Raw genomic sequence first — 72,089 nt, forward strand, 5'->3', positions numbered from 1 at the left:
TGGTCAAGATGTTGAAATATATGATGTAGGAGATCCAATTTGGTGAAGATGTAGAACATATGATATAGAGGATCCAATTTAGTGAAGATGTAGAAACATATGATATAGAGATCCAAAATTGGCCAAGAAGTAGAAATGTATGATGTAGAGATCCAATTTGGTCAAGATATAGAAACATATGATGTAGAGATCCAATTTGATCAAGATGTAGAAACATATGATGTAGAGATCCAATTTAGTCAAGATGTAGAAACATATGATGTAGGAGATTCAATATGGTCAAGATGTAGAGATCCAATTTGGTCAAGATGTAGAAACATATGATGTAGGAGATCCAATATCGTCAAGATATAGAAACATATGATGTAGAGATCGAATTTGGTCAAGATGTAGAAACATATGATGTAGAGATCCAATTTGGTCAAGATATAGAAACATATGATGTAGAGATCTAATTTGGTCAAGATGTTGAAACATATGATGTAGAGATCCATTTTGGTCAATATGTAGAAACATACCTAAAGGAAAGAGTAACAGATTTCTCTCGTGTTTCTCCCTTTTCCAAAAGAATGTATTTTGAAACATTATGTCTGTTATAACAACCAGATTCAACCAAACTGGTTGTGAAATATATAACAACCTAGAAGGGTTGCAGTTACTAGCAGCAAATGACAGAAAGTTTGAAGAAGAAATCAAGTTTATTACAATCTTTTATAAATCAGACTTGGATTCATATAAGCTAAAAGGACAACTAGAACTGCTTTCTGCAAATTTTAAAGACAAATATATTTGTTTAGTGATCTTAAGAGGTATTTAATCAATCAACGTGTTATATGTTGAAAAGGTACATTACTCAGATGTTGTAACATTGCTAAATCTAATTCTAGTTTTAGCTGCTACAACTGCAACAAGTGAGTGTACATTTCAGTAATAAGGAAAGCTAAAGTCTACATGCAAAAAAAACCATAACACAGAAAATATTGAATTATTTGATATTTGAGGCTTTTTATGTAATAAAGTTGCATTTTCGTTTGTTAGCAGTGAACATAAACTAAGGATATTTGGCGAGTTTTTATTCGTAGACTACATAAAATTTTAATTCATTCATTGTGTGCATAGCTTTTATTTATATTCTTGTTAATTAAATAACTATGTATGTAGCTACATAATGGAGTTCATATTTTGTGTGCTGTTATTGTGAGACTTAAAAAGCACGATACATTTTGTTAAAATATCTACCCAGATTCAATCTCAGTGGAATCATTTTTCAAAATTTCCTTGGGAGTAGGTGGCATGCCTTCATACCCCTCTAGCTTCTGGACATGATTCTAGTCAGACTATCAAAACTGAGCTTACTACATCCCTGACTCCAAAATGATTCGATCTTATACGATCACAGAACATTTTGTCATTTAGAAACTCTACAAGATTGTTTATGTTTTTGAATTTCTCACAAAGCTATTCGACGGCTATCTGTGCTAGCCGTCCCTAATTTAGCAGTGTAAGACTAGAGGGAAGGCAGCTAGTCATCACCACCCACTGCCAACTCTTGGGCTACTCTTTTACCAACGAATAGTGGGATTGACCGTCACATTATAAGGCCCCCACGGCTGAAAGGACGAGCATGTTTAGCGCGACGGGGATGCGAACCCGCGACCCTCAGATTTCGAGTCGCACGCCTTTAGACGCTTGGCCATGCCGGGCCCACTCTACAAGATATATCATGCTCGTGAAATCCATAAATAAATTGATTACTTATGTGATGTTGGAATTAGTACCTGGCATGGCTAGATGGTTAGGGTGTTCAAATCACAATCGGATGAACGCGGGCTCGAATTCCCGTCCCACCATATATGTTCATCCTTTCATCCATGGGGCATTAAAATGTGATTGTCAATCTCACTATTCATTGACAAAAGATCAGCCCAAGAGTTGGCGTAAGCGGTGATGACTAGCTGCCTTTCCTCCTAATTTAAGGATGGCTTGCACAGATATTCCTCGTGTAGTTTTGCACGAAAATCCAAACAAATCAAACTAAACCCACGCTAGAACTTTAAACAATATATTTATTTTACCAACTTGCTTATAGTCTGCCACTGCATCATGTTATTAGCGATAAATTTTCGACTTTGGCAAATTTTAATGAATACGTACATTTAGTATGTTTTAAACACTTTTAGAAACATTCAATGAAGATATGTCAAAATCCTCTGATTTATTATTTCGTTAATTGTTTTTTACGAAGTTTTAGGATACAAAGTTGTTGACAAAATATTTGATCACTGAATATTATTCCATAGGATTTACCATGTATAATTTTAGTTTGTAAACTCAAAAACCTAGCTTATCAAATATTTAGCATTTCAGAACAGATTTTTTCCTTACAAAAGATATTGAGGTTTCGAAACAGTGTTATACAAAGATAATAAGATATATGCTTTGTTTTTTTCTCAGATGAAATATAATAGTTTTTGTTTTCAATTACTGCATGGAACAAGATAGAACTTGTACATGAATCATAACTGTCATACAACTTTTGTACATTTCTATAACATGTGTAAATTCCTACTTGTTCATTTCAGTTCTCTATGTTATCATCCTTAGTATAGTTTATTTCAGTTCTCTAATGTTATCATCCTTAGTATAGTTTATAAACATAAAGTTAGTGTACAGTTCTTAAGTTCATCGTACTTTACAACAAAATCATTTTACTCTCACTTCTCAATGAGCTAAAATTCTGCCTAAGATACAGCAGTCGGTCAAACGTTTAGACAAATCAGTCTATAAATACTGGGAAAACATATCTTATGCTAATCTTAAAAGTAACTTAATTTTACTTTGTTCAGACTAAAGATCAAATGTCAGATAATTTTGCATCTAGCTTAGTATTTTATGATAAATTATATTTCATGAATATTAGTTTCTAATAAATGTGTTTGAACAACTAACATAAATCTCCATTTACATTTCTTATATAAAACTCATGTCTTTATAGCCCAATATGTATTAATCAGGCATAATTAATATATCTAAGTATCACACCTATTGAAATTTTAACAAAACTTCAAGAATTAGATACACTTATATGTTATTTGGGAAAATTACAGACATCTTATGTTTGTAAAAAACGGCTGGTATGTGTAGAGAAAGCAGGTTGTGAACCTGATGATGACCGAAGAAGGTCGAAACGTTGTTTGCTCCTCTACATACTGCTTTCTCTACCCACATCAGCCGTTTTTTACATATATAATTTTCTCTACAAATGGGTTTTCTTTTCATCGCGGATCACAGACATCTTAGTTTATAAAATACTGGCCTACAGCCTAGTGTAATAATATCTGCGGTATGTACTTGTTCTAGCATGTTATTATTCAAATAGAATAAATAAACTTAAACGAAACGTGGCCTATTGACGAAGTTCCCAGTCCAGGTGCTGACGAGCAAACTCCAACCTGGCTGCACGGTGCGCGCTGTCAGAATAATGCATCTTGCAGGCCGTCTAGCCCTAAGGCGTCCTTCTCGCAGACGATTGCGAACTGTTTGGGTCGATACACGGACGGGTTTCAGTGAAATGCTGAAAGTAATTTCGCAGTGACCCAGCCGTAGCTAGCCTATCCCGTAGAGCGATAGTCACAACGTAGCAGTCATCTCTGGCTGCTAGCAGCGATGACGTCCTTGACCTGGCAATAAAACTTCGCCTCCTGGTAGCGTCGTCAAAATCGATTGATGACACGCCGACGCGCTGTGCCACCCTCCTTTGGGTCTGGCCATCCTCCATCATCTGGACCGCTCTGGCCACCTCGTTCTCTGTCAAATTGCGCCTGACTGCTTGTGTACATAAGATGGAGGTACACATTAACAAAATGAACCGCAAACGATCAGTGTTGGTTTCGAGAATTAATGAGGAATGCATAGTTTCACCTTATATAGGGTACCTTGAGTTGTATTCTCATGTAACAACATTGTATAGGGAACCTTGAGTTGTATCCTCATGTAACAACCTTATATAAGGTACCTTGAGTTATATTCTCATATAACAACCTTATATAGAGAACCTTGAGTTGTATTCTCCTTGAGTGAGGTGAGGTTCGTTTGAGTTGCTTCAAACTTCATTCGCAAGCTTAAAAATACACTTGTAGACGAATGGATATGTTTTCCATACATAAATTTAGTTATGACAAAAATATACTGAAATATGTACTTGTTACTTTACTTTTTTTTTTAGCAGTATATGCATTTTATGTGTTTGTTAGATAATTATTCTTAAGTGCATTAATAGTAGACATATTCGAACGTTTACCAACGAATGGTCAGAAACGTAATGGAAAGAACTTGAGTATTGTATCAGTACAAAATAAGATGGGTATGATTTTCGTTAGAGGTAGAAATGTTATATTATCGGGAGGTAATAAATAATTGTTGAGGATATACCATTTCTGCGGTATGTACGATTGCAAGTTCGATTACGAAAATAATTAATATCGTTCGAAAAATCATGTATCGTTAGTATTCGTGTTATTTTAGCCAATAATAATTCAGAAGACATGATACCGTTCCAGACACTTGAATTACATGAACAGGAAATTAAAAGCGTGCCTAGAGCTCTAGTAAATATTACTAACAGTTTCATACATACTAGAATAAGACAGACTGAGCTTCATAAGGCATGAATTGAAGTGTTAGTTTTCAATTCTAGAATTCATAATGATTTACAACAATTATCATTTACAGTTGGAAATAGTGGGACTGAGTTAGCTAAGTCAGTACAAGCATTGTATGTAGCTGCAGACAAAGTTGAGTTCATACTTTATACCTCCAAGTTAATTAGAAAAAGTATTGGACATAACTCAAAGGGAATTATCTCCCCATTTACCACTTGTAATTCCTACACATAGTGAACAGATTTACATGTATTATAGATTGGCTGATGTAAAAACAGCCACAGTAAAGGATACACAAATAATGTTTATAGAGATACCTTTGAAAGCAACACATAAAATGTTTAAATTACATAAAATGTCCCTTTACAGTTAACACTAAACTAGAAAATAACAACTAATATCTTGCAGTGTCAAGTGATCAACGTACTTATATGGAAATGACAGAAGATATGCTAAACTGTGTAGGACCCATTAGAGTAGGTGACCTTAGTTCAGTAATTTGTTTAGCACCCATTATGACTGCAAATATTGCAGGAATTAAAGATAAGATAGCTGAATTATGTAAAAAGAGAATAATTATACCCAAACCATTTTACTCTTATAAAATAAAGACCCCAGAACTTAGTCCAATTACTTGTTGATGTAGCGTTGTTGCATCTGTGGTTATTTACTCTTGTCCACTGTGCAACAATCAACGTTGATTACTTGATGCAACACCCTACTGCATCTGTGGTTATTCAAACTCTTGTTCACTGTGCAACAACTGATGTCCGATTACTTGTTGGTGTAATGACCTGCTGCATCTGTGCAACAATCAATTTCCATACTGTTTTTATATCCAAATGATACCAATTTTTTTTTTTTTTAATAATCTGCTGTAATAATACCAAATGGTTAAGAGTATTCAGTTTTGAACACAATAACAGAAAAGTTATTCTCAAAGAAGTACTCATCTTTAGAGTTAATGACCAAAGTCAGAGCCCAGCAGGCATGAGTTTGTTCAAAACAATTTAATAAGATTCTAGTAGATCTATTAAGTTAAGCAACAAGTAGCAACTTCAGCTTTTATTAGCTAAACATTTGAAGATAAAAGCTCATGAATAATAATTTCTATTTTACATTTGTTCATGTACTTCAGAGTGTGTTGCTATTAATACTTAAATTTGAAAGAGGGAGAGTTTATGGTTTACTTTTTTAAATTCATATCTTAATTCAAAAGATATTCATGTAATTCTTTAGTAGCTTCACTTTTCTGTCGTTACATAGATGAAACTGAAAAAAATTATTTTATTTGCTACATATAAAGTTGGAAGTTGGTTACCTGACATTCAGGTATTTTATTTGATGCAGTTTGAAACTGGATGAGGGTTATATAATTTTTTTTTTTTAATTAGGTAACTATTTGAATTTGGAAGAGGGATATCCAATACTTCACTTTGTTTCATTATATAACCATTTAGATTTGGAAGAGGGATATCCAATACTTCACTTTGTTTCATTATATAACCATTTAGATTTGGAAGAGGGATATCCAATACTTCACTTTGTTTCATTATATAACCATTTAGATTTGGAAGAGGGATATCCAATACTTCACTTTGTTTCATTATATAACCATTTAGATTTGGAAGAGGGATATCCAATACTTCACTTTGTTTCATTATATAACTATTTAGATTTGGAAGAGGGATATTCAATACTCAAGTTTTTCCTTTTATTAAAGATATGTTCCACTTGCTTTTAAGCACTTTTATCAGCACTGTGACAATCATAAGGATCTAGCCTTAAACTTAATCTCTCAAGTTAATCAAGGAGCCACCAGGTGGCTTATAAAGATTTGAATTTCAAAGATGACTTTCCAACACTGGTGTTTTATTTTATTAGACACATTTTAATTAAGAAGGTTGTTACCCAATAAGTTTATATATCAAGAAAATATTTTATTTTTAGTTGGATAATTTTGTTCCATACCTGGTGACTTAATTAATGAATTGGGTGACACAATCTAGTTTTATTATCAAAGTTTAAAAATTTATTTAAATTCATGTTAGTTAACTAATATCAAATATTAGTTCTCCCAGCCCAGGCAACCTTTTTGCCAGACCCAGAATCGGGCCGTTTGATTTGATCTGAACTTGAATGAATTACATTCATGTTCACATCTACCAACTTTTTCTTTTGAGACAGGTCCGACCTTTCCTTCTTTCCACTGCTACCTTTGCCTCCACCCAAAGACCATTTAGTGAGACATTCCTCACCCAAAAGTCAAGAATAATAACGATAATTAATTTATTAAAATAATAATAATAAAAAAAAAACCCACCACTTAATCTAATAACAATCCACGAAGGGGGAAGAGGAACTACAAAGTTCCTGAACACCCCAGTTGGAGAGAGAACTCTTCGGATTTCTCTCTCTCTAAACTGAACCCCTGCCACGTTAGTTTAGTTTAGTTTAGTTTAATATCAAATATTTCACCTAATATAACATGAAAACTGATAATATAAATTAATGTCATGCAAGATACTCTTGTATAAATTAAAAAAAAACACTTTAGGTTAATAGTTTAATTAATGTGAAAAAAAGGACAGAAATAAGATAGCCTTGGTTCTGAGTTGTGTCATTAACACAACACAGGTAACAGGAGTAAAACTTTAATAGTCAGTTGTTGCCAGTAACATTCGAGGAATATATTAACTACCATTTAGTTACTGCTGAAAGTAAAAACTTGAGAAGATAACATTTCTTATCAGTTTAAAGATGACTATTTTTTTAAATTATACAATATCTACATAAAGTTTGTGGCATATGTTCAGAAGTCAAGCGTAACCTTAGTAGCAGGAATACAGCCTACTAATTTGGAAGACAGTTTGTCCACTAATGGACCTTTATCAGTTCTGCTAGCTGTCTCAGAGAGGTCGGGTGGCATGTGAAGTTTCTGAAATAAAAAAGAATAACCACTTAAACCACATAGTAACCAGCCTGAATTATCAATATCTTGATGAATACAGTTATTACAATACTGTATTGTTTTTTTTTAACCTGAACTATGTCATGTTAACCCAAAAATTACAAGATATAAGAACAAATTACTTAAAAAGCAAACTATAAATCTTTTTTTCTAAACCAAAATATTTATTTAAATTTAGTTGAAACTAATTGGTTATGTTCAGTTCTACGAGAGTCAGAGTCATGAAATGATAGCTGGTGGCAAATGGTAAATACATGGTGTTACTATCACCAATGACACTGTCCAATATCAGGGGTAAACCAATGGCAAAAACATGCCCAAATTGGTGCTGTCGCTCGTGGTTGTAACAACAGCACAATAGCACTTGAGCATTACACAGACATTGGCGCATCAGTTTCAGATGAAAGAAAATGATGAGTTAAAAAGCTGTGACAAATACGTAGCCTATTTAGGACAAACTTCCCCTTCCGATCCTTATGAAAACAAGATGGTGGAAGTTCAATAGAAGTTTTTATCTAGAAGAGCTCATTATCAAGTTTCTCTCTCCAAATCAACTGCCAAATGGCATGGAGCCAAGCCTTGAAATATAGGGCTGTAGTCCATGTATGGAGCAGACACAGCAGTGATATCACCAGAGCAAACAGATTTAGCTGTGGTGTCAGCAAGCTCATTCTTGTGAATACCAACATGGCCTAGTATCCAGAAAAACTGGATAGAAATAGATGATAAAGAGAAATGGTCCAGTTGGTTTTGAATATCGACAAGAACGGGGTGCGAACTAATGTGAAGCAATTCCAGGTCTAGAAGATAGCTAAGTGAGTCAATATAAATAGTACAGTTCATGCACTGCTTAGCTTCTATGTGATTCAGGGCAAGAGAAATAGCATACAGTTCAGCAGTGAATACAGAAACTGTAGGGGAAATCCTGTGCACAATCACTGAACCACAACAGGGCCCATAGAGTTCAAAAGGTGTTCAGCAAATAGAACACGTTACTTTCAATCAGGAGTATCTGCCTTCTTCAAATGACTCAAAGAAAGGTCACACTTGGGGATGGTAACAAGCCATGGTGGGATAAGCTGACCAGTGGAGACAGCAATGTCAACCAAGGACAGATCCAATTCAGCCAGCAGCATTGGATACAAAGGCTAAAAGGAACAATGGCAGACTATCTATCCTGAAAAAGCATATGGCCCATTGAGGAAGGAAAACAATCCCAGGTGGGATGCTGTGGTAAGGAAAAAACGTTTCTGAAGTATACAGTAAAGACAGTCGCAAATGGCAGAGGTTTTGAGGAAGTCCTCGAGATCCAATGTGCAAATTCCAGACTGCAGAAGTGCAGGAAGCCCCCCCCATGTAGAACCAATGCTCGAAGATAGTGAATGGGGTCCAATATCTTCAAGGCCGAGGTTCTGGTAGAGCCATAGACTCATAGTTCAGTTTCAATCAAGTGATAACATGATAGATCTTTAGCACAGAACATTAGTCTGCTCTTCAAGAGGTGGAAGAGAGAACATGGAGGATGTTCAGTGCATTTCTACACTTGATGCATAGTTGCTTGATGTGTGGAATGAAAGTCAGCTTACAGTCAAATATAAGCCTCAAGAACTTTGCTTTGTGGACCACAGGAAGCACAACTCAATGGAAATAGAGCTCAGGTTTGGGGTGAATACCTGTTGGTGGCAAAAGTGCATGTAAACATTTTAGAGACAAGACATAAAACCATTGGCAATGGTCCACTTCAGTGAATGATTGAGAGCAGTTTGTAGTTGCTGCTCAATAAACCTCACAATCAATGACTGACATGAGACGTGGAAGTCGACATAGAGCCTATATACAAATGTAGGGGGAGGTGTTCACTGATGGCATTATTCTTTATAATGAAAGTGCAACACTCAAGATACAGCCCTGAGAGTTTCCAAGTTCTGTGGGTTAGTGTTGAACCCACACAAACTTGGAATTACCAGTTCATTAAATTTTTTTAAAATAAAAATGGGCAAATGACCATGCAACCAATATGAAGTCTTGCAAAATACCACATCTCCACAAAATATTATAAGCCTTCTGAAAGTAAAAAAAAGGTTTTGCTTGAGAAAGGCTTTCTTGATTCTGATTTAGGTGGTTCACAGTGGATCCTCTGTAATCCAAACCTACTTGGTGAGCAAGAGGACATTGTTTGATTTAAAAGAACCAAAAAAGATAAGCACTAACTATCCTCTCTAAGATCTTACAGAGACAATTCATCAAAGCAATTGGATGGTAGTTTAAAGAAATCTTGGGATCCTTCTCAGATTTACAAAACGAGGATAAGAGCATGTCATGCATTAGGAAAAGCATTCTCCTGCCAGATCTGGTTAAAAACAACCAGAAGATTAACAAGAAAGGCAGAAGAGAAATGTCACAGCATCTTGTAGCAAATATCAGGTTAGACTAATGAAAAGGAAGCTTGAGTTCCACCAGTTTAAAGAGGTGATTATAGTCATAGAAACAAATCAGCCTGAAAGGAAAGAGGCAATCTTTATTCCTGAGTATTAATGGCTAAGAAGGTGGGGGATGAAGCAGAAGTCCTAGATGCACAAGAAAAACTTCAAACAATGTTATGGGGCATCAGCAATTTCCTGTCCACTGGAGAGCAGAAGTAAACTGGCCACTGACTTACTGAATTTGGTCCAATATGACTTTGGAACTGGAAGCAGAAGAGATGCTAGTTGTGCACTTAATCCACAATTCCTTCTGTCATTGACATCTTATCTGCAGAGCATATGTTTGGGCCTGCTGAAAACTGATGCTGTTTGAAAGTGTTGAATACATACAGAAGTTATCTCAGGCCCATTGGTGAGCCTTTTGTGCCATTTGGCAGGCAGAATTCCACCACAGACAAAAAATACCATAGGAATTGTGTAAAAATTTTAAGAATACACTGAGCAGCTGCCTGGACAATATAGTTAGTCATTGCTATCATGCAGTAACCTATCAATGACTTAAAGGCAAAGGTAGGATCAAGTTCTGAGAGAGCAGTGAAAGGAGGCCAGTTGGCTTGGTCCAACCTTCCACTGAGCCATGTGGGTCAGGTGGCATTGACCATGGCTAGTCTGTCATAAAATGATTACTGCCCTGTAGGTCACTGTCAACCCTCTAAGAAATGTAAGAAAAAGTGAAGGGGAGCAGACCGAGAGATCAATATCAGGAACAGACTGACTACCTGCATGAAAATAAGTTTAAAAACAGTACTGGAGAGAGTAAGTTTTTGATCTAAGAGAACCTGCTTTACAGAACGACACCTCTCTATCAATATCAGCACTACCCCAGAGGGGGTTATGTCCATTAAAATCCCCCATTATTGAAAAACAAGATGGTAACTGTTCAATGAGAGCTTCAAGATCAGATTGATCATAGGTCTCTTCAGTCAGGAGATAGGAAGAGAGAACTAATAGTGATGGTACACACAAGGAAGCACAGATGGCTATGGCATCCAAGTGTGTATGGAGTGGCAAAGACAGGGCAGGCACATGCTGATCAAACAGCAGTGCCACCCCTCCATCATGCAACTGGCCATTTCTGTACAATGAAAACTGTTGAAAGGTGACTGCATCAGCATGTTTCAGAAATGTTTCCTGTAAAGAGACACACAGGATGGCAAGAATCAATCAAATCTTTAATCTCATCTATATTTGAAGGATAATTTTGACAATTCCACTGTATCAAAGTGGCCATTTTTTATTCAGATGGAGGAGAATTTGGCTGACAGACCTGTTTTTGACTAAATGTTTTTTTTCTTTACTGGAAGGAGATCCATCAACCTCCATAAATTCTGCTTTGGGTCAAGTGTGCAGGTTTCTGTCAGTGGGTGAAGATTCTGGTGATTGAGGGCATGAATAAATAATCATTCTACATTTCAGAAATAGAGATGAAGATAGACCCAAGGAAACCTGAACCTGGAGCCAAAGGAGGCAGACCTCGGAAGCCACCAGGAGTACGGACAGAGATGGGAGTAGATGTAGACTCATCAACTCTTTTAACCATGAAGGATAAAGGACTCTTTAGATGGTTTGCAGATGACTCTGTTGGAGGCATGGAGAGATCCTTATACACTCCCACTGAAGCAGCAGAATGGAGTGCATCAGCATATGTCCAAAATGTAGGAGGGGACAATAACTTCTGAGCGTCTGGGTAAAAGATTGTTCACAGTCTTCAAACATTGCACCTCTTTCTCCTTCATCCACTTAGAGTAAGACCAAGAGTAAGAGGGGTGTGAGCCATTACAGTTAACACAGCATGGTTCCAGTTCACACCTGTAGACATTGTGGTCCTTACCACCACAATGAGTACATGTTAAAGAACCATGACATGATGTCTTTGAGTGATTGAGGAGCTGACACTGAAAACAACTGAGAGAGTTGGAAATGTATGGTCAACTTTACAGTTCAGATAACCTGCCTTGACTGTGGCAGGTGGATATGGTGATATAATCATCAAAATCAGAATATTAGTAAGCAGCATAATTCCATCTTCACAAGTTGCAGGCAGAGATTTGGTGCACTGAATAAATGCCTTGGCTAGAAAAACCAGCAAGTATCTCCAAATCAGGAATGTTTTTCAAGTTCCTCTTAACAATATCTCCTCTTGAATGATTCAGCATAGCATGGAGAGTAACCTCAATGGATATATCCCCAATGTTCTTTGAATTCAGAAAGAGTTCAGTGTGTTGTGGTGGGGATGTTTCTACCAAAATGTCTCCAAAGTGGAATTTCCTCACTGACTTGAGGAAGCCAGCAAGCCCCTGTAATTGCTTTTGAATAAAAAAAAGAAAGAAGGGAAACATCTGCTTGATGGATTTCTCAGATAATGAATGCAAAATGAGATATCTAGGTACAGAAACCGATTGTGATGATGTTTGTTGAGCAGTCATCCATTTATGGATGTTTACCAATTATAGTTTTTCAACTTTATTTTTTCTTCATGAAGTAAGCACTTCTTAGTGCTCATTGTCCCAACCCACTATGAAGCCCTAAGAGGAAACACACTGCAATGCCAAACAAGGACATTGCAGCAAGACTAGGGTTTCATGAGCACTATACCCAAATACCAGCATCAAATGCAATGTCCATAACACCTGCTGAGAATGATCAACACTGGTAATCAGTTGACTAGCTCATGAGGACCAGCTGACTGACTTTGGAGGAGCTACCCCAAGACTGCTTATCTACAGAAATTCAAGGCCAAAGTGGTGTATTAGGGTTGGACCCCTAAACCACCAGGATCCTTTCCTACACTTCAAGGGTCTTAATACACATCAAACATGTGGGTGGATGTTTAGATTCCACAGGAGGTAACCTTAAAGTACAGAACCTTATCTGGAAGCCCCCTCACCACCTACAGGAATCCACCTCGAGGGGAGTATACAATGTTCATAACTATAAGAGATAACAGTTTGCCATGCTTATTTATTTTATTTTCTATGTTTTAAGGAAAATAAGTTTCAAAACTTATTTGTAACTAGTTATAATATATATACGTATAAAATGTATTGTAAATAAGACGTGACTGTATTTTAAACTAAAACATACTCAAGATAGGTCACTTTATAAAGGCTACTTTTACATTCTTGTATATGATAAGTAAATGTGACTCCATCAATGAAACTTCCATAAATGTTAGCTAGGCATGACTGGAAGGTTAGCAAAATAAAAATAATAAATGTATAATGTTATGAAATTACAGCTATTTAGAGAAAATATTTGTTTTATTCTTATACACTGTACTCATTCTAGAATGAACTACACATAATTTATAATTATTTCATTATTCTTTATGGACGTTACAAAGCTGGTCAAATTGACAAACCCCCTATAGTTTGGGTAGAGAAATTAACAGACAAAATATAGAGTCTTGCTGCAAACAAATGTTTGAAATCTATTAAGGAGGTCTTAGAGATTACACAAAGAATATTTGAAATCTCTGGGATGAAGAATAGCTTTTAAATGATAAAATGAAAATCACCTTGTACTTCAACTAGTAATAAAACTGACTCAATATTTTCACAAACAGATGTTTAGGAAAAATCCTTCACTAAAAAATTTGATTTTTGTGAGTACAAAAGAATTTACTTAAAGAGAAAAAAATTTTGTGAAGGTATAGATACTGTATTAAAAGTTACACTGCAAACACTTAGCTTGTGCATATGATACCTAGCCTATTGCAAAATGGTTAAACTCATAACAGTATAGATCTGTTTATACTTAAGTTATATTGTGTTGTTGCCCCTTGAAGCATATCTAATATTCCTGCTACAATGTGGAGCTCATATTATCCTATAAAGTCACATAAATGAAAAAATTTTAACAGTTTTATTATTTCTTTATGTTACCTAATCTAATCTTTTCTAATGTAATAAATTTCTAGCAACTTTTATAATAATAAAACAGAGAATATACATGAATAACATGAAGTATAATATTTACCTAAATCTTCATTTCTTTACCATAGACTATCAATGACACTTAGCTGGACTTTTTATTTTTATTAATGGTACTACTGCACTAAATAATATTTTTTATTTAATTAAATAATGCACCAAAGAAGCCAGAATAGTAAACTACAAAAATCACACTACGTCCCATGACTATAAAAATTTTTCTGGATTTCTAAGTATGTAACAAGAGCTGTTAAAAATTCAGCTAAGTTAACAGATCTATTTTCCATGGGATCAAAGATTGAACAACAAGGGAAACAGATAATATTTTGTACATAAAATCCAAATATAATACATTATTTGATAAATTAAAAACTTTGTATTTCTACTGGTTATAAATAATACAGTAATAAATATCAGAGAGAACTATTTGTGAAAGACAGGATGTGACAGGTGGGTTAGGAGATAGGGGTCTGATTTTTGTATTTGATGGTTCTGTAATGAAACAAGGTTGAAGACTATAAAAGTATACTTTCTCTGAACAATTACTATATTATAATGAGCAATTTAAATTAAATTTCATATTTCTTCAAGGGGTGTTAAATAAAGAAAAGAGAATAGAGAGTAAATGTCAATATTTACACCAGGGGAAATTTGGGGATTTTTTTAAAATACAGTCTTATAAAATTAATAATTTAAATCTTATACAATGTTAAAATTGAGATTATTTGCTCCATTTATTGCCATATTTATGTGTATTATGATAAGCACATAGTTTAATGAAAATTTTAAATGTAACTAAAATTTTCTGAAATTATGTATATTCTGAAAGAGTTAATACAAACAAAATCCAATATAGGCATGATAGATGTAGTGTCCAGTAAAATTGTAATATTCATGTAGAAATTATAAAATTTGAATGTAATGACCTGATATCTGTTCTCTACATTACCTCAATGGTAAACTTTTTCTTTTTAAGTTGGAAACAAAGATCCTTAGTTTCTGGAATAAATGAAGTCAAAGAATTTAACCGTGGGAGTTTCAAGATATGAAAAAGTCCTGAAAAATAAAAACATTCATGAACTTTAGTAAAAGATTACGAATAAAAAAAAAGGTGCTTTTAATTATTACAAAAAGATTATTATGAATTTTACTACATTTATTGACATACATGTTTATTTTTCATTACTAAGTGTCTTTAATTTGTTAAATTACAATATAAAATGTTAATTTTTAGCAAGTTCTTAAATAATTCTTGATTATGGGATGTTGACTTTTTGTCAAACTAAAAACTACAAGGACCTAAATATTAATTATTTTAAAATGAGATCCAATTTAAAACCTTAATATATGCATTTCTAAATACCTTTTAAACTTGATGTTAAATAAAAAAAAGCATTACCATGATAATCTTTAAATACAGGGTTCATCTCTTTATCTGATCCAGCAAAAGATTCTAATTTAACCACTGTGTCCGACTCAAATCTTAGTCGCTCCATGTCCTGAAGAAAAGTTTTTATATACAGTTATAAAACTACAAAACATATTATCATCAAAATAATTCAGTACCAAACACAACGATGAATGAAACTTGAGCTGATAATGGGAAAAAAATAAAAAAATCCACTGAAAAACAATGCAAATGATAATTGCAGTAATATTGGGCATAAGGTATCTTCCTGGTTATTTCTCAGTTGATAAACTAGTCATGAAAAACAGCTGAATAAGAGGTACATCCTAGATGCTTGAACTCACATTGTCTTAGGTGGATGTGGTAGTAATCCTTTTAAAATAGTATACATTCATTTTAAAATTGCAAAAGTAAAAATCTCCCACATAGAATAAAACACAATAAAACCATCCAAGACCCAATAACTCCAATAATTCCAACTAAAAGCATGTAGCAAAATTCACCTGAAGAACAACTGGAAAAACACATTTAAACACTACAGTGATAGAGGGAACTACCTGCTATAGTATAGAGGGCACAATGGAATTGGTGGAGGGAGGTCACATGATCAGCACATCATGCTGCAATAATGCAAAAAATATAGGGTTATAAAAGACTGGTGCAGTGACCACAAGAATTATCAATTCCTAAATGGCAAACAGTCAAGATAGTTATGGTGAAGAGGAGGCAGTAGTGTCTCAGAAATCTTATAATTCTTCCAATTTTTTATATAATTATAAATCACCAAAATTTATAAAAGGTAGCAATATACTACACCTTCCTCTATATTATAATGCCATACAATTATATTACCCTTAAAACTTACTTGTTCAGTTTAAGTGCAAGATAAATAATGTTAAATACAGCAAACTAGGACAAGCCCGTATATATATATGTTTATCAGTTGAGACATTGGAAAAACATGAAGTTTAAGGAAAATGAGTAAAGAAAATTTTAGTAATCTAATGTATTTATTCATAAAAGACTGCTCTCATTAAAATCAGCTTAAAGTTAATTTACTGGTAAAAATAGATGAGAAAAACAAAATATTAAAACCTAAAATTTATTTTGCAAGATTACTACCTCCTCACTGAACCACAATCCTAAGGGTAAATAAAATATCCGACAGTAATTTCTTTTTATCAAATATTTTAATCTCAAACTTTTTCTTTACAAGTTGAATGCTCTGAATATCTAAATCATCTAAATAAATTAAAGAAGGTTTGAATGAAATATAAATTACTAATGGACATTAAATCATTGAGTATACTAAGTTGATGTTTCAACTGAAGTGCCCAGCATGGCCAGGCGGTTAAGGCATTCGACTCATAATCTGAGGGTTGGAATCTCTGTAGCACCAAACACACTTGCCATTTCAACCACGGGAGTATTATAATATTACAGTCAATCCCACTATTTATTGGTAAAAGAGTAGCCCAACAGTTGACAGTGGATGGTGACGACTAACTGCCTTCCCTCTAGTATTACACTGCTAAATCAGTGTAATACTGCTGCATACAGACTTAGTGAAGTTTTGCATGAAATTCAAACCAAACCAATTAATTTAAGTTCACTGATTATTTCATAGTGATGTTTTACCTTAAGTTGATGTTTTAACAACCTTACTATTCAATTATTTTAATTGATGTTTTAACAACTTTTCTATCCAATTGTTTACGTTGACATCTTAACCTTTCCATCCAACTCTTCAAGGTAATATTTTAACATACCTTATAGCCATTTCTTTATAATGAGGATTACTTCACATTCTGGAAAAGTATATGTTCATAGGTTGTTTCACACACTAGCCAATATATAATTGCAGTTTGTCTCATCTTCTAGGTCTCATATATTTATGGTTTATCATATATTTTAGCTATTTACACATTCATGGTTTATTGCATATTATAGCCAGTACTCGTTCAAAATTTGGCATCTTTTCTAGGTATATGTTTACAGTTTATCTCAATTTATAAAACAGTGCATGTTCCTGGTTTACCACATCTTTCAGACAATAATTTTCTACAGTATGTAGTTTAAATAAATTTCTATAGTATATAATTCAGCTAATTTTCTATACCAGTCTTACTAAGTGTACACATAGTAAGGAAACGAGATCTTTAAATGTCTTGTTGGACACTTACCATTAGATTATCGTATTTATTTATGCTTCTAAATGAGAAGATAATAAACTGAAGCATTGGTAAAGGGTGTGCACTGGATACTGTTGATTATCTTTAAATAAATATTTTTCATTGTGTACTTCAAAAACAATTTTTGAACTGTATTTATTCAAGAACTTATGGTGATTAGAATGCATCGATTTTCAAGATAAACCCTCGCTTGTAACTAGGTGAGGTCAGCATCATAAAACAAAATTTGTAGAGATCAGAATAAAATGCTCCACTGTTAACAATAGTTTAAACCTCGCCCTTAAGTTACTTTTACAAACCTGAATAAGATGTGATGGTACAGTAACCACACACACTGCATATGCTGACCTCAAAAGAGCCGCAGAAGATGCAGAAACTTAAACATAGGACTATCTAAAGAACTGGATCTTTCTGAACCACCATTAGTCCTCCATAAGGGTGATCCAAGAGAGTGAATGTTTATTCTCAGAATGTTTGGTTCATCTGGATTTGATGATGTCAGAAAATTTCCCTTCTTCAGTTTTCTCCAAATTCTGTTGAGAACCATTTGATATGACCAGGGAAGAAGTGTACCATTCAACTGCTCAGAAGAATCTGTGCTTCTCTCACAAATATCACAGGTTTCTATGTCACATTGCTGAATTAATTTACTGTCCATGACCAGGCTGACATCATAGTAATGTCCAAACTGGTGGACAACAGGTGCAGGCTGAACAAAATATAGCAGCAAAGAATGTTATAGCATCTATAAACAATATGTTTATTATAAATACAAACCAAAAGCTATATTATACTAAGCAACATGACACAGATTAACTGAAAACTGTATATCAGTTATCTATAGAAGTGATATGACTCTCCTAGGGAACTGTAAATCAGGGTTTAATACAGTACTTGTATCACTGTTTACTGGTTTAAGTTAACACTTTCAGCAATCAGGGTTGTAATATAGTACTTGTATCACTGTTTACTGGTTTAAGTTAACACCTTCTGTAATCAGGGTTGTAATACAATATTTCTATCACTATTAACTTTTGTAAGCAAATCATTTTGTAATACTTTGAATATGTTCTATAAAAAACTTTAGTGAAGAAGCTTAAGTGAGATGTAACTGATTTATGAGAATAAGAGAGTTTCATGAACAATCAATAAAATAATTTAACAAAACTTACTTTAGGAAGATATAAAATAATTTAACAAAACTTACTTTAGGAAGATATATTCATTTACTAAGTGCTTTATATCAACTATAGATTTGAAGAAATGCACAGACAAACATAAATATTTGTACAACTATTTCCTAAGGGCTAATTTAAGGAACAGATAATTTATACTTGAACAACTGGTAGATCCGAGTATCTCCATGCTATCTTCATTAATTCTGCAGCAACCTCTCTTGATTCTGCTTCAGGTTTCCTGTGAGCTAAATTGTCAGAGATGGGTGCAGGAAGCCCCTGTGAACACAAAACTCTAAATTTCAAGAGGTAACAATGTTTGTTAGGAGCTGCTTTAAACATTTATATGTGACGTATAATCCCGTCATTAATCCTCTTCTCAAACCAAAGAAAATACAATAAAATTTCCGAACAGAATTTAGATTATGTTTAAAAGAATGTATAAAACATTACTTAGTTTGTTAACATTTCTAATGGATACCTCTTTGGAAACATTTGTTACTCCTTGTGTGCCTCATTGAAAAGACACTTAGGATAAAATATGACCTTCTACTGAATAAAACAAACATTTCTTTTAAAACACATGACAAAAAGGAGCAAATATTAGATGATCCTTCAAATAGTTCATGGCTGAAAGCAGGAAAAGGAAATTTGGTGAAATTCCTTCTGACATGGCTACAAAATGTGGAGCAAAGATTAGGTGATCAAGATTTAAGCAATTATGTAGATCATGATAAGTATGATTTATCATGTCTAATAGATCAAGAAACAATGGTTCTAGTATGTGCAGAAAATCAAGTGCTGATGATTGCTTTATGTCTACTAAATGAAGTGATGGTGCTTCTGTCATGTTTAGTAGTAAAATGTGGTCTATTGGTACGTTAGTACCAGTTAAAAGAAAACTGAGTTAATAAACTATAACTAACAAGTAGCCTAGTTAGGACAACTTCCTCCTTCCAATCTTGATTGCAACAAGATGTCCAAAAAGCAACAAAAGGTTTGACCTGGAATAGCTTATTATGATGTTTCTCTTTCCAAGTCAACTGCCAAGTGGTGTGGAGCCAAGCCTTGATTACAGGACCATAGTCTACATATGGGACAACAAGAGTAGTCAGACTTAGCTGAAATGTCAACAAACTTGTCCCTGTGAATACCAATGTGACCTGGCAGCCAGTAAAACTGGACAAAAGTAGATAATAAAGAAAAATGGGTCAGTTGATGAAAATAAGGTCAGAACTAATGTGAAGCTATTGCAAGGCAAGTAAATATAAATAGTACAACTAATTTACTACATAGTTTCTACATGATCCAGGGCAAGAGAAATGACATACAATTTGGCAATGAACACAGAAACTGTAGAGAGGTTCCCGTGTGCAACCACAATAAACCATGGCAAAGCCTACAGTAACCAAATTTCAAAAAGTCTATAAAAGAGAATGGAAGGATGGTTTAAACGATGTTTGGCAATTAGAAGACAGTACTTTCAATCAGGAATATCTTTCCTCCTGATATTAATAATAATAAAAAAAAAAAAATCACACTTGGAGATGGTAATAAGCCACAGTGGGATTGGTTGACCAGTGGAGACAGCAATGTCATCGAAGGACAGACTCAATTCAGCCAGCTGAGCCCAGAAGGAACAATAGCAGACTATCTATTCCAAAAAAGCATGGCCCACTGAAAAAGAAAAACAACAACAACGGGTGGGATGCTGTGGTAAGGATTAAAAGTTTTGAAATACACAGAAAAGAAAGTTGCAAACAGCAAAAGTGTAGAGAAGGTTCATGAGAATCGGTGTTTGAACTCTGGACTGAAGAAATGTGGAAAGCCTTGATGCAGAGCTGAAGCCCCAGTTGGTAAAATGGGGTCAAACATCTTCCAGGCTGAGATCCTGGCAGAGCCATAGACCATACACCCATGATCCAGTTTCAATCAAATGAGGGCATGATAGATCTTTAGAATAGAAAATCGATCTGTTACCCAAGAGACAGAAGAGAGGATTGATTGATTTAGTGTTTTATGGCACAAAGCAGCTTGGATATCTGAACCAAACGTCTAGTAAAAAGGTAAAAATAAATTAAATGTAGTAAAATACATAAAAGGAAATGAAGGTAAAACAAAACAGCAATTAAAAACAGAAAATGGCATAAAACCAAATGTTGACACCTAGTCTACAATGTTAAGAGAGAAAGTAGAGTAAGAGAAGTTGTAAAGGACTTTCTCTAGCAAAATGGTAATGATCATAACCCGCCAGGAAGACTAACAGGTAAGTACAAGAACCACCGTCAGTCACTTGAAGTTGGCCTTTCCAGTCCAGGTTCTGGGTTATGTTGGCCTAACAGCCATTATCAAAAGGTAAAATAAGAAAAGTGTTAAAAGATATATAGCAAAATCATAATAAAAATTAGCCAAATGTCCTGTAAAAAGGTAAAAGTAAAGTAAAAGTAGTAAAATTCGTAAAAGGAAACAAAGGTAAAAACAAAACAGCAATTAAAAACAGAAAATGGCATAAAATCAATGTTGACATCAAGTCTACAAAGTTGTAAAGGACTTTCTGTAGCATAATGGTAATGATCATAACCTCCCAGGAAGACTAAGAGGTAAGTACAAGAACCACCGCCAGTCACCTGAAGTTGGTCTTTCCAGTCCTGGTTCCTGGTTATTTGTCATTATGGCCAGTACCAAAAGGTAAAGTAATAAAAGTGTTAAAAGACATGCAGCAAAATTGTAATAACAACAACTCACCAGAACGACTAACGGGTAGTTCAAACAGCAGTGTTAGTCACCTGAATTTGGTCTTTCCAGTCTTGGTGTAGAGTTATATAATGTTCTGACCATTTTCTAATGTCAAATTGAACTAGAGAGATTGAGACTCTGATATTTATTCATTACATCTTTTTAATTATGGTTCCCTTTTCAAACACTTAAATGAGATTAAAAAGGTTAATGGCCATTAGAAAACTAAAAACATTATCAAGGTGGACAGAGTCACCATCACCAATAACTCTGTCCAATGTTACAGACTGACCCTGGGAAAAAAATATGTTTAAAATATTGCCGTCGTTGAGAATTGTAATGATGGCAAGAAAGTAAAACGTGGCTGATAGTGATTTGAGTGTTACACAAACTACACATTGGTGCATCAGTTCCAGATAAAAGAAAATGATGAGTTAAAAAACTGTGACCAATGCGTAGCCTAGTGAGAACAACTTCCTCCTTCCAAACCTTACAGAAGCTAGATGGCCAAAGCCCAATATAGGGTTTTATTTGAAAAAGTTTGTTGTCACGTTGCTCATTCCAAGTGGACTGCCAGCTGGCACGGAGCCGAGCCTTGAAGACAACACCATAGTCCATGTACGGAATAGGCACAGTGGTGATAGTGCCAGAGCAGATACATTTAGCTCCCTTGTCTGCAAGCGCATTCCCGCAAATACCAACGTGGCTTGGTATCCAGAAAAACTGGATAGAAGTAGATGTTAATGAGAAATGGGCCAGTTGGTGTTGAAATCAGCAAGAACAGGGTGTGAACCAACGTGAAGTGATTCCAAGGCCAGCAGAGAATTAAGGGAGTCAGTATAAATAGTGCAGTTGGAGTACTGCTCAGCTTCAATATGATCCAGGGCAAGAGATATGGCATACAGTTCAGCAGTGAACACAGAAGCTGTAGAGGGGATTCTGCATGCAACCACCAAACTGTAACAAACCATGGCAGAGCCCACAGAGTCACCTGATTTTGAACCATCCGTATAAATTGGAATAGAAAGTTTGTTTGAAAGATGTTCAGTAAATAAAAGACAGTACTTTTATTCAGGAGTATCTGCTTTTTTCAGATGACTTAAACAAAGGTCACATTTGGGGGCTGTAATAAGCCATGGGGGGGGATGGGCTGACCAGTAGATTCTGCAATGTTATCCAAGGACAGACTCAATTCATCCAATTGCACCTGGATGTGGAGGCCAAAAGGAGCAATGGGAGATAGTCTGTTTTAAAAAAGTAAGGCCCACTGAGGAGGGAAAACACATCCCCAAGTGGGATGCTTTGGTAAGGAGCGAAGTGTCGAAGAATACAGTAAAGATTGTTGCAAATGGCAAAGGTGTAGGGACAGAAGAGAGAATACAGAGGATGTTCAGTGTTCTTGTACACCTGATGCATAGCTGTTTGACGTGTGGAATGAAGGTCAGCTTACAGTCAAATAGAAGCCCCAAGAATTTTGCCTTGGGTACCACAAGGAGCACAACTTGAATTGGAGCATTGGATGAGGATGAATACCCTGTTGGTGGCAAAAGTGCATGCAAACTGTTTTGGAGAGACAAAACAAAACTGTTTGCTGTGGTCCACTTCAGTAAATGACTGAGGGCACTCTGCAGCTGCCACTCAATAAACGCCATGTTTAATAACTGACACAAGATGTGGAAGTCGTTGATATAGAATCCATTTGCAACTATAGGAGGGAGTTGTTCAGTAATGGCATTAATATTTATAATGAAAAGTGCAACACTTAAGACATAGCCCTGAGAGACTCCAAGTTTCTGCAGGGAAAGTGTGAAACACATAAACTTTGTGAACCTGACGATGACTGAAGAAGGTCGAAACGTTGTTCGCTCTTCTATTTAAAATATTTTCTCAATCCAAACGAGCCGTTTTTGCATACATAAACTTGGAATTTCCAGTCCATTAAAAAAATGTTTAATAAAATTGGGCAAATAACCACGCAATCTGTATGAGTGGAGGTTTTGCAGGATGCCATACTTTCATGTGGCATCACAAGCTTTTTCAAGTTAAAAAAAAAAATACAGAAACATGTTGTTGCTTGATAAAAGACTTCCATAACTGACGTTTCAAGTTGAATCAGGTGGTACAGAGTGGAGAGCTGTCATCGGATCCTACATTGGGTGGGTGAGAGGAGGTTGTTTGATTCAAGTAACCAAACAAGATGAGCATTAATCACCCTCTAAAATCTTATAGAGGTAGCTCATCAAGGCAATTGGACAGTAGTTTGAAAGAATCTTGGGATCCTTCGCAGGCTTAGTAGAAGAGAGGACAATAGCTTGGTTCCAAGCATCAGGAAAAGTATTCTACTGCCATGTCTGCTTAAAAACAACTAGAAGAATAGCAAGAAAGGCAGGAGAGAGATGAGGCAGCATCTCATAGCAAATATCATTATGTCTCACTAATATACTGCCAGACCGATGAAGAGAAAGCTTGAGTTCCACCAGTGTAAAGGGGCAATTATAGTCATTGAGATGATCAGCCTAAAATGAAAGAGACTATTGCTCTGCCCAAATCTCGATGGCCAAGAAGGCGGTGGATAAAACAGAAATACTAGATGCCTGGCAAAAGCTTTCTCTGAGAATATTGGTGATGCTCTGTGGATCAGCAACTTTTTGGAAATCACAAACCAAGATCATAGGGGGTACAGAAGTCTACTGCCCACCGACCTTCCAACTCTTATTCCATATGACTTTAGAACTAGTGAAAGAAGAAATGCTGATTGTGAGCTTAATCCAAGATACCTTTTGGTTTTGATGTCTTACCTGCTGAGCATGTGCATGGGCCCACTGAAAAATGATGTGGCTTGAAAGTACAGAATCCCTGCAAAAGGTATTCCAGACCCATTTTTGAGCATTGTGTCACATGGCAAGCAGGATTCCAGTATGAATAAAGATACCATGGAAACGTATTTTGGAAACACACCGAGCAGTTGCCTGGATAATAGAGTCAATCATTGCAGCCATGCAGTTGTCTATCGATGGGTTAGATATTACAGCAGGATTAAGTTTTGAGACAGCAGTAAAGGAAGGCCAGGTAGTTTGCTTCAGTTTCCACTGAGGCAGACAGGTCATGTGACATCAGCCACAGCCAATCACTCAAAAATTGATAGGAAAATTATTGCTGCCCTGAGGGTCAACCTTTTAAGCAAAGAGAATAGTGAAGATGAGCTGATAGTTTCATAATACAATTTGAAGTCATTCTCAAATTAATAAAGGATGAGTTAGAGCTACTTTATTTTGTTTTGTTTGTTGTAAAAGTAAGTCAAACTGATCAGTCTAGTATAGAGTTAGGGTAGAGAAAATACCAAATAAAAGTTGTATTGAAAACAAACATTTGTAATGTATTCAGGAGGTTTTAGAGATTATACAAATCAAATCCGAGATTTTTGAGAAGTATTTTTAAATCTTAACGTGAAAAATTGTGTTGCACATGAAATATTCAAGACAATTACTTGATATATTAACAGACATCTTTTTTCAGATTGTTTAAATTACTTTGAAAAATGTGATTTTTTGTGTGTAAAAAGACTTATGATGTTTACTGAATGGCCATCATTTTGTGAAGATATACATACTATAATAAAAGTTAGTGGCATCAACTCCATAAAGTCTTTATACAAGTACAAAGAGGTCACACGGTTGGTCAAAACAATTAAGCCTGTGTTTAGATATTTAACAAATATCTAGGCTTTTAAAATGAATAACTTAGTGATTTAGAAGTAGTGTTATAATAAAATGACCTTGAGAGTTTCAATATAAATAAGCTGTTCAACAGCATATAAATAAAGAAGGTACTTGATTTGTAATTAGTTGTCTCTGGGCAAGTTAATTATTCCACATGTAAAAATCCTTGGGTTGGTGGCTTGTGTGCTCTGCTCATAAACCAAAATCTAAATAAATTGGTATAAAGTCAAACTTTACAACTAAACCTATGGGTTTCCACATGTCCATTACATGAAGAGAAAAGAATGTCTCCAAAAGAGCAAAACCTCTCACCCAGCTTGTACAGGAGATGCAAGAATTGAAATAACAAAATACTCCATTCCACGTCCTGCAAATGAATAGCGATTGTCTGAGTCTGACTGAAATGAGAAATGAAAAAATACTCAAAACTGGATCAAGTATCGAGTGTCAGACTGGAACAATAGAGAAAACTTGACCAGCTAACCCAGATGAAAAGGAAGGATAATGAGAAGTTGAAGAATAAGAATTATAAGGAGAGATAAGTGAAGAATACAAGGGTTCAAGGAACAGCAGTGGACTCATAAGGCTGCAAGAGAAAAAAAACCAAGAAAAAAAGGCAGGCCTAGTATTTGGCAGCCTCAGCTTGAGTTTCCAAGTAGTATAAACACCTCAAAGACTTCACAGTGAAGGATATGAACCCAAAAGAGATAATGGGGGAAAAAAAAATGGGGAAGACAACTGGTAGAGAAAGTATCATGTCCCAGAAGATTCCAAAACAGGAACCAAATAAATTGAGACAATTTGTTGAGATACTGAAAAAACTGATCATAAATTCCTTAAAAAACTATAAGGATTGTGATGTATAGCTTCACATAGGAGATGAAGAGAGTATTGGTAAGAAAGGTTACAGGTATGAAAAGGGCAAAAATAAAAAAAAACTAAGCACAACAGTGTGTTACTGGAGACAGAGTTTCCCAAGTGGGAAAAAGGAACTCCATGGATTGGAAGTCACCTGAAGCTGGCCTTTCCAGTTCTGGTTGAGTTATTTGATGTTACAGCCATTTGCTAATTTGAAATCAAACTAGATGGACCATGATTCTTAAAATGGAATCACATTAAAAAAAGTCTAATGTATAAATTAAAAATCTTAAAGGGCATTAAAAAGATTATTGGCCTTCAAAAAACTAAAAACATTTCCAAGGTGGATAGTGTCACATTCGCCAATAACACTGTTTAAAGGTTGTGGACAAACTGTGGGACAGAACACGTTTAAAATGGTGCTGTCATTGAGTCATAATGATGGCAAGAAAGTAAAATGTGATTTATTGTGACCTGAGTGTCACACAGACAACACATTGGTGCATCAGTTCCACATAAAAAAAAATGAGTTAAAAAAACTGTGACCAAACCGTAGTCTAGTTAGAAAAGCTTCTTCTTTCCGATCCTTACAGTTGCAAAACAGCCAAAGTCCAATAGAGGGTTTTATTTGGAAAAGCCTGTTTTCACGTTGCTCACTCCAAGTCGATTGCCAACTAGCACAGAGCCGACCAAGCCTTGAATACAGGATCATAGTCTATGTATGGAAGAGGTACAGCAGCGACAGTGCCCAAGTAGACAGAATTAGCTGTCATGTTGGCAAGCTTGTTCCTCTAAATACTAATGTTATCAGTTATCCAGAAAAACTGGATAAAAGTAAATGTTAAAGAGAAATGGGCCAGTTGGTTTTGAATATCAGTGACAACAGAGTTTGAACTAACTTGAAGCGATTCCAGGGCCAGTAGTGAACTAAGCGAGTCAGTATAAATAATGCAATTTGAGTATTACTTAGCTTCTGTGTGATCCAGGGCAAGAGAAATGGCATACAGTTTTTTGCAACACAAGAAGATAAGCATGCAAGTTTCATCATATTTACAAACAGCAAACTTAAAAATCATTCACCAAAATGTTTTCTATAACTTGAAAATATTCTAAACTTTAAAACCTGAGTTCTTTTAGAAGGTGGGTCTTCTTTCTTGTTGGGTAAATCATGAAGTTCAGTCGTGTTGTATATATTTTTTGATGGCACAACATAAAACAATGATCATTAGGTTGGTTGTAATCAGTTCTATTTATTATTTTAGATTTGATACTACATTATATCTATTTGGAATATTCTGGTCCTGCATAACTATCACTTTAATATTTTTTTATCCTACGTTAATACCACTTAAAATTTTCTGACCATGTATGATTGCTACTATAAAATAGTAAAAATGTAAACATTAGTTTTCAAATCAATTAATAATAGTTTTGATCTGTAAAACACAGGTTTCAGGAAAGATATAGATACCTGCAAGATCTGGGTTGGTGAAACATCGCCTCCTGACAAGAAAACAGAATGACCACAAACTATTCCTTCAGATATGAAATACTTCAGCAGTAACTTTGCATACACTCCAAAGACGTCTTCTTCTGGAATGTTTATAATAACTGTAGTTTGAGGTGTTTTATAAAAATAAATACAAACAAAAACTTCATTAGTTTCACCATTATAGGCAATAATCACACCTTCTGAATATTTTACTTTACAAGTATTTTTTTGAGATTCACTGATTCATGAAGGTTTTACTTAACTTACAGATAACTACAGCTGGATGGTTGATCAATAGAACTGATTACAAATGATAAGCAATCATACCAATTAGTGTCTTCTGAACTAACCAATCAATAAAGTCACAAAAATAATCAATTAATGGAAATTAGCATTTCCAACTATTACCATTTTTGATTAGTCAAAATTGATTAATCAAATTCTTGTTTATCAATTCTCAAAAAGTATCAATTAATCAAAATTAGTAAGAGAGCAAAATATATTTCAAACAATAGTAAAATTTGTTTTTTGATCATTAACATTTTTAATTATATGAACTGATTAATCAAAATTGTCATTAACTAAATGAAATTAAATTTCTGATTGTTACAACTTTTAATTATTTTAATTACTCCAGCAATTGAAATATTATTAATATATTTGTTATTAAGCACAAAACTTATAATGGGCTACCTGTGTTCAACCCGATTTTAGTTTTACAAGTTGTTTTATCTTGAAGTATGCTTAGCTTTGGTCATGCAGTTAAAGGAATGGCTCATGAGTGGTGGTCTCGGGTCCGATTCATATTGTTACCAAACCTGCTTGCCATGTACTTGTTAGGGCAAAGCTACTAAGTCTATATGTCCCTGACATTAATGCTGAAGTACTGACTAGAAAAAAAGGCAGTTAGCTGAAAACACAGCTACCTATAGATGTGATACTGTACTGGAACAAAAGGTAGAGTTTCTAGAAAACACAGCTACCTATAGATGTGATGCTGTGCTGGAACAAAAGGTAGAGTTTCTAGAAAACACAGCTACCTATAGATGTGATGCTGTACTGGAACAAAAGGTAGAGTTTCTAGAAAACACAGCTACCTATAGATGTGATGCTGTACTGGAACAAAGGTAGAGTTTCTAGAAAACACAGCTACCTATAGATGTGATGCTGTACTGGAACAAAAGGTAGAGTTTCTAGAAAACACAGCTACCTATAGATGTGATGCTGTACTGGAACAAAAGGTAGAGTTTCTAGAAAACACAGCTACCTATAGATGTGATGCTGTACTGGAACAAAGGTAGAGTTTCTAGAAAACACAGCTACCTATAGATGTGATGCTGTACTGGAACAAAAGGTAGAGTTTCTAGAAAACACAGCTACCTATAGATGTGATGCTGTACTGGAACAAAAGGTAGAGTTTCTAGAAAACACAGCTACCTATATACGTGATGCTGTACTGGAACAAAGTACCCCAACCAACAACCTGGCTGTGAAAGAGTACACACATTCCTCTTAAGCACAGTGGGATGACAAGAAAATGCCTACCTGTGGAAGCCAAACTTCATTAGAAGATAAACAGCCAGAAAATGTACAGGAGACAAATGTGTGGAGAATTTATATGCCTGCATAAAACTCCTCCTAGGGCCAGAGAAGAAAGTATCCAAGAAGTAAGTATGTAAAAGGAGATAAATCAAATGTGCAGAAACGTGAAATAGTCTACAAGAACCTTCAACTCTAGATAAATACACCAACAGAGGGAGGTAATAAACTCAACAAGTAAGGAAAGAAGGAAAAGGGTCTTAAGAGAAATGGAGATTTGTGAATAGGCATATCTAATAGTCAAACAGTTCATGGGAGTTGATTCAATAGCAAAGAGGAAGAAGGAAGGAAAATAGAAAAGGAGCATGGGCAACCTTCTGAGCAGTGAAAGACTGGACACGAGAGAGGGATATAGAAGAGTGGTAGAAGGCGAAAGAAGTAACCACAGAATAAACACTCAAACAAATGAAGTATGAAACAGGAAATGGATAAATACATGGCAAAATAAGCAGGAAGCAAAGGTGTCAAGTAAGACATCAGATCATGTAAACTCCAATAATATTTTAGTCAGGCATGAAAGTAAGCTAGAGAGACAGAAGAGAAAGGAGGAATGGAACAACATGGAGAGGACATGGGAAGAAATGCATTATGGTACTGGGAAACGAGAACGTCCACAGGCAAATCTTCCTGAAAGTGGACAGAAGTATAGACAGAAAAGCCAATAATTGGTTGGTTGATTTAGTGTTTTATGGCACAAAACAGCTTGGCTATGTGCACCAAACATCTGGTAAAAAGTTAAAAGTAAATTTAGTAAAATTCATAAAAGGAAATTAAGGTAAAACAAAACAAAGTTTAAAAAAAACATAAATAGCATAAAACCAAAGTTTATATCTAGTCTACAATGTTAAGAGAAAAACTACAGTAATTCAAGTTGTAAAAAAACTTTCTGTAGCATAACTGTAATTATCATAACCCATCAGGAAGATTAACAGGCAAGTATAAAAACCACTATCAGTCACCTGAAGTTGGCCTTTCCAGTCCTGGTTCGGAGTTTTTTTGACATTGTGGCCATTTTCAAAAAGGAAAGCAACAAAAAGGTTTTAAAACACGTGTAGCAATATTATAAAAGTAACTTGCCAGGATGACTAACAGATAGTTCAAACAGCAGCATTATTCACCTGAAGTTGGTCTTTCCAATCCTGGTTATTTAATGCTACAGCCAGTTTCTAATTTCAAATCAAACTAGATGAACTATGATTTTTAAAAGTGAGCCACATTAAAAAGATTAATGGCTTTTAAAAAACTAAAAACATTATCAAGAAGGACAGTGTCACCATCACCAATAGCACTGTCTAATGTTATGGACAAACCTTGGGACAGAACAGGTTGAAAATGGTATCATCGTTGAGAGTCATAACAACGGCAAGAAAGTAAAATATGGCTTATTGTGATCCGAGTGTTACACCAACTACACACCGATGCATCAGTCCCAGATAAAAGAAAATGATGAATTAAAAACTGTGATCAATGCATAATCTAGTTAAAACAACTTCCTCTTTCCGATCCTTACAGAAGCAAGATGGCCAAAGTCCAATATGGGGTTTTATTTGGAAAAGCTTGTTTTCCCGTTGCTTAATCCAAGTTGACTGACAGCTGGCACAGAGTCGAGCCTTGAATACAGGACCATAGACCATGTATGGGACAGGCATATCAGCGATAGTGCCAGAGCAGATAGACTTAGCTGTAGTGTTGGCGAGTTCATTCCCGTGAATACCAATGTGGCCCAGTATCCAGAGAAACTGGATAAAAGTACATGTTAAAGAGAAATGAGCCAGTCAGTTTTCAATATCAGCGAGAACAGGGTGTGAACCTATGTGAAGCGATTTCAGGGCCAGTAGAGAACTAAGAGAGTCAGTATATATATAGTGCAGTTTGAGTACTACTTAGCTTCTATGTGATTCAGAGCAACAGAAATTGCACACAGTTCAGCAGTGAACACAGAAGCTGTAGAAGGGATTCTGCGTGCAACCACCGAACCACAACAAACAATGGCAGAGTCCACACAGTCACCTGATTTTGAACCATCTGTATAAAAAGGAATGGAAGGATGGTTCAAAAGATGTTCAGCAAATAACAGACAGTATTTCCAATCAGGAGTGTCTACTTTTCTCAGATGACTTAAAAATAGGTCACAATTGTGGACCGTAAGAAACCATGGTGGGATGGGCTGACAAGTGGATACAGCAATGTTATCAAAGGACAGACCCAATTCATCCAAATGTGCCTGGATACGAAGGCCAAAAGGAGCAATAGCAGACCATTTGTCCAAAAACAGCGTGATCACCGAGGAAGGACAACACAAACCCAGGTGGGATGCTTTGGTAAGGAATAAAAATTCAAAGCATATAGTAAAGACAGTTGCAAACAGCAGAGGTGCAAAGAAGGTTCAGGAGACTATGTGTAAGCAATGAACTGGGGAAGTGCGGAAAGCCCCAGTGCAGAGCCAAAGTCTTTGATGATGAATAGGGTACAGCATCTTTAAGGCTGATGGGCTGGCAGAGCCATAGAAAAGTGATCCATAATCAAATTTTGATCAAATAAGAACACAATATATCTTTAGCATAAAACATTGATCCACTCCCCAAGTGGTGGAAGAGAGGACACAGAGGATGTTCAGTGCTCTTGTATATTTGACCTATAGCTGCTTGATGTGTGGTATATATGTCATCTTACGGTCAAAGATAAACCCCAAGATCTTGGTCTCAGGGGCCACAGGCAGCACAACTTCACTGACAGAGAGTTCAGGATCAGGGTGAATACCCCGTTGGCAGCAAAAGTGCATGCAAACAGATTTAGGAAAAGAGAAATTAAAGCCATTTGCTGAGGTCCACTTCAGTAAATGATTGAGGGCAGTCTGTAACTGCTGCTCAATATACCTTATGTTCGACGATTTACATGAGATGTGAAAGTCATTAACACAGATCCAGTTTGCAACAGTGAAAGGGAGTTGTTCAGTGATGACATTAATATTTATACTGAAAAGTGTGACACTCAAAACACAGCCCTGAGGGACTCCACGTTTCTGTAGAAAAGAACGGGAAAGTGGCAAACCAACAAAAAAACTCAGAATATCCTGTCCATTAAAAAAAACAACTTTTAATTAAAATAGGCAAGTGGCCATGTAACCCATATATATTGAGGTCTTGCAAAATGCCATACCTCCATGTTGTATCATAAGCCTTCTCAAGGACAAAGAATATAGATACAAGATGTTTTTGTTTTTGAAAGGCTTCTCCAAATTGACGTTTCAAGTAGAATTAGGTGGTCCAAGGTGGAGCACTGTCATTGGAACCCATGCTTTTTGTGTCTGATTTATCTTTGTATTTATTATATTATGAATCTTAAACTCAGACATATCTACATAACTGTACTGCATCCACAATATATTTGCATTGCCGTACGATCTAACTAGTTATGCCAATAAACTTGTTCAGAAATGAATTAATTCACTTTTGTTTCTTACAACTTCATTATTTAACATTGTGAAAGGCTGGTTAAAATATTTCAGTGGGATGCATAATATTCTGACAGGTATTTTCAAAATTGTATGGATATGTTTGCACACAGTAACACACCTGAACTGAATTGTTTTTTCAATAAAAAACATATGGTCAGAGGATATTTTAAAATCATCCAAGAAGCTGCAGGTGACCCTCACAGAATGCCTTGACATGGAATGAACCCTAGAATATTGGCAATGATCCAGGTATCAGTTACTTCCTAGTCATAAGAGCGCAAGATTGAGAGGGTGACAAAATTACATTGCCCACTGACCTTTCAAATCTTGTCCCATATGATCTTAGAACTGGTGGTAGAAGATATGCTGGTTGTGAACTTAATCCAAGATTCCTTCTGGCTTTGACATTTTACCCACCGAACATGTGCATGGGCCTGCTGGAAAGTGACATGGTTCGAGAGTGTGGGATATCTGATTGATTGATTGATTTAGTGTTTTATGGCACAAAGCAGCGAGGCTATCTGCGCCAGACATTCGGTAAAAATGTAAAAAAATAAATAAATGTAGTAATAGACATAAATGGAACTGAAGGTAAAACAAAAAAGTGTAAAACCAATGTTGACACCTAGTCTACAATGTTAAGATAAAAGGTAGAGTATAAGAAGTTGTAAGGTATTTACTCTAGCAAAATGGTAATGATCATAACCCGCCAGGAAGATTAACAGGTAAGTTCAAGAACCACCGTCAATCACCTGAAGTTGGCCTTTCCAGTCCTGGTTCTGGGTTATGTGTCATAGCAGCTATTATCAAAATGTAAAAGAAAGTAAAAGTTTTAAAAGACACTCCGCAAAATCGTAATAATGAGTAGCCAAATGTCCAGTAAAAGGATAAAGTCAAGTAAATGGAGTAAAATTTGTAGAAGTAATTGAAGATAAAAGCAAAACGGCAATTAAGACAGAAAATGGCGTAAAAAACTAATGTTGACATCCAGTCAACAAAGTTGTAAAGAACTACCTGTAGCAGAATGGTAATGATCATAACCCGCCAGGAAGACTAACAGGTAAGTATAAAAACCACCGTCAGTCACCTGAAGTTGGTCTTTCCAGTCCTGGTTCGGGTTATGAGTCAATATGGCCAGTACTAAAAGTTAATTAGTAAAAGTGTGAAATGATATGCAGTAAAGTATAATAACAACTGCCAGGATGACTAACGAGTAGTTCAAGCGGATAGTTCAAACAGGAGCGTTAGTCACCTGAAGTTGGCCTTTCCAGTCCTGGTGTCGAGTTATTTAATGTTCTGGCTATTGTCCAATGTCAAATTGAATGAGAGAGATTAAAACTGTAAAAAAGGAACCACAATTAAAAGGTGTAATGAATAAACATGCAACACTTAAATGAGATTAAAAAGGTTAATGGCCATTAAAAATTAAAAAACATTATCAAGGTGGACAGAGTCACCATCACCAATAACTCTGTCCAATGTTACAGATTGACCCTGGGAAAAATATGTTTAAAATATTGCCGTCGTTGAGAATTGTAACGATGGCAAGAAAGTAAAACGTGGCTGATAGTGATTTGAGTGTTACACAAATTACACATTGGTGCATCAGTTCCAGATAAAAGAAAATGATGAGTTAAAAACTGTGACCAATGCGTAGCCTAGTGAGAACAACTTCCTCCTTCCGAACTTTACGGAAGCTAGATGGCCAAAGTCAATTTTGGGTTTGATTTGAAAAGTTTGTTGTCACGTTGCTCACTCCAAGTGGACTGCCAGCTGGCACGGAGCCGACCCTTGAAGATAACACCATAGTCCATGCGGAATAGGCATAGGAGTGATGGTGCTGAAGCAGACATATTTAGCTGCCATGTCTGCAAGCTCGTTCCAGCGAATACCAACATGGCCTGGTATCCAGAAAACTGGATTGAAGTAGCTGCTAATGAGAAATGGGCCAGTCGGTTACTGAATATCAGCGAGAATAGGATGTGAGCTAACGTGTAGCGATTCCAAGGCAAGTATAGAACTAAGCGAATCAGTATAAATAGTGCAGTTGGAGTACTGCTCAGCTGCAATATGATCCAGGGCAAGAGATATGGCATACAGTTCAGCAGTGAACACAGAAGCTGTAGAAGGGATTCTGCGTGCAACTACTGATCCATAGCAAACCATAGCAGAGCCCACTGAATTACCTGATTTGGAACCATCTGTATAAATAGGAACTGAATGATTGTTTGAAAGATATTCATTGAATAAAAGACGGTACTTCCAATCTGGAGTATCTGCCTTTTTAGGTGACTGAAAGAAAGGTCACATTTGGGGCTGTAATAAAGCCATGGTGGGATGGGCGACCTGTGGAACATGCAATGTTATCCAAGGACAGACCCAATTCATCCAATTGCTTCCGGATCACGAAGGCCAAGCGGAGCAATGACAGATCGTCTGTTCTGAAAAGTACTGCCCACCGAGGAAGGAAAACACATTTCCAGGTGGGATGCTTTGGTAAGGAATGAAGTTTCAAGTATATTGTAAAGATAGTTGCAAACGGCGAAGGTGTAGAGAAGGTTCATGAGATTCAATGTATATACTTTGAACTGGAGAGGTACGGAAAGCCCCAGTGCAGAGTCGAAGTCCTTGGTGATGAGCGGGGTCCAGCATCTTTAAGGCTGAGGGTCTGGCAGAGCCATAGACCATTGATCCATAATCGAGTTTCGATCTAATAAGAACACGATATACCTTTAACATTGAACAGCGATCTGCCCCCAACTGGTAGAAGAGAGAACACGGAGGATGTTCAGTGCTCTTGTGCATTTGACCTGAAGCTGCTTTAAGTGTAGTATAAAGGTCAGTTTACGATCAAAGATAAGCCCCAAGAACTTGGTCTCGGGACAACTGGCAGCAAAACTCCACCGATATGAAGTTGGGATCAGGGTGAATACCCGTCGACGGCAAAAGTGCATGCACACAGTTTTGGAGAGAGAGAAATTAAAGCCGTTAAGCCATACTCCACTTCCGTACACAATTGAGGGCGGTTTGTAGTTGCCGCCAATATATCTCATGTTTGACGACTGACATGAGATGTGAAAGTCGTCGACATACAGCCCATTCGCAACAGTGAGAGGAGTTGTTCAGTGATGGCATTTATCTTTATACTGAAGAGTGTAACACTCAATACACATCCTTGAGGGACTCCAAGTTCCTGTACAAAAGAACGAGAAAGTGTCGAACCCACACGAACCTGGAATCTCCTGTCCATTAAAAAAATTTTAATAAACATGGGTAGATGGCCACGTAACCCATATGTATGGAGGTCTCATAAAGCGCCATACCTCCATGTTGTGTCGTAAGCCTTCTCTATGTCAAAGAATATTGATACAAGATGTTGGCGGTTGAGAAAGGCTTCTCTGATAGATGTTTCAAGACGAATTAGGTGGTCTGTGGTGGAGTGCTGTCGACGGAACCCACACTGGGTGGGCGAGAGGAGGTTGTTTGATTCAAGGAACCAAACAAGACGAGCATTAACCATCCTTTCTAATGTCTTACAGAGACAGCTCGTCAAAGCAATTGGACGGTAGTTTGAAGGAATCTTGGGATCTTTCCCTGGCTTAGAGAAAGGTAAAATAATAGCCTGGCGCCAAGCATCAGGAAAAACATTCTTCTGCCAGATCCGGTTGAAAACAATCAGAAGGACATTAAGAGAAGCAGGAGATAAATGGTGCAGCATGTCATAATGAATATCATCAGGTCCAACAGACGTACTGGCAGACCGATGAAGGGCCATTTTTAGTTCCACCAGGGTGTGGGATATCTACGGAAAGTATCCCAGGCATGTTTTTGAGCCTTTCATGCCATGTGGGAGACAGGATTCCACCATGGATGAGGATATCATGGAAAATATGTCAAGATTTCAGGAATACATTGAGCAGCTGCTTGTATAATACAGTCAGTTACTGCTGCCACACAGTTGTCTATTGATGTCCCAGGATCCCCTCGGACACATCGACCGTGGCCAATCTCTCTTAAGATTATAGGAAAATGATCACTGCCTCATGGATTATTGTCAACTCTCCATGAAAAATGGGAAAATAATGAAGGGGAGCAAACTGAGAGATCAATAGCAGTAAAGGACTGATTAGGTGCATGGAAATAAGTAGAAGAACCAGTATTGAAAAGAGAAAAGTTGTGGTCAGAGAGCATACACTTTAAGGCGAGACTCCTCTCATCAATATCAGCACTTCCCCCGAGGGGATAATGTCCATTAAAGCCTTGAAGACAAAAGGCGGAAGAGTTTTGAAACATCATCCTCTACATTTGTGTCCCCATAACAGGCAGTTGCCATCTATTCGACGAAGTTTCATAACCTTAATGACATCTTTAAACCTAAATTTTTTTTTCTTTTACTCAAAGCACATTTTTGTTTTTGTCAAGTATCTGTTGATGACTTATTTTAATATTTTTGACAGTTGTTTTGTTAAGCAAGGTGCATCTCTGTGCTTAAATAATTGAATTATGACTCAAGGGACATCACAATGTCCACAACTGTTTTGCACAAGTTCTAACACTCCTACTAAGCATAATCTCATAAAAATCACAGAAACCAAGAAAAGTTTGAAAAACATTGGGTGATACAATACAATTTTCCACCACTGTTTTAGTGTATACTGTAAAATGTATAATATCCAAGCATACACTAATTATAAATGTATATGTAAAAACGGCTCGTTTGGGCTGAGAAAACACTTTTACATAGCCCAAACGAGCCGTTTTTGCATATAAATTTCTCAACAAGTGGGTTTCTCGTCATCACTGATAATTATAAATTGTATAATAAGAATCAATACATTAGTGTACAGAGGTTGTGAAATATTTCTTGACTTTTATAAACCTACTTCACCCTCTCAGTACCATCACCCAAACTTTTTACCATTTTTTTGAATCAGGTATGTCAACAATATTTATTTTTTTTACTGGACACAAAAACAAACTGGACATTTTCATTTGTTATGCCAAAAATTATTACACATCTCTTATAGTTACTTCCCAAACTTATAGACACAAAACTAACTCTTTAAACAATCATTGATATTTACACACTTAGGATTACTACAAGTGTACATTAAAAACCTGCTGAGAGCCATTCCTATTTACATTTTAATTTTTTCAATCTGTCTGAGCACAAATACAATATTGCTAATGGACAAACCCTACATTTGAGATGTCTGTTCTCCAATAACACTGATTTCAGGTGTAACACAAACACTCATTATTTTAGATATCAGAACTATCCCAGTAACACTGCTGATAAGACTAAAATTAACACCATTTTTTACAAGCTGACTATCTCCACTCTGAGGACAAACCAAACAGTGACAGAGACCTTTAGTCCTTATGTACCATCCTTTATCAGAAAAAGTAGCAGAAATCTGCACTACCACTTTACCTTACCAACAAGAAACAACCCATCTCACATATTTACCACCCTACCCTTAGTTTCTTTCAAATGTGAGAGGAATTTCAAAGACTGTATAATATATTCCAACTCACAGACTGAATCATCTTAACTTGTACAAACTAATGGAACTTGCCCATGTGGAAAAAAAACAACTTTGCTTTGCATGCGATTATATCCCCAATTTATTGATTCTCTCCATTGTACTTTTAATTTTCAAGTTAAAGGGCAATTCATATGTACATCAGAGTGCATTATTTATTGTATTCTCTATGTCAGATTTAAACACTGGGTGACATTTGCAAACATTTCTGAATTGTACAAAATGGCACCCTCAACCCTCTAGTTCCTAAACACTTTAACTGCCAAGATCACAATGTAGTTGACAACATGAGTTTACCAGTCTTATTACATGTCATTCATAACAAGTACAATCACAAAAGCCTGACATATAATCTTATATTTAAGATAAATTATCTTGCACCATATGAAATGTTATTGTTTTGAATAATTACACCTTCGGTCTACACCTAGTTGTTAATTTGACACTGCCTGCACATCCCTAATTATCAGTTGTTTTGAATAATTACACCCTCGGTCTACACCTAGTTGTTAATTTGACACTGCCTGCACTTCCCAAATTATCAGTTGTTTTGAATAATTACACCTTCGGTCTACACCTAGTTGTTAATTTGACACTGCCTGCACTTCCCTAATTATCAGTTGTTTTGAATAATTACACCTTCGGTCTACACCTAGTTGTTAATTTGACACTGCCTGCACTTCCCTAATTATCAGTTGTTTTGAATAATTACACCTTCGATCTACACCTAGTTGTTAATTTGACACTGCCTGCACTTCCCTAATTATCAGTTGTTTTGAATAATTACACCTTCGGTCTACACCTAGTTGTTAATTTGACACTGCCTGCACTTCCCTAATTATCAGTTGTTTTGAATAATTACACCTTCGGTCTACGCCTAGTTGTTAATTTGACACTGCCTGCACTTCCCTAATTATCAGTTGTTTTGAATAATTACACCTTCGGTCTATGCCTAGTTGTTAATTTGACACTGCCTGCACTTCCCTAATTATCAGTTGTTTTGAATAATTACACCTTGGCTCACGCCTAGTTGTTAATTTGACACTGCCTGCACTTCCCTAATTATCAGTTGTTTTGAATAATTACACCTTCGGTCTACGCCTAGTTGTTAATTTGACACTGCCTGCACTTCCCAAATTATCAGTTGTTTTGAATAATTACACCTTGGTCTCCACGCCTAGTTGTTAATTTGACACTGCCTGCACTTCCCTAATTATCAGTTGTTTTGAATAATTACACCTTCGGTCTATGCCTAGTTGTTAATTTGACACTGCCTGCACTTCCCTAATTACCAGTTGTTTTGAATAATTACACCTTCGGTCTACGCCTAGTTGTTAATTTGACACTGCCTGCACTTCCCTAATTATCAGTTGTTTTGAATAATTACACCTTCGGTCTACGCCTAGTTGTTAATTTGACACTGCCTGCACTTCCCAAATTATCAGTTGTTTTGAATAATTACACCTTCGGTCTACACCTAGTTGTTAATTTGACACTGCCTGCACTTCCCTAATTATTAGTTGTTTTGAATAATTACACCTTCTGTCTATACCTAGTTGTTAATTTGACACAGCCTGCACTTCCCAAATTATTAGTAAAGTACTATTTCATAATTTTTTTTGAATTTATGTTTATAACATTTCTGTTCCATTTTAATTTCTAAAATCAATTTCTTATTTTAATGCTTGTTTTCCATTTTTAAAATTGTTTATAAAACTGCTTTAACATTGTTTCTATATTCCAATCTGTCTAAACCTTTTTCTTTGTATCATGGTTTAAAACACCTGATGAAGGGTTTTTGTCTGAAACATTGCAAATTAAAGTTTTTGTCATAAAAATAATTAGAAATACAACTCTAACACTTTTTTATTATTATTTCATTTCATAAAACTAGAAACTCCCAGTGATCACTCCAAGATAAAACTCTTAACAGCTTTATATTTACTTTATATTTGTATAATGTAATATCACTCATTACTTTGAACATTTCAATACAAGTTTGTATTGCTTGTAAAATCACAAAGTACTTCAAACAGTACTATACATTAAACAGTTTCTACATTAAAAGTAAAAAAAAAAAATTCTTGACACAATGAAAGCTAACCCATCTCAGCAGACTAGTTTTGATAACACAGTAATCACCATTAGTGTTCATGAGAGTAGTGTTAGCATGTGTTTACATGGTTAGCTCATTATTAAAAGAAGGTCAGGAAAGAAGAAGAGGTAATAAAAAGAAACTTAGACAACAGGACGTGTTTCGATTGGTCATCCACAAAAGATATGTTGTTATTATCTAAATAGTTTCTCTAAATTCTTTTGATGTTTTCATCATCATAATTACCACTGCAGTTCCAGAAGAAGTGTGTGGCTAAGAGTTAATAAAAGCTACAGGATATAGAAGATAATACTTTCTGGTGTGGGAACACAGAAATAAAACCTTCAAGGAGTCTTAATTTGCATACATTATAATGCTAAAGGAAGTGTATTTACTATGGAGTACAAATAAATATAAATTAATGTTTTTAGATGTTTTCCTCAAAGAGATGGTATTTGAACAATGCTTTATGTCAGCATGCCACCATGTTGTAGCTCCAATGAACCTTTATGTCAGAAACAACTCACTTTACACATACTTGGCATGCTGTTAAAATAATGTTCTGTTAACACAAACATATAACAATACATAAATGTACTTAAAAACAGTAGCAGTAGACAGAAGATATGACCCTTTCATTGGTGATAAAATTTTCCATTAAATAAATGACAAACACCTACAAGCAACATACTCTACATTAACTCCAAAGTAATCTCAAAATAACTAGTTTAGCATACTATATTTTCACAAAAACTGCCAAATCATTTGGTTATATATAAGTGTTCACTTCTCATAACTAAACTGCTAAATACAAACAAAAAATTAAAGACAAAGATGGAGCTAATACAAATCAGTTGTAGTAAAATGTATAAAAACAACAACAAAACAGGGACAAAGTTGAAAATATGATTGTCACAAAACCAGTATGATATAATATACGATAAAATAATTATAGTTTAATAAACTGGTAATTATGGTAATAATAATGTGAATATTTTAAGTAATTAATAAAAATAGGGAAAATATACGAAAAGGAATTTTCATAATTAACAACAATTGTCAGTTCATAAATAGAAATAATGGACCAAACTATGTGCCCTACTGGAGAAACATTCTCACATGTTTTGTTTGATAAAAAAGTACTACAAACTAAGTGAATAAATAAACAATTTGACATATCACTCTTGGGATCTACAATCATTTCAAGACATTACTGTTCAGCTAGATGTTTTCTCAAAAACGTTAAAGCAAAAATCTTTTGCCCAGTTGTTTTCAGAGAAAATGAAAATAGATAAACTTACCTATCAACATTACAGTTCCAACTGCAAGGCCCCCTCCTACAGTTAAAAATATAAATAAACTGCATTTATAATAACTTAGCTAAGATTTTATAATGTCTATTGATAAAGAATGACCTTAAATGAATATATTACTCTGAGATGAACATAAAAATGAACAATCTAGCTCTAAACAGACACAAAGATAAAGTATTACTCTAACGTTAACAAAATATTAACAATCTAGCCCTAAATAGATACAGAGAAAAAAGTATTACTCCGAGATGATAAAAAACTTCCCCAACTGGTCTTCAGTTGTGACAAACTACCCTGGTGACTCTGGGGTAATGAGAAAAAACAAAGTAAGTCCTGCGTTAATACATTATGAGATATTTGAAATATAAGTGTTCCAGGTCAAAATAAATTATAATAATTAGATGCTTTAAAAATCAGAATTAGCATTCTCACATGAAAACCCCCATCATAAGCATGAATGACAATATTAACCGAGTTAAACTTTTATATTAATAAACATTTTTAATACAAAGTAGAAGCTACTATTTTTGAATTACTATCTAGTGGTACATTACTTGATGAGAGACTGCACTAGCAGGGAATATTCTTTGAAATAATGTATAGTAAGAAAAAGAGTGCCAAGTATTTTGCATGGTGCAAAGCTATCTCACAGCTCAGTACAAGTATGTAGTATAGCTAGGGCCATTCTGTTACGAGCTTCTGACTTTAATAATCATCAGGTGCAGGAAGAAGCACTCAAAACACAGCTCTGAGGGACACAAATTTCCTGCAGAAAAAAACGGGAAAGTGTGAAACCCATATGAACTTGGAATCTTCTGTCCATTAAAGTATTTTTTAACAAAAATAAGCAAATGGCCATGCAACTGACCTTTCAAATCTTGTCCCATATGACTTTGAAACTGGTGGGAGAAGACATGCTGATTGTGAACTTAATCCAAGATTCCTTCTGGCTTTGACGTATTACCCACCGAGCATGTGCACAGACCTGCTGGAAAGCGATGCGGTTCGAGAGTGTGGGAAATCTTTGGAAAGTATCCCAGGCATGTTTTTGAGCCTTCAGGGCCATGCGACAGGCATGATTCCACAGATGAGAATATTGTGGAAAATGTAGAGGTTTTAGGAATATATTGAGCAGCTGCTTATATAATTCAGTCAGTTACTGCTGTCACACAGTCTTCTATTGATGGCTTACAAACAATGGCAGGATCAAGTTCTGCGAGAACAGTGAAAGAGGGAGAGTTTGCATGATCCAGCTTCAACTGGGGTATGTGGGTCAGGTGGCATCGATCACAGACACACTCTCTCAAAATTATAGGAAAATGATCACTGCTTCATGGTTTATTGTCAACCCTCCATGAAAAATGGGAAAATAATGAAGGGGAGCAAATTGAGAGATCAACAGTAGTAAAGGACTGACTAGGTGTGTGAAAATACCAGCACTGAAAAGAGAAATGACGTGATAAGAGAGCATACGCTCTACAGAGCGTTTCCTCCTATTAATATCAGCATTTCCCCAGAGGGGATGATGTCCATTAAAGTCCTCCAGGATTAAAGAGGGAAACAGCAACTATTCAATGAAAGCATCAAGATCTGATTGATCACATGTCTCTCCAGGTGACCAGTAGAGAGAACAAAAAGTGATGGTACGACCCAAGGAAACACGGATGGCTCTGGCCTCCATGGGTGTGTTGAGTGACAAAGATAGAGTGGATAGTCAGATGGCTGACAACCAACAGTGTCACCTCTCCATGCACTCTTCCATCACACAGCCTGTCATTTTTGTAGAAAGAAAACTGCCAAAAGATGACTGTATTGGCATGTTTCCTGTAAGGAGAGACATACAGGATGGTAGAAAGCAATAAGTGTTTTGATGTCATCCAAATCAGAACATAAACCTCAACAGTTCCATTGTATCAAGGTGGCCATTTTTACTTATGTGCAGGTGAATTAGGTGGAGTACCATTCAGTTTATGACCATGTCTTTTTTTTTTTACTGTCTTTATTCGAGGGAGATCTATTGACCTCCATGGATCCTGCCCTACATCATTTGGGCAGATCTTTGCTGTTGGAAAAGGATTCCAGTGGGCGAGGACGTGAATGAATGATCGTTTTGCATCTTGGGGTGGGAGAAGAAGATGTATCCAAAGAAATGCCTGTACTAAGAACCAAAGGAAGTGGATCTTGGGATTTGTTGGAATGTATGTAAGGAACAGAGATGAGTGTTGAAGTTGATTCATCAACTTTTAACCATGGAGGTCAAAAGACTTTTCATATAGTTTGAGAACAATTCTTTTGGAGTCACAGAAAGATTCATCTACACTCCCACTGTAGTAGTGGAATAAAGTACAGCAGCATACTTCTGAGATGAAGTGGTGGACAGAAACTTTGGAGTTTCATGATAAGTAATATTATGAATCATTTTCAAACACCGCCTCTTTTTCATCCAACCATTTAGGGCAAGTATGAAAGTAGGATGGGCAAGAGCAATTGCAGTTGATGCAAGGAGGGTCCATTTCACACTCATAGGCATCATGGTCTTGCACCATAACGAGCACACATCAAGGAATCACGACATGACGTCTTTGAGTGATACTGGAAAGATCGGAAAGGGTTTGGAATGTATGGCTGTACCCTACAATTAAGATAGCCTGCCTTGGTGATGGCAGATGGACGTGGTGATGTAAATGTCAGAAAGAGGATATTGGTCAGCATTGTAAATCCATCTTTGCGAGTGGAGATATGCCTCACTTCAGAAACTCCTTGAGTGTAGAAATCAGCAAGAATCACTTACTCAGGGATGTGCTTCAAATCCCTGTCAACAGTAACTGCTCATGATGAATTCAAAGTATCATGAGGTGTAACCTCAATAGGTATATCCCCAATCACCTTTGAATGTAAGAGGAGTTCACTGTGTTGAGATGTGGATGTCTCCACCAATATGTCACCAGAGCAAAGTTTCTTTACTGACTTTGGAGAGCCAGCAAGTTCCTCTAGTCCCTTCTAAGTGAAAAAGGGAGACATTTGCCCTAAAGGTTTGTCTGAAAGAGAATGTAGGATAAGAAAATGAGGTATGACAGGTGTTACAGATGTTAAAGATTGTTGATCATAATCTTCAAGATGTGGTCATTTACCTATGGACTGTTTTTTCACTATTTTATTTAAGTTTTTATTTGGAGGATCCATAATAAAAAAAAAGGAATATTTCGGTACCCACTGACCCCATCCACTATGGAGCCCCACGAGTGGATGCACTACAATGTCAAACAAGGACACTGCAGCAATGCCAGGGTTTTGTGAGCACTATACCCAAACACCAGCATCAGATACAATGTCCACAACATACATTAAGAACATCTATCATTGGTACTTAGTTGACCCCAGCCCTAAATGTCCAGCCAATTTATCCTAGGGGAGCCACCACCCCAAGGCAGCCCATTTACAGGAATTCAAGGCTAAAGTGGTGTGTTAGTGTTAGACACCCCCTCACCCCACCCACCAGGATCCTCTCCTCCTATTCACAGTTCACCACACACGGCAAACATGTGGGTGGATGTTTAGATCCCAGAGGAGGTAAACTCAAGAACAGAACCTTCCCTGGAAGGTCCCCTAACCATGTACAGGAACCCACACTGAGGGGAGTAACTAAATAAAGTCTGCTGATGACTTTAATCTTTTTGGTATTTCTAGCTGTATTAAAGACATTGAGATACTAGACTTTAAACAACTGATAAATTGGTAAGTTATAAATATTTGACAATGATTATCAATAAATGCTAGATAATGATTCTGGGTCATTACAATTTTGATCACACATTTAATATAGTTAGGGATCTACTCAGTGGTGTGACTAAAGAAAAATGTTTGATATATTGGTTGATAAGTCATTCAAGCCATCAAAACAGTGCCCTGTTGTACTTGTAGTAAAGCTAACCAAATGTCTCTAAATACATTTCTTTTCTTATTACAAATAACCTGTTTGGTCTCACTTGGAACACTATGTATGGTTTGGTCTCTAAGAAATAATTACCAATGACTTATTGGACTGAGTTTAACATAGGGATTCTGAGATGCTTCTCTAGATGGAAGACTTAGAGATAATTAGAATCCCATATCTTCTTTTGAGAAAAAGAGGAAGAAAAACAAAAAGATTGCAAAGTAATGTTAATGAAGCTCAAAAGCCTGCAATTTCTCTGTGTTGTGTAATTAACATTAGCATATGAGAGGACACAAATATGGGGGTTTAAAAATACAGATCAGAACTACCAATAAGACAGTTAAGTTTTTCTAACAGTGTGAATTCCTTATATAATTAAGTGATGCCCTCTGTAGTACAAACTAGTATTTAAAGTAGCTAATACAGGGAATCAGTAAATCCTTGATAAATGAAAGATGGGTTAAAATATGCAGTTTTCTTAAGGGTGGATGCAAGGATAGCCTGGAAAACTAAACTATCCAATGTTGTCAATATGTTATGTTAATAGAAACTTTTAGCCATGTACATTTACTGACTTTAAACACTTTGTTTACAGTGATCATTTTTATGATAGCAAATTATCTAATTTCTCTTGTTTGTATAACAAAACTAATAATGTAAATTTGATCATACATTTTTGTTTATTGTATATTACTATATCTATATTTATTTCCTGTTAAGAACCCCAGCAATAACCTACTTTCCTTGTTGTACCTAACATTTTTAAGTACACTTGGAAAACAGTATTTACTTCTACCTTTAAATTCACACATCAGTTAATATCCAATGTGATATTTCATAAGAATTAAAGCTAATAGTATGACAACAGATAAATATGCAACTTATTGCAGCATTATAATGTAACAGAATACTTCATAACTAATTCACTTGTAAATTTTAATACAGATATATTTAAGTGCTGTGGCAGTGGCAGGACAAAATGCAGTATCATTACAACAACAAGATATTTTGTGTATAATAAACATTTTAATATCCAATGCAATTGTTAAATATGGGAAAGAAAATAAACTTTACAATTCATTACTCTGCCGAGATATTAGTTTGACCTGTGTAAAATACTTCTTCTGCCACAGTTTTTTTCTTGTATTTTAGCCCAGGTGTTTCTTTCTCACAGAAACTTCGAAGAAACCAATGTTAGAGCATGATGCCAGTTCAACAGTGTTAGTCCACATTTGCTTCAACGTTAAAGCTTAAACTACTCTGTTACCTTAGTATTATTACTAGTGGTAATATAGGCAATAGTCAAATATTAGTATTAATACTTCCTAAATCAGACTAACGCAGTAAACAGTATTACGAGATAACTAATAACAGTTAACATAAGACGTTACAATATTCATTTCATTACTCAGAAGTACAATCAACAATTATATTACTTTTAGATTATTATAATTTTACACGATCAGAATTGAATGCAGAGAACTGAGTCAAAACGTTCATACTTACCTATAAAATGATCAAGTGAAGGAACACCAGTTGAGACCAGCAATTGAGAATTACGAAGTGAAGGCCTTGTACCTGGAATCTGTGGTATTCCACGCCTTGCTTTCTTCTGAAAGCTAGAAACCGCCATGTTACTCTATACCCATAACATAACAATATGGATAATATAAATTCACTCTTAACTTTAAATAGCGTTACATTTAGTAAACTAGTAAGTACGCCATCTTGCGGGATGATGCTTAGCTAATAATTACTTGTCGCAGTTTTCAATCTCGTTGAAATAAATAAAGAAATAGCGAACATTTTCTAAATAGGTTTTATTATATTTTTTCCGGGTAGTACTGCATAGGAAAAGTGCTCGGATTTGTGCTCTTTAATCATACGAAACTCAATGCATCAAAATGACTTAATGTACAGAGCCCAAAATTTTCATTTTACTGATATAAGCTGTAATGTTTTATATATTAAAAGTACTACTCCCTATTGAAAAAATTATAGCTTTTAAAAAATTCCAGTGTTTTAATACAACATTTAAAAAGAAAATCAATAAAAAATATAATCAAACCCTCTGTACAATCCTGTGAAAGTCGTGTGTTTGTTGCGAAGAGAGTAGTTTATTTAAAATAGTGTGCTGTCATAAAGGAGTAATTGTTGAACACATCATAGCGATTTTTCGAATTTTCTGAATCTTTAATACTTATAGTGTGAAATTTTATAGATATTTTCTTGTAATGCCATTCATTAGATAGCGCAACATTTCATGTCTTACTCACCGCTTTTGGCACTGAGATATTGTTTTATTTTAGTAAAACACATGACATCTTTGTATTTATTATTTCCATCACATACATAGTTAGACTGCTATATAGACAGTTACATATACTAGCATCACACTACTTTGTCAAGAACTCTAGCAGTTTACACAGTCTTCCGACATCAATAACGTATGTGCTACCTTATAAAGCTACACTTTAAATGACACTGATTCTCCCCAGTTCATGTTTATTTGAGACTTCACGAAATAAACAATTAATGGTCAAATTCTAAACAATTAAGACTTTTTTAGATAACATTCTGTTTAGCAAGATCAATATTTATTCTGTTACTGCTGTTCTCCAGCATCCTTAAAGAAGGCTGACATTCTTTGCTGATTACACACAGCAAATGTCCTATAAAGATCAATGTAAAATACAGCAGGCATTGGATGATATATTTGTTCAGGTCCTTCCTGTTCTGTCAGATTCCTTCAAAGAAAGATTTCTTTGAAATATTACACCACAACACATCTCTTATAATCCACTCAGTGGTTCAGAAAGCAAGGGTCCCTGTTGCTCTCGATCAGTATAGCTGCTCAACTAGCTGATTGTCCTATCTGTTAGAAATTGAATAGCGATCATCAATCTTGGAGAAAAAAAAGCTTCTTCCTCTCAACTACCAGGTGCATGGCTTAATTATTGTTTTAGCTGCTCTCAACCAATAAGTCATATTCATTCGAACTAAGAGGTTGCTATCAGCACTTTGATTACTTTTTTGGACTTACAATGACTTCCAGTGACATTGGTCATTCAAAGACTGCCAGGTAAGCGCTTGATGTAAGTATCGCGATATTTTAAGTCTGTATACTTGCTTTCCTCAGGCTTATTGTTCTTTTATCGCAGCCAGTCCACCCAAAGCTGCTGCTGAGGTTTTCTACATTCAGGTAACTCTAGAGTGATGTCACCACTTTGAAATTTGCTACAATGGATATTGACTCAGTGAGTCAATTTTTGTAATAGGTACCGTTTGCTCAACTGAAATCAGTTATTTTCGAATAGTGAGATGCCATGCGTGGAGTTTGAACATAAAATAATTACTGTTTACTTGTTTGCTAATTACAAGACAAACTATTTTCAGTTAACTGGAAATTGAATGACAATCAATTAATTATTATTTTTATGATTAAATTAACTTCGGTGTAAAACTTTAATTAGTTGAAAAATTAAAGAAATTCAGTCAAGTAAATTAACCAATTATTAAGTAAAATGAAGCCACGTATAATGAAAAAAAAAGTCGTACCATGCAGTTAGCAAAGATAGTTTATGATTGAGATCCTTCTCACAACGTTCACAGAATTATTCCTGTTCTTTAGTTTACCAATCAAACTCTATTTATAACTCTGGTTAAGCCTACCGGTAAAATGCTGGAGGGGAAGAAAAATATATGTTTAATTAAAAAAAGTAATTAGAAAACTGATGAACCTTGAGAAAACCAAATAAAACCACACTAATTATGGTCACTAATCTTTAGCTTAGGTATTTTTAAAATTCACCGAGAAATTTCAAATCGAAAACAAAAAATGGTTAAAATATATACCATGGAAAATAGCAGACGGTAACTAGATGTTTTAATAATCACAGTGATTCGGGCAGGAGCTCCTTTCTCTGGTTATTTGTAAACTGCCAAATAACAAAATGTTTGATATTACAAGGATTATCAAACATAGACTGTTCGAAATGAATATCATGCAACAGCTTCAATGTAGCAAACACGTGAAACACTGGCAAAACAATGTTTTTACAGTAGAATTATAAATGGAAATAAGAATCTAAATATAAATAAGAATAAAAAATAGGTTTGAGTTATATCTTCACGTACTTGAAAAAAAATGTTTATAATATTAAAATAATGAGTTCGTGCATTTTTATTTTTATAGGCTAGCATATGTCTGTATATGCGTCCCATCACACACACACAACAGCAACATGAGCAGAGCTATAGAAAACATTTCCTTTATTCTCTCTGAGTGAATGGTACTAAGTCGATAGATGAGTTTATATTCATCTTGTCGTAAATTTTCTTCACCTTCATTGGATAGTGAAATGGCTAATGGTTTGTCAGGATTATACTTGTGGATGTTACGTATGTTCTAACACATGATAATATTAAAACAAATGATAATTATGGTAAACGAAATAATAATTTGACTGAAGTAAGATTTTTTTTCTCCTTCATGATTTCTAAAAAAAATTGTTATGTGATGAAAAATAAAAAAAATATTGATTTCGAAATATGTGTAGCTGAATTATAAAAAAAAATCCGTTATTAAAATCAAAACAACTTTTGTGGAGTTTAAATTACCAGGTCTATGTAATTACTGATCCTGGAAAAAACAAACTTGACTTTTCAAGGCCCGGCATGGCCTAGCGCGTAAGGCGTGCGACTCGTAATCCGAGGTTCGCGGGTTCGCGCCCGCGTCGCGCTAAACATGCTCGCCCTCCCAGCCGTGGGGGCGTTATAATGTGACGGTCAATCCCACTATTCGTTGGTAAAAGAGTAGCCCAAGAGTTGGCGGTGGGTGGTGATGACTAGTTGCCTTCCCTCTAGTCTTACACTGCTAAATTAGGGACGGCTAGCACAGATAGCCCTCGAGTAGCTTTGTGCGAAATTCCAAAACAAAGACTTTTCAAAATCGTAGTCGGAATTGCATCAACGACGTGGGCGGTGAAACTATAATTTGAAATGGCATTTTTTAGAGGGTGTAGGATGGCTGGAGGTGTAACAGATGAAAAAGTGAGAGTTGGTAGTTCCTGAAGAAGTTGTAAAGCGAAACTTTGTGTCTAGTCAAAGAAAACTAACATATATGGTATTATTGGGTGTTTCTCCTATCATTAGCATCTTTAATACATTACATTTAGGCTCTGAAATAAACTTTTAATGAGTTGTTGAACTGTTCCCTCGGTGGTACAGCGGTAAATCTATGAATTTATAACATTGATATTAGCGATTAGATTTTCCTCTGTAGACATAGCATCTAGCCCTTTGCTATGAAATACACATATCTTGTTAATACATTTCAAGTAGGAATATTATAATTGAGACGTATAAACATATCGTAATTGTTTTGCAGACATACAATAAGAATATACACTTTAGGTCAAAACGGTTGTCGAGTAAGATACATAGACGTTGGTTTTAGAAACAGTACACTAAAATAAAGTATTAATTATGCTATTTTTTTCTCTTGAGGTAATTTTGTACACTGCATTATTATAAAGACAAAATAATCAGAAAGTTTTTAAAGAGTTAATTTCACCATTACTTAATTTCGAATGCGTTCGAACTTTGGGTCTCGTATGAAAACCATTATATGGTATTTAATTTAGTGTACAATAAATAATAATATATTTTATTAATAACCCTTTATTTTAATTATTTTTTGTATGAAACGGGCATGCGCAATAGTACCAAATTAACTCAATAACACAAAGCGTAAACTGTACATATTTGTAATACAGACGACAATTCATTAAATTAGAGTCTGTCTATTCGATCGTTGGAACTTGTACTGGTCGTGAAAAAGTAAGATGACAAGAACGTTGATTAATTTCATGCACACGACTGAGATTTGGGTTAAAATAGGATATATGACTTTTGAAACAATTCCTGGATTTATATACGACACAATTACAGAATAAGTCACATGACGTAATTAATAAGCCTATATTAAAGTTTGAACTTATAAGTACCTTTCTAATCATTCAAAATAAACGTAACCTAATTTAATGTCATGTTAATACTAGGTTAAGTGTATTCAATGTATAAATTAGGCTATTATGTGTGATTTTTTACATTTTCATTTACTTGAATCAGTCGTATAAAAATTCTTTATATGGCGTTGTAGAAAGATGACAATAAAGCTGGGAAATGGGAAAAAAAGTTTTAAGAAATTAATTCAAGTAGGTTTAGAACTTAGACTGTAACTCTACTAATGGTAGTGCTTTAGTTAAGAGTTAGGCGCTATGCTCCAGTTTAGCTACAAATACAGTTAAAAATTAGGTCTGGAGTTACCTGTAAAATCCTGAACAAGTTTAGGCCTAAGGCTAGAATACAGGGTGGCCCGTACGTCTCTACCCATCCGTATGTTATTATGTTATATTCAATTACGCATGTATTATAAATTTATTTCTTTTTTTCAGAGAAATATGGCCGATGTAAGCCCATTTACACTTGAAGAGCGTATCGTGACAAGTACGCATAATATTATGCAGCGAGAATGAGGGACAGCATACAGATACACTGGATACATAAGATATATGAATGGATAGGGACTTACGGGCCACCCTGTATAATAAAGCTTTTATCAAATCTTGTCATGCTTTTACAGTAGTTGTACTAATTCTATTCCCTAAATTAATTGAATTTTATGAAAGACAAACAACATTTCTTTCATTTGAAAGGGGCTAAGACAAACATTTTTTATACATACCATCATTCGAAACACTAATTTAATAATAAGCAAACTTTGATTTTTTATACTTTAAACATTATTTATTTTGAGATGAGTGTGTGTGTGTGTTTTCTTATAGCAAAGCCACATCAGGCTGAGTCCACCGAGGGATTTTGAGTTAACTTTGAAATGTACTGCTATTGTCTATGAGAGAAACTGGTAGAAATAAACTTTTTCATGTTGGTTTTAATCATGCCAGTGTTAACTTCATTCCTCAACTAGTGTTCAGGTATACTGTTATCCTTCTTTGTCCCACTCGTAAAATATTACATTTGGTGACATTGATCCGTCATTTAAGATAAGTATTTTAAAGAACTTTATTAAAATGGAGTTTGTAGATTTTTCAAAAAATAACTGAGAATTGTTATACTCTACTTATGAAGCTCAAGTGTAGAGGACAACGTTTCGAAAGGCTGTAGACTTTTATTTTGAGAGTTAAAATTTAAGTTATACAATGTCTATTGTATATCAAAGAACATATATTATTTTTCAATAATCCGTGAAAATACAACGTTCTCGCATAGATTGGTTTGTTTTTTTAATTTCGCGCAAAGTTAGCCGTTCTTAATTTAGCAGTATAAGACATTAGAGGGAAGGCAGCTAGTGATCACCACCCACCGCCAACTATTGGGCTACTCTTTTACCAACGAATATGGGATTCACCGTCACTTATAACGCCCCACAGTTGAAAGGGCGATCATGTTTTATGCGACAGGGAATCGAACCCATGGCCTTCGGATTACGAGTCGAGTGCCTTTACCACCTGGCCATATCTCGCATCGAAACTCAATTTGTTGTAAGTTATATTTTCAGTGTTTTACTAACTTTAAAATACGAAAAGTTCATGAAATCGCTGTTTCATCGAACGATAAATTTTGCATGAATTTTTTGATAAATCAGGAGTTCATCTCGCAGTTTATTTTGAAATGTTGTATTTGAATTTCTACCGACAATTACTTGTGGAATTTACGTTGAAAGTTTATTTTTTGAAATTAAGTTTATGAGTCATGAACGTCGCTGTAAGAAATACTATTGAAGAAATTAATTGATTATTGTTATATTGACCTGATATTATTTTTAATAAATAATTTAAATTATTTCTCTCCACCGATAGAACGTATTACAACACTGATGTCAGAAGTGGTATTTTGGGAAAACTAGGGTAGAATCTTGCTAAATCTCACAACCAGTTATAAGGAGTGATAAAAGCTGTGCAATAAAGTGTGTGTGTGTGTTTGTAGTTAAGCATAAAGCCACAAGAGGGACTATCTGTGCTCTGCCCACCATGACTATTGAAACCAGGTTACTAGTAGTATAAGTCTGTAGACATATCACTGTGCTACTGGGGAATAAGTTATTAAGAAGACCAGGAATAGTGTTTTAAGAGGTAAAGAACAAGAATTTAAGAGACGAGCTTAAAGAAAAAAGATGTACTCTTTGATAGATTGTTTTGGCAGAGTATTCATGAAGAAACTTTGTAGAATGGACGGAAGACTTTCGAAACGTCGTCCTCTACACTTGTGTCTCCACAACAGGCAGCTGCTTTCCATTCTACAAAGTTTCATCAAAGAGATGTACTATTTAAAGAAGTGAGAAATTGAAATCTGGTATTTGGTGATGGAAAGAATTACAAAAAACAAGTCTGAAGAAGTGCAGGAAAACAAGTACAGAATCGTTTTAATGACAAACAGGAGAAATATTAAATAAATCAATAACAGAATAAAATAATTAAAAGAAATCAATTCAGCCACATTAATTTATCGAGCAGTTCAAAAATATTGCCCATTTGAGAAACCAATAGAATATGTTGAAAATATGCTATGGAGACAGATAAATAATGAAGGACAGGTTATTCATTATGTTACCTATTTATAAGAATAAGCCTTAATTGCATTAAGTAAACTTTCAGTTAAGAGTTGTAACAACTATCAAGCATTAGTAGCTGCCTTGCTCAACAGTTTGGAGTGACACATGAGAAGGAAATATCGAGGACAAAGGTCAGGAATAGAGTACAGGGGAAAGTTAACTTTTATAAGATTCGGAAAGGTTTGCCAAATCACCTTATTCACATGTTTCAGGTGGAACGATTGGTTTATAGGCGCCGTAAAAGTCGAGGATATGAGTTTTTTTGTTTGTTTTTGAATTTCGCGAAAGCTACACGAGGACTTCGTGCGTTAGCCATTCCTTATTTAGCACTACAGGATTAGAGGAAAGACAGCTAGCTAGCACCACTCACTGCCAACTCTTGGGCTACTCTTTTACCAACAAATAGTGGGATTGACCGTAACTTTATAACGCTACCACGGCTGAAAGGGCGAGCATTTTTGTTGTCAGATTACTAGGCTAGCGTCGTAACCATCCGGCCATACTGAGTCTGATGATATGAAAATTAGCTTGAAACAAGGTTAGTATATATCCAGTTTGCAACGCTAAAATCAGGGGTTCGATTCCACTCGGTGGGCTCAACAGATGGTCCGATGTGACTCTGCTGTAAGAAACACACACACATATCCAGTTTGAGCTTGAGCAGATAAAAGGAATAACAAAAGGCTAAAGAGACATTGGAAAACAGGAATTAGCTAGACTTTTCTGGTGAGCTCAGCAGATTACTTCATCTGCCCTAAATGAGACAAAAAGCTCATTATTTAAGGAAACAACTTCATAATAGAAATTATTACAGATTTTTTAATCAGTACTGGTTCTGCAGTTACAATAATATGAGCTAATTTGTTAGCGAATGGTGGGAAATTGCCTCAAGTAATAGTGAATGGAGTAAGATTGGTGTGATCACCAAATGGATACAAAGTTATTACATGAACAAAGTTGGAATTTTTCTTTAATGTAGAAAACTTCCATACACCTCATGATGTGTGGGTAATTGACATTAAGAAAGAATGCATGTTACGGAGACGTGAATGCGAGATTATGCTAGCTAGTAATAGCTTCGTAGTCTAAGACCAGAAAATCTCTGGATACTACGAGAATGTTACTACACCATATGTTGAACTTTACTGATAACAAGGAGAAAAATCTTACGACCAGGAGGTGATATACAATATGACATATCAGGAATAAAGTTACATCTAATGACTGGGCTATAGTAGAAGTAAATATCTCAGTGTGTCCTGAGGAATTGATGAAGAAAACATTATCTGGATCTAAAGAGTAAATATGCCATTATTATAGTCATGAATACAACGAACAATAAAATTTGGGTGAAGTCTGAATGAAAATTGTAAAGTTGTGCAGTTCGTACTCCCACATACAAAATACCATAAATAGTCACTTTTGTGACATTATATAGGAGGTCAATGCCATAGATTACTTGACTTACTCATAGAATATCAAAATAACTTCTTTAGTAGACCTTATGAATTAGGCCCCAAAATAAATATCTCTAAAATAGCCCTTTTTATTCTCTTAAGTATTTTCTTAACATCTAAATTTCCAACTATAAGAATGGTATTATAGACGATAGAATATTATGGAAATCTGTATTTCATACTGGAAATGCATTATCATTACATCATTAAGCCATTTGAAAAAAAAGGGTTATGTTTTAAAGAACTTATGAAAGAGCAGGGAGTGATAGAACTGAGCCATCTCTATAAATGAGCAATGATAATTCTTTGGGAATCACTTATTATACTTGTGAAAAAGAATGATGGATCCACGAGATTCTGTATGGACTGTAAGATGGTAAATAAAGTAATAAAAAAGTGTGCTTTTTTGGATCAATTTAGTTTTCAACATTTGATATAAAGAGTGGATATTGGCAAACGCAACTTGATAAAACACGTACAGGGAAGATAACTTTTACTGGAGGAGATTGATTGCGGCAATTTGTTGTGTTAGTATTTGAATTACCTAATGCACAAAATATGAGTTGTTTGAACTATCATGAAATGTTGTAGTCCTCTATTTTGATGATGTAACCAAAACTGGGACGATGTTTGATAATGTTTACAATAAGCTAAAGAATGTTTTGAATCGGTTAAGGGAAGAAGTGCGAATAATTCCACCAAGAAACGAATTTCATAGAACATATTCAGCAGTGAAATGGTGTCTGTAAACGTACCTAAAACTGGATACGTTCAGAATTGGCCAACGACAAGGGACTAACACGAGGTAAGGGTATGTTTTAGAATGTACCTTTACTGTTATTGTTTTTTATTTCATTATTTAACGTCACATTCTGTATATAAGTTAAAGCCAAACAAGATCTGTCGGACTACTGACAGTATATGAACATTCAGTAAACTGAAGAAAGATTTACCAATACTCCTGTGTTAATGTATTTAACTTTGGAAGATTTATCCATTTGAGATACATAATCCAGTGAGTTTGCAGTGGGAGCAGTATTGGTACAAGCATAATTTGGAAAAAAAAAAAACGCCTGTGTGATTACTGCTATATCAAGACAATGAACACTTCGAAAAAGAGGTATCACACCAATCTGAAAGATATACCAAGTGTTGTTTGAACTCTAATTCTTTATTTCATTATATACATGGATAATGTTTACATTCCATACACATCATGCAGTATTCACTTAGCTGGTAAATTTTCACAATCTAGAAAGTGATATAACAAAATGGTTCCATTGGCTTCAGAGCTATAACTTTAAAATTGTACATTAACCTGGATCGAATCAGGAAAATATTGATGCATTATCCCAAAGAAATATGCATTAATGAAGAGTGTAAACACTGTGAAAAGAAGAAAACACGAGATGGTAAAGATAAACAACATAAAGTACAACAGATTATAATTCAAGATGTGACATCCACAAGTGATGATGATGAATAACTAGTGTTTCAACATTTAACTGAGAGATGTTCATGTAGAACATATGAATATGAAACTAATTATTTTGTAGATAAATAATAGCGTGGAAGGTCTCAGGGAAAATATTTGCTCCATACAGGCTGAAGATAAAGTTATATTGAGCAAGTGGGATTTAATGTACTTACAAGAAATCTCTTTGTTTTGAAGAGGGAAGTTATAGGTAAAAAGAAACAGTGACTAGAGTTGATATTTCCACATTGTTTACATTTACACAATACTCCATTATCTATAATGCCATTCTTGTAGTTGGAAACTTATGTGTTAAGAAAACACTGAATAGAATGGGAAGGATCTTCTATTGGGTTGGTTTAAATTGTGCTATGAACAAAAATATTCTGAAACAAAACAGAATAATCATCTAAAGCAGTAATGAATTGAAGCACCACTTGAGAGGATTATTATCAATGTGCTTGAATAGATTGCTCCAGAGTGACAGTGGAAATAAATACATCACTGTGATGATGAACTTTTTACCAACTTGCTAGAAGTATAAGTTCTTCTTAACCAGAAAGCAGAAACTAGCAAGGAATTTCTCCAACAATATTTTTCAAGATATGGGATAGTTATGGAACTTAATTTTGATTTGAGACAAAACTTATATTTGTTTTATCTTCATTCATCCTTAGGTTCCTAAGTAAGGTATTTTTATTAAGATCATCTTTAATCCCATCTTCCAATGCTTTACTTGCCTTCTTTCTTTCCTCTTTATGACTACTGGCAGCTTCGTATTGTTTCTTCTTCCTTTTTTTCCTAACCCGCCAAGACAACCTTCATTTATTTCACAGACTTCTGTCATTTTCTTCATGTCCTTATTTGTTCTTCTTTCAGAAATACTCCCGATAACTATCTCAGTATTTTCATTTCTGCTCTTATCAACAAGCCTTATTCGTCTTATTCTAGGTCTTGGCTTCGTAGAGGAGCACTTGTCCAATCATGGTTTTATACACTGACTTTTAGTGCTCTCGTTAATTTTTGTCACAGATGTCTGTGGCTACTTCCTTCAATTTCCTCAAATCTGTCTAAATTTTACCATTCACAGTTTTCTGACTTTCTTTTTTACTTTATATTGTACTTCTTAAGTGCATAAAGTATTCTACCTCTTCCAGCACCTACTTATTTACATCTGTGATTTTAATCTTTTTTCCCACTTCTTCTACTAACAATGATTACTGTTTTTCTGGCATTCACTTTCAGGTCTCATATTTACAACTCTTTTGCTACACTTTAACTTGTGCTTGTAATTCTGCTCTATTTCAACTGCTAGGATAGGGTAATCAATGAATAATGGCCCCCAAAAGAGTTCTTCAGGACATTTATGACTCCAGACATTGATGACAATGACGATGAGCAGGGTGCATCTTAACATTTACTTCTAACTTAACCGTTTCTCCATATGCCATCTTCATGATTATTATCACTCCTTCATAAGTGGCTCTCACTGGTTTGATCGGTTTTCTTGTAGAAACTTATCATATTCTTCTCCAATGCTACAAATACATGGTAGAACTTCTTGTTTCATTCAAGGTATTTCTTTTGTAATTGTCACAGGGTGAAGACTGCATCTTTTGTTACTTTCCAAACTGTATTTAATTGACGTTTATAGCTTTCCTTATTTTCTTTCCCAGTACTTTTGTTTTGCTACAAAAGTCAGGTTCACCTGACGATAACCGAAGAAGGTGAACACGTTGCTCACTCCTCTACATAGAGCTTTCTTTATCCATACTAGCCGTTTTTACATATATATTTTCCTCGTAGTACTGCTCCATTTTCGTCCATCAGTAGCGCGTCCTAAGTTATTTTTGTCACTGTTTACTTTCTTCTCTTCTACTTACTCTCCATGTTGTCACAACATTTCCTTGTTCTTCCACACTTCTCTTATTCACATTTCTTTTTACACACCATTTTTGAGTAGTCATCCTTTCCTACCTACTGTCGTTTGAAAACATCAAACATTTTTAATGCTTTTCAGCAACTTTCTGTATTTTCGGTATTTTTTTTGGACCACCTTACTCACTAATTTCACTAACTTTTTGTATTTCTTGCAGTTTTCTCTTTGTACCTTCTAAAAGCTAATCTTCTCATTTTTTTTCGTCTTTTCGTTCCTCTTATTTTTCGTCTCTATTATTATCATTCTATGTTGGTGTGCCACTGCTTTGCATGGTACTTTCTCCTGTCCCACTTTTAGGCAATACTGTAGTTAAACTGCATCTTATTCTAGTCCCTCTTGTATGTGATGAGGTTCTCTTTTCTCTTCTGGATCCTGGTGTTTGTCGGGAGGAAATCTGTACTTTCTGCAAATTTTAACAGTCCCTCTCCTTCTACATGTTTTGACTTAGCATCGCCAGGTGGTTAGGGCGCTTGACTTGCAATCTGAGGATCGTGGGATCGAATCCCAGTCACACCAAACATGCTTGCTCTTTCAGCTGTAGAGGCATTGTAATATGACAATCAATCCCATTATTCGTTAATAAAAGAGTAGTTCAAGAGATGGTGATGACTAGCTGCCTTCCCTTTAATTTTACAGTGCTAAATTAGGGACAGCTAACGCAAATAGATCTCGTGTAACTTTGTGCAAAATTCAAAAACAAACACACAACCACGTTTTTATTCCACAGCCTCTCCCCACACGACTTCCTTATAACCCATTCAATATTTCCTACATTTGTATTCAGGTCTCCTCCCAAAATCAACATTGCACTGTCTGCAAACCATAAACAGATACTATGTTTAGCAACCCTTCTTTAAATATAAGTCATTACAGTGTTCTTTCTACATCAACTATTTTCAAATCGAGTTTTTATCTAACACAATTTCGACTCTGTTTCATCCTTTTGACCATCCCAATCAGAACGTTATACAGTCTGCACCTATCTTTTTTCTTATTTTGTTCTTTCTATTTGCTGTCTTAAATAAACACAATCGCCACTTTGTTTTTTACCTGCTAGTTGTCTGCTTCTTCCAACCATTGTACTGATGTTCCATATTACTATCATTAGTTTCTCAGCTCTCTTCCTTAGCCGCCCACATTGTTCGAGCTGTACCCCTTGCCAACTCTTCAGAACATGCGCGGTCTGGCAGTTCTCGTCACTCATGGAGGATACCATAACTCTATGGCATATCATGTAATTATTCTTTATACTAAGTTTTCAAAATATTTTAACCTCTGGCTGTAAAATAGTTAGTTGGTTAAATATGTTCAAAACCAACAATTAAAGCAAAATAAGAGCGAAAATTTAATAATACCAAAAAGTAAAAGACACCCCACGTATTACTGTTTGTATGATTACTATTATTAACACCACTGTTAAAAAATGTACCTTGTTTGCCGGCTATGCCGCCCCCACACCAAAATAACATGCATGACATCATCGCATCTTATAGTTCATGTTAAAACATTGTATTTGAAGTTGAGTCTACAAGTTGGCGTAGCTGTATTAAACATTATTCATGAACTAAATCCTTATCGTTGTGTGGAGTTGACAATGTTTTGATCAAACAATCCAAAAGAACAAGTGACGATAAAATACGTTGGAACAGTATTATCCATAAACCTCCATCTTTGTATGTATTTTTCTGATTCCGTAATTGCTAATTGCTTGTTTATTTTTTACAGTGTAAAATTTGTAATATTTTAACTTCAAACAATAGGAATGGACTGTAAGGGAGAACTGCAACCTAAACGTAAACGAATTCGACGGTCAGTGAGAATCTTGAGCAAAGAAAAAGATGACGAAAAAATGTTACGAGTTGAACAAGGTCCTTTGGGGTACTTTGATCTGTTGCCAACAGAAATATTTCACTGTATACTGGATTATGTATCTGGTAAGAAATAACAGTTTATTTTACTATTCAAATAATGTAATAAAAAATAACTTTTCTTTAGGGTTTTGCAATAATAGGATAAAATATCACGAAACTTTTAACCGATGTTAAAAATACATAAACGTTAAACGTAGTCAGTGCGTGTAGGGAGAAGTTATTAATTTGCGTAGAATTATGAAAACAAGATATGTGTACAACAAAGTAAAATGCTTGAATGTTTCAAAAAAGTTGGACCTCATTAAATGCGTTATTTAACAATCAAAACTAAATTAAAACTATATTGTTACCAAACCTGCATGGAAGTGTAACTAGTATTATAAAACTCAACGTAGGTGAAAGTTTTATTATTTTAAATATTTTATTATCAGATTTTAGTCATAGTAATAATTTAATACACTGGGATACAATTAATTATAAGAAAGAAACAGCGTTTATAGATATTCAACTATTAAATAAAATTGTTCTCATTTATCACCGTATTTGACTTTATTTATTGCCATATTTTAGTTTTGAAATTGCTTGTTGAATCCTTTGGTTTTTCCAAAAACTGTTAATATTGTAGTAATTTGTTTCACTCTGATCATTTATTATTTCACAACAATGGTTATTAACCAGTAGAGGGAGCTTATGTGATATTTATTAAAAAGTTACAAAAACAGTACATGTTCATTTTGTTTTTTTCAACTTTTATAATGCAGACAAGGAACAGTAAGTTGACTTTATATAGGGATTGATCACTGTACCATAATAATAATGAGGTAAAAATAAAAAAAAGTATATTAATCAAGTACTTCCTAAAGTATTAGAGGGCATTCGGATCAACGTGAATGTCACAGAGCACGCGGTATTGTGGTAAAGCAGGGCAACCCTTTAACTACAGAGTTTTTTCACATATTCTGTCTTACTTGTCTATTTAAGATTTAAAATCAGAGAAGTGTAAAAATAGTATTTCAGATATATATAATTTTTCTCCTACAATAGTTTGTTAAGAGGCCAATCCCTCAATTCCAGAACTCCTCAGTCGGGCTGGACGATGATTATCCGAAAACCCCATTTATATATATAGTATAGTAATTCAAAAGATATGATTCAACAGTTGACGTCTTCCCGCAGTGCTACCTGGTAGTTTTCGTGACTTTTATCATAACGTTTAGTCCTATTAATCTCTAATGCCTCACCGAGTTTTGGCTCTTAAACTGACAGCCAACCCTGTATTAAAGTGAGTCCAATCTTCCATTATATATCAGAATTTCCAAAATCCTTTGAACTTTAATACTCACTCAAATCTTTCAACTGTTCCACTAGCATGTGCTTTTGTGAATCTTAGATAATTTTTACATTTTGTGTTCATGGTTCGACAACATTAACTTACAAGTTCACCACAGTAATCGATAATAAACATGCCAATTTTTTTTTGTGTCAAGGGTTTTTTTATTATATGAGATATACTAAAATATGTAATAGTTTTATATGATGTGAAAATATTGCAAATAGCTACTTTTATAATAATCCACCTTGTATGCTCTAAATCTACATAATATACAAGCGTAAATGACATGAACTTTCCGTTATTTGTTTCAGTAAGGTTAAAATAAGACCGTATTAACATGTAAGTTATCATTGCGCATACAGGCTGATAGAATGTCTTTAGACTTTACATTTTACTATATTTTTGTTTTAGGCGAAGTACTAAATATTCTTCCTGAAAACTCCTCTTATAGTAAAATTCTTACATATGAAAACACCGAAAACGATTATTACCGGCCAAACTCGGATCTCATTATCACAAAGAAAAACAATTAGATAATTACTTTATAAACGTACGTAATACATTTAGCAATCTAGTTAAAGAAGCATCTTGTCTTTTATAACATTTCCCCATCTGTGAAGGCTCTTAAATTTCACAGCTATATAAATTTATTTTTCAGGCTTGTCGAGATACCAATCTTGCCAGTTGTGGTTGAACAAGGTGGAGTACACCAGTTTTGAGTAACTGTATATTTTCATCTTTAGACTTTCGTCTATTCTGAATCTTTTAGTGTCAGGTTTCAGATCCCTTCAAGTCTCACGTGCGTTGAAAGGTTTTGTTTATTTTCCGTTCTTCTGTTGGAGTACTGGAATAAGGCTTAACTTATGAGTTACAATGTAGGCTTATTCTGTAGTACTGGAATGAGGCTTAACTTATGAGTTACAATGTAGGGTTATTCTGTAGTATTGGAATAAGGCTTAACTTATGAGTTACAATGTAGGCTTATTCTGTAGTACTGGAATAAGGCTTAACTTATGAGTTACAATGTAGGCTTCTTCTTCTTCTTGAACTTTTGTTTCTTCTGTCTCTGTTTAAAGAGCCCATAAATGGCTGTAACCTATAAGTGGTCCTTCCAACATGGCACTTCCAAAACTACTCATACAATCTTTGAGGATATCATTGTTCTTATTTTCAGATCGTTATAACCACTGTATATCACAATACCTTGACTTTGACTTCTTTCCGCTGCTTAGCCTTTGCTGTTTCAGATTATCACGAACAAATATGTGAAGTCAATTTTACTGATATGTTAATTATTCACAAATCATGAGGTTCAGAGAACTTTCCCACAGTGAGGATAAACCTTACTCATGCTGGGACTTTATATCAAATTGCTCTTTGTATTAATACATCACTTTCTCCATCTCTGGAGGTACGTTTCTACCCTTCTGTCGTTACTAAGTCAGGTTAAACTATTGTAATTATAGAACAGTTCCATGGATATACTTTAAGGTTTCCTGTCAGTAAGTTCGTGGACTATCTTTTTTAAACAGTGAACTTCCTTCCTCACTTAGGGCAGATGGTATATTATCAGTTGAACTTCACCTTATGAGGCTGTCTACTCTCTAATCTCTCGATGTTTGATTAGATCTATGTTGCTCTGATACTCATCCTTAAGGTGTTGTCTATTTGGTGTATTAACGACTGTACTGCTCAGGCGTTCCGTATTTACAACACTTCCCATTTTTCTTCAAATTGTTTGTAAGGATTTTTTTAAAAACTCATACAAGATTTTGTTTGCAGTTCCTGGCAACATTTCCTTTAACGTGTTTGTCCTTGAAGAAGAAAGGTCCATCTTTCGAAAGAACTCAGGTTATAGGGTTTCTATTACATTTCTATCAAGACTTCTGGAACCTACGTGTTTTTCTGACATCATGAATCCTTTAATCATCGTCAGAATTACTCTATGTTTGCATATTAAATAATCTAATGACGGTATCTTTGAGCGTTTATCTGCGACATAATGGATTCAAATTCCATGCAAACTCTATATTTTAAAAATGTACACTTCGTATCAGCCTAATTTTCATGTCATTGTCTATCATGATGTATATAAATTGGTTATATGTCATTATTTCACGTGTACTAGCTGGGTAAAATAATTGGGAAAGCTTTTTCAAATATTTTGTAAGTTTGTATCGTACTCTGAAATTTTTTTGTTATTATTTCTTCTGGTGCATCACTCTAAACTTGTTAGAGAAGACAACGTTTGATTGCTGTTATGGTTCTCACCTGGAAGGTTGCGTTGCTTAAAGTTTATAAACGAGGATACTTTTAAATTAAACCAAGATTAATTACTTTTTGTTAATTATTCAACTCATTAATTCTGGAAGTGATTTAAAACTTAGCCTGATATGTTTTCATAACATAGACCACCTGTTTTTAAATTGGGCAGTATTATTGAAGTGATCAGTTAAATTATGGAACTTGATGTGTTAATGACAATGCTATAATACACCAGGAAGGTCCTACAATCACAGGTAGCATAGCAGCAGTGGTAACAGTTGTACTCCAAATAAGTTCTTGTACTTCATATTTAGTAATAAAATGTTTTAGGTTGGCGGATGCAGAAATCACCAGTGTGATCTTTGCATTCACCAGTTCCGTTTACAAATGTTCTATTTCTCTTATTGGTTTATTTTTTGTACTTCATCAAGTTTGACATTGGAGTCCCACTGTACATTTAATTTTATTTTAAATGTTTTATAGATACTACATCTCTTGTAACGCTTCTTTTAAATTCGTATCTGTTGTCCTGTGATCTTATTGTACTTTCCTATGTATATTTTATAGATCTTTTAATTTTATGTTCATTTCTTCTTGATCTTCATTCTACTGTTTGCATCATTTACAGAAATCTTGATTGAATTGTCATCTTGTTGTTGAAGTTTAGTCAAAGATCTATTTTGTTTTCGTCCAAACTGTTTTATGTCTGACCGCAGTTCTGTGACGTTTACTATCGTTGGGTGTGTTTTTTTGAAATACAAATTAAGAATTATACAAAGCGGAGTCTAGGTAATGATAGGAAATTAATTTATTGTCCAATAACGTTTGCTACGGGATGCCTTCACTTGTAGGCTTAACTTTAAATATATTTTTTTTAAAAACATTTAACGGAACTTCCGAAACTTAGGAACAACTGGACATTAAAAAGTAAAAGAAGACATCAATAAAATACAAGTGGACACTAAAGAAGTGCAAAGGGACACCGTCAACGTACAAAAGGAAATCGAAGAAGTATAAAATGACATTAGTGAAATAAGAAGAATTATCTAACTGAATGTGTGTGGTTTCAGTCCGTTATATCTATTCCGTATTGGGTGTCATGGTGTCAAAAAATACGTTGGTTCAGGAAGTTTTATTATAAAATGATCAAAACTCTAAAACCCAAGTGCTTTCAATAGATGGACCTAACTTCTGCAAGGGCAAACTGAGAAAGACGCTAGGCTATAATTCCAAACTTACTACAAGAACATTTTTAGAACAAGATAAAGAAAAATTCATCAACTCTGCTAAAGAGGTTTTGTAAATTAGGTATTCTAAATAAAGCAAATACAGTTCTGAAGTTGTTTGTTGAAGGTGTTGAAAACCCTTCCAATCATCTTAAAGCAAGGAAAACTAATGATGGCTTTGTTGTATGAAGGGTCTTCTCTGTACTTCAAACAAAATCCATGGTCTTAGTGAACGTTGAAATGGTTAAGCAATATGGTGGGAAAGCTCTAAGTATAAACTAGTTCGCAACCTATCTTGTCTCGATCCCCGATTTCTAAGCATCAATGTGAAACTGTGTGTAGCCAGGTTGAAGTTTGTCCTGCAGTGTTTAATGGAGTGAATATTGAAAAATTATACAGTAGTTTAAGTTATGTTAGGTTTGTAGAACTATATGATCGTGTGGAGTGTTTGTCAACTATAAGAGGATATTCTGGACGTTTTGATTTAATTTATCAAATGTGGACGGTAATAAGAGTTATTTTGATTCTGTCGGGTTGTCGGGTTGTAGTTGAACATGAACATATCGGTGCAGAACATGTCTCCTGAACACTGAATAAGGTTGTGAAAGACTACAATAACATGTGTTGGACTAAAAATATTAAATAACAAATGAAGTTATCCCAATGGAACAAGAAAACAAAATCATAAGGAGAGACAAGAAACACAAAGAGCTGACGAAAATCAATTACAAAGAAAGAAAGTGGTATATAATATTTACTTTCTCAAGAAAAACTAAAGAAAGTACAAAAGGAAAGTTTGTTGTTTTTAATTCCGCGAAAAGCTACAATAGGGCTGTCTGTTCTAGCTGTCCCTAATTTAGCAGTGTAAAACTACACGTAAGACAGCTAGTCATCACCACCCAATGCCAGCTTTTGGGCTTCTTTTTTGCCAACGAATAGTTGGAATGATCGTCACATTATAACAACCCACGGCTGAAATAGCGAGTATATTTGGTAGAATGGGATTCGAACTCGCAACGCTTGGATTAGGGGTCGAGTGCCCTAGCCATCTGGCCGTACTGGGCCAACAAAGGAAGTTATAAGATAAGATGGAAGATGCTGACTAATATAAAAAAAATCGAATCACCTGTAAATATCACTTTTGTGGAGGGATCTAAGGAAAGATGTGGAGAAAACAAGGCAAAGTGAACAGTTGGATAAAGACTTCCAGGAAAGAGGAGATGTTTAAGGTGTGAATACTAGAAATAAACGTACTTTATAACACCATATTGTCACCCTTGGTTTTTGTGTGCTCCTGAAGAAACTGTAAAGCGAATAGTTTAGTGTCTAAATAAATAAAAACAACAATTTCGTATTATATGGTATCTCTTCCATTCATCTACGTGCACTACAGAAATTTAATAATGAAATGTTTAACATCTCTGCGTATTCACTGTACATTGTTTTTATAGTTTTGTGTTTACTGTTGTATCAAGCATATCTCGAACTGTTTTTATTGATATTCTTTTTATTTTAGTTTTCAAGAGTATTGAAATGTTCCTTTTAAAGTGTGAGAATCGTGTTTGATAGAAATAATAAAATATATTAGTTACTATTAAATGCATCGAATTTTGCATTATTTTTATAGGGTAAAAACAAAACCTCAATTATACTAATAATTAAAATGTTAGTAATACTACTCTGTCTCTACAGTATGCGCTGTTTACTGTTATGACAGATAACCACTTTACGTTTAACATGTTAGACTCAAGTGTTGTGATTTTTATTTATAATGTTACAATGAATAGGCATTTTATTTATTCGAGGTACTACGCTGGGACAGCGGTAAGTCTACGGATTTACGAAACTAAAGGGAGGGGTTCGATTCCTCTTGGTGAACACAGCAGACAGCCCGATTTGGCTTTACGATAAAAAAACACAAACTTTATTCGAGATAATACTGAATATAGCGTTGTCTACAGCAGTTACTTTAAATTTTGTTGTGTAGTCTGATTATTATTGTTGCTAGTAATTACTTTGGTTTTCATATCTTATGCTGTTTAGTGTTACTAATAATTATCCTACATGTTTTATATAGTGTAATATATACCATTATTACTGAACTGTGATCAAGTTAGCGTTACCATAGATAATTACATTGTTTAATATTACTTAAGTCATTTTGCAATATTTTAATTTCGTTGCTAGAGGAAGATCGTCTTTTTGATGGTATCAAGATTAGAAAGTTCGTGGAAATGAGGAGCTTCATGGACAATAAGATATCAATATGCAGGGACGAGTTGGAATAACATTTGTCCTAGTAAAAAGATATAAGGGATCCACAAGTCTTTTAATAAAAATAACAGAATTACTTACCCACCGGGTAATCATTAATTAGTCAGTTAGTTCAGATCAGCAAGACAAATCAGAGAGATTCTATATCCTTCCTCTGTCGCTTCTTTTCGGCATGCTTGTATATTGAATAACTCCATATTTCATCTTCAAAATCCCAGAAAAGCCTTCTGAGATTCAGAATGATCAACAATCTGGATCATTTTTGTAGTTTGATGAGGAGTCACAACCTTAGTGTGCCCACGAAACTTGGGACAAATCCGATTACAAAGTTATTAATCCAAAGTAGCGAAAGTTTCCTTTATCTTCCCGTTGAAAAAATGTTTCAAAATGACCCAGAATCTGGGTACGAATTTGTATCTTGTGGAGGACTGTCCCATACTGACTTCCCATCTTGAACAAAAGTTTCGTGTACATTGGAGTATTAATTTATTAGATACAAGTGCAATATTAGAGACAAGGACACTTCCAGGGGCGAGGATAATAAATTGAGTTTGGAGTTACAATTTTTATCAGCGGGTAATCAGTTAGTGATTTAGTTTAACGCTAGTAGTGAAAGTTCCGACGTCCATTCAATTACTGGATCAGTTACCATAGAAATAATACAAATAAATATGATAAGTATATATCTACGCTAGAAAATATTGCAGTTTATATTGAAATATTACATTTGAATTTAGGCTTGCGTTTAGTTTCGGAGATTATGTTCAATACTTTATTTGTAACATCAGGTCAACAAGTAAACGTGGATGTAACAAAGGTTATCAAAGAAATGAACTGTAGGTTATTATTGTTACTTTGACTTAATGTTACTGTTATAAAATAATTCAGAAAACTCCTGCAATTCTATAACACGTTACAAGAATATGGTAGGATATTTAGAGTTATCGGTAACAATCAGTCTGCCTTTTGTACTGTAGTCTGTTGAATATTATTACTAGTAATTACTTTGTGTTTTGTGCTGTGGTCTGTTTAGCATTATTATTAGTAATTCATTTGTGTTTTGTGCTGTGGTCTGTTTATTATTATTATTAGTAATTCATTTGTGTTTTGTGCTGTGGTCTGTTTATTATTATTATTAGTAATTCATTTGTGTTTTATGCTGTGGTCTGTTTAGTACAGTGATTCTCAACCTGTGTGCTGCGGTGTTTTTGAAACACATTCAACTTTCTTGAATTTACAAGCAAGTATAACACATCAGTTAATAAAAGCAACTATAGAAACACTCTGAAACCTTCCAAAACATTTGATGGTTTGCATTGAACTCGAGCACTGAGAAGTTCACACATAAATTTCATTCTCGATTGCAACGGTTTGACTATTTGTTTAATTGTGGCGCAACAAGCGCTTCGTACGTCACAAATGATGCATCAAACAATCAAACTGCTTTCTGGAACACGTTCTCATTCTGGGTAAGCTACAGCTACTACGCTGTAGGTAGGAATTTATATCAACTGTAGAACGTTGTACTTATCATGTATCAATTAGCTTTATCATTTATCCATGGAAAAATATATAAGTATGATGCTGCAAAGGAGAATGTGTTGAATTAAAAGCAAGGAATCAAACGAAAGTACAAAAACGAATACATCGAATACAGTTTTATCGCTTTGGAATCGGAACATTCTCAGTTACCATTCTGCCTACTCTGCAATGCAGTTTTATCGAACGAAGCGCATATTCCTAGCAAACAGAAGAGACACTTGGAAACAAAACATTTAGCTGTGAAGGATAAACCAAAAGAATACTTCGAGAATCTCGCGGCTCAACAATATGAACAATCAAGGAAGCTTGTGAACTACATAAAGCTGCTCGAGAAAGGATTGATTGTAAGTTATAAAGTTGCTGAATTGTTGGCAAAACGCAAGAAAGCGCATACGAAAGCCGAATCAGTCATTGAGCCAGCGTTAGCAATCATCATTCAAACTATGCTTGGAACGGATGCCGCCAAAAAAGATTAAGCCAGTTCCAATGTCCAATGACACAAATTCGCGCAGAATTGTAGACTTGTCGTGAGATTTGAAGGATCAAGTTTGTGAACACTTCGAAGCGTCTAAAGATGAATTGTCTCTGATATGGTCTCTTCAAGTTGATGAATCTACTGACGTTAGTGGAAAAGCTCAAGTTCTGGCTTTTGTTCGATTCATAAAAGATGAAAAAATCGTAAACGAATACTTATTTTGCAAAGATTTAAGAAGTGCAGCAAAAGGCCAAGACATTTTCGAGTTGGTGAATGAAAACATTTTGCTCTTCAAGTTACATTCGAATAATTGTGTCAGCGTTTGCACCGATGGTTGTCCTTCAATGCAAGGAAAAAAGAAGCGATTCGTCATTCTGGTGCGCCAACAATATCCAAACATTCACTGCATGATTCACAGAGAGACGCTCGCCTCCAAATCTTTGCCGAAAGATTTGCAGTCTGTTATGAATCAAGCTATTTAAGTGGTGAATTTCATCAAGTCTCGGCCACTTCAATCTCGATTTTTCTCTCTTCTCTGTGAGGCGATGGATTCAGACGACAAAAAGTGTATCACACTGAAGTTTGATGGCTTTCAAAAGGAAAGGTGTTAAAGCGTCTTGTCCAACTAAAAAAGTGAAGTAATTTCCTTCTTGGAGGTTGAGGAAGCAGGCTTTGAATTTTCTTTTCTTGATGAGATTTGGTGGCTGAAGGTTCAATTTCTCTCCGACTTGTTTGACAAATTCTCTGAACTTAAGTCTCCAAGGACCATCTGAAAATATTATTACTGCAACGTGTAAACTGAAAGCCTTCGATGAAAAGGTGACGCTGTGGAAGAATAAGATCTCGAAAGGAGTCCTTGATTGTCTTCCTTCTGTTAACGAATGCCCGTCAAAGAAGAAAATTGTCCCTCATATTTTGAATACATTAAGCGACCTACAGTCCGCACTAAAACATTACTTCCCGTCACTTGCTGTCGACAAATATAACTGGGTGACCTATCCATTCGGTTTGTTTTCTTTTTGAATTTCACGCAAATCTACTCGAGGGCTATCTGCGCTAGCTGTCCCTAACTTAGCAGTGTAAGACTAGAGGAAAGGCAGCTAGTCATCACCACCCATTATCTTGGGTTACTCTTTTACCAGCTAATAGTGGGATTGACCGTAGTATTATAACGCCCCCACGGCTGGGAGGGCGAGCATGTTTGGTGCGACTGGCATTCGAACCCGCGACCCTCGGATTACGAGTCGAACGCTTTAACACGCTTGGCCATACCGGCCCTTATCCATTTCGTATCAACAAGACAACAAATCTTATAACTGAGGAGGAAGAACAGCTCATTGATTTAGGAAACGACAAATTTTATCAGTGATTGTTTCCCAAAAAGAGCTTGGATGAGTTTTGTATCTCCATTAAAAATTCATATCCTTCAATCACTTGTAAAGCAGTTGAAGTTCTGCTTTCATTTGTATCTTCGTGGTTTTGCGAAATTGGATTTTCGGCATTGACTGAAATTAAAGCCAGAAAGAGAGAGAGGCTTCTTACAGTCGATGATGAAATGCGAACTTGTTTGTCTACGTTAAAGACTCGCTTGAATATGGTTTGGTCTCGGAAGCAGGCACAAGCGTCACATTGAAAATCAGTGATGTCGAGAAACCCACTTGTTGAGAAATTTATATGCAAAAACGGCTCGTTTGGGTTGAGAAAATATTTTACATAGAAGAGCGAACAACGTTTCGACCTTCTTCGGTCATCGTCACGTGAACCTGACGTCACATTGAAAACATATGTAAAAATAAAACGTTTTGACTTTTCTGCTGTACCACAAAATCGTTAAAAAGCCTTAGAACGACACTCACGACCAAAGCAAGCGATAGTGCTGTCAATGTGCAGATGACATTAATATCACTTACTTTGGCTGTGATTTTCATTCTAAGGCTTTTTAACGTTTGCCGTATAACGTATACCTAAAAAAATCGTTAAGGGTTTCCAAGGTGTACCGCGAAAATTTTCAGATTGTTGTAGTGTGC

At 35.1% G+C, this 72,089-nt stretch overlaps 2 protein-coding genes across 2 annotated transcripts in view; one reads left to right on the top strand and one right to left on the bottom strand.

The window, feature by feature from the left end:
- Positions 1 to 7,269: 7,269 nt before the first annotated feature.
- LOC143227360 (elongator complex protein 4-like) lies at positions 7,270 to 47,310 on the bottom strand. Its single transcript, XM_076458844.1, is given in 9 exon segments — positions 7,270 to 7,599; positions 14,997 to 15,103; positions 15,447 to 15,546; positions 17,947 to 18,005; positions 18,008 to 18,356; positions 18,982 to 19,101; positions 27,607 to 27,728; positions 41,626 to 41,661; positions 47,078 to 47,310. Coding segments are annotated over 9 exon segments (1,146 nt in total). The 5' UTR covers positions 47,205 to 47,310; the 3' UTR covers positions 7,270 to 7,473.
- Positions 47,311 to 60,838: 13,528 nt separating this feature from the next.
- The window catches only part of LOC143222832 (soluble guanylate cyclase 88E-like), a 112,230-nt gene continuing 100,979 nt past the window's right edge, over positions 60,839 to 72,089 (top strand). Inside the window, exon 1 of the mRNA XM_076449946.1 lies at positions 60,839 to 61,010. Within this exon, the coding sequence (XP_076306061.1) occupies positions 60,839 to 61,010 (172 nt within the window). The remainder of the gene's footprint in view (positions 61,011 to 72,089) is intronic.

This window comes from Tachypleus tridentatus, chromosome 1 (assembly GCF_004210375.1).
Source record: "Tachypleus tridentatus isolate NWPU-2018 chromosome 1, ASM421037v1, whole genome shotgun sequence".
Taxonomy (NCBI): Eukaryota; Metazoa; Arthropoda; class Merostomata; order Xiphosura; family Limulidae; genus Tachypleus; species Tachypleus tridentatus.